Raw genomic sequence first — 72,089 nt, 5'->3', positions numbered from 1 at the left:
GTGCTATATGTTAGATACTGCTTCCTGATAATAACCTAGCACAATATACAAAATTACAATGATAACATTCCCAGCTTGCAAACAGCCATATCCCTCAGATAAACCTTTGCTGTTATCTCCAAAGGTAACCATGGGGCCAGCTTTCTCAATCCACATTTGATAGCAGGGCTCTATCTCCGGTCATATGTCTTGATGATCCATTGTCAAGAATCCACACTACCGGTTATACCTGTTTAATGCCCTCTATTCTTGACGATGAAGCTTTTCCATCAATAGCCATAAGAGCAAGATTTCCTTCATCTTCATCTTCACTGTCAGTATCATCCCAGCTTCTTCCCTTTGCCAGATAAGCCCTTTCAGAGTTCTTTCTTACTTGCTTTGGCTTCCTACATTCTGTGGCAAAGTGTCCCAACTCATTGCAGTTATAGCATCTAATGGTGCTTCGATCAACCATCCCTGTTTTGTACCCACCACTGCTGGTGTTAGAGGATGAAGATCCACCTTTCTGGAATTTGTTGTAGTTGGACTTGTACTTAAGCTTGGGATTCCTCCTGAATCTGACATGGGAGAATCTCTTGACAATTTGGGCCATTGATTCATCTTCCAATTGCTCCAGCTCTTCCAAGGAATAAAAATCATCACTTGATTGATTTGTAGTAGGAGGATCATATTCTGCTACTAACTCATTTTCCTCACCCTTGGAAAACTGTACCATTCTTTCTAACTGTTGAGATTGTTGTTGTTGTTGACCTTCAGCTACAAGTGCAGTAGATGTGCTGACCATTCTATCCTTCCCGTAGACTTCCTTCTGTTGAATCTGCTCCAACTCATAGTTTTTTAACACTCCATAGAGCCTGTCCAAAGAAATCTCACTCAGATCTCTAGCTTCTCTAATGGCAGTGATTCTATGTTCAAGATGAGCTGGCAGTGTTAAAAGGAACTTTTTGTTGACCTCCCTGATTGAATAATACTTTCCATTGATGTTCAGGTTGTTGATCAACGCATTGTACCTCTCAAACACTTCAGTAATTCCTTCTCCTGGATTTGATTTGAAATGTTCATATTCAGAGGTTAGGATTTCCAACTTGTTCTCCCTAACTTCCTCTGTATCTTCATTAATCACCTCAATAGTTTCCCACATGTGTTTGGAATTTTTACAGTTCATCACATGTCTGTTCATCAAGGGATCAAGGGAATCAATTAATATTAATTGAAGGCTGGCATCCAAGGAGGCTTCTTCCTTCTCAGCAGGAGTAAAATCTTCAGGCTCTTTTGGATAGGTTCTAGCTTCAGTAGTCACCACACCATCTATTATTACCTCCGGTTCAATAACCATCGGAGTTTTTATACCCTTCTTTAACAAGTTTGAATATTTGGGATTTGCAACTTGTAAAAATAATAGCATCTTCTTCTTCCACATGATATAATTCTCTTTATCAAATTGTGGAATTTTAACGGTTCCAACTTTATGTGAAGTCATTATGAATTTTTGAATAAATAAAAATTCAAGGAGTTGAAAAATCACAAAAGTCTAGGATCTTGATTTGTTCGTTAATCAGAAGGCTCTGATACCAATTGTTGGGTCCCAATGTGTTTGTAGAAGGGGGGTTGAATACAAACAGTACCAAATAATCGAATAAAATGCGGAATAAAAAATGTGAAACAAAATTCAAGTTAAATAAAAATATTATTAAACTTGAAAGGTGTTACAACAACTGTATCGATTACAAGGTATTAATCTCAAATCAATTATCACAAATCTAGAATAAATTCGACATGAACTTTTTCTATTTTTGCAATAATTAGAATCAAATGCTAAACGCGATTTAAGATTAAGTTCTAGGGATTTTAATCCGCTAGATTGATACACAAGAACAAGATAAAGATTTCTAGTTGATTGGATTTAACTTTACAATCTAGAAATTTAATCTTGGATTAAACAGATGAAAAATGTAATATTTCAAGGCGGCTGCTTTTCTTGTTCTTTGTTCTTCTGTTTGAATGATAGATAATTGAAAGAAGGTCTTCTGATTCTTTTTAATCAACAAACTAATAGAATTGAATTGGCATGACAATCCTATAGCTGGCAAGACTTTCGGTAGGACAATTGAATGAACTAGCAAGACAATCTGAATGAACTAGCATGACAATCAGAATGAACTAGCAAGACAATTATCCTCCTAGAGTAACTTTCGGTATGACAATGGAAATGACTTGGCATGACAATCGGTATGACAATCCAGATTGTCATGCTAGTTCATTTCCATTTGTCTTGCTGATTTAAGACTTGAATTTAATCCAATTAAACTTCTGAAAATTCCTAAAATTAATTCAGAATTAATTAATCAATTAATTCAATTAATAAATAAATTATTCTTCGAAGATATAATTTATTTTCTTAATTAAATTAGATGACTTAATTAATTAATAGAGAATTAATTCTAGTCTTGAGCAGCAACCATTCTTCTGCAAATCTTCTGAAAATCACTGAAAATTATGAATCAATTCCATCACTTCAACGTTGACACTCGATGTACTGTCTGGTTCATGAGTGACTAACTTCCGTGACGTTTCTTCATGTCTTGACTTTGACACTTTGATTTTCTTCAGATTAAATCCTTGTAATTTATTGATACCCTGACGAGATCTCTGTCACTTGATTAAATCCACGATCTTGACTTATATCACTGAGGCATGATCAATTTCTTGAACTTCTTCCAGTGAATTAATTCCTCAAGTCTGTAGATGAACCTTGTCTCTGAATCCTTTGACAGATATTACTTTGCGAGATCTCTCTGACGGTAGATCCACTATTTACTTATTACATTCTTATTTGAGTTGAGTTGAATCCTCGAATATACAAATAGGCTATGACATATGACTTACAAAGAGCCTGCTCTGATACCAATTGTTATTTCTAGAGAACTAACAATGAGATTTACAGAAGGGGGGTTGAATGTAAATCTCAAAACTTTTTCAAGTTTTGAGCAGTTTATAAAGACTGTGTTTTCAAGATGAACAAGTATGTGAATTGCTTTAAGCTGATACAGACAGATATATATTCAAACACAAATGTAAAGAACACAATAAACCTTTAAAAACTTTTCTGGTGGATTTGTTGTTCCACCAGAGATGGTATTTCAGAAATTCTGTGATCTAAGAATTTGATCACAGCTGCATCCTAGTACAAACTAGATAATTTTTCTCTCAAGATTTTTCTAAACAGCTCTGGAAAAATTCTTATCTAATTACTAGCTACTACTTGGTTTATATATTACCAAGTTTACAAGTGAAGACAATGATATAATAAAATAATAAAGTAAGATCTCCACTTGTTTCTTCTCTAGTTCACTCCAGTACTTTGTTGACTTAATGTCTCTTTATACTAGAGTAGAACGGCTGCTTTTTCTGATGTTCCTGAAATTAGGCTGCCACATTTCAGTTATCTCTGTTCACCCACGTGCCTCTGTTTGTAGGTACAACTACCACTTATCAACGGTTAATCAACAGAACATCCGTTGAAGCTTTCATCCGTTGATGCACTCATCCGTTGAAGGATGTTATCCGTTGAAGCTTTAGAGACATCCGTTGAAGCTTAGCTTCTCATCCGTTGAAGGTCTTTAAGTCATCCGTTGATACCACTTCATTTATACAAAATTACAAGGCATGAAATATTTACAATTGGCCTTCCTATCTGCATATCTTCTAGTAGTCAACATGACTCATAGTTTCTCTCAACTTCTAAGAATTACATCTTAAATACAGAGACTGAAATATGCTACAACACTAGACTTATTTCTAAGTAAAGCTACACCATCAACGGATAGCCAAAGTGGTCTTATCCGTTGAGGCTACAGACACTGAATTTCTACTTAAGTGTTTTGTTAAACATATCATCAAACTAATGCACATATATTCCTAACAAGAAACAACAACTCAAAGTTCTGATACTTTAGATGATGTAATTCCTGAATCTCCAGTTGCTTCATACACTGTTGAGCTCTCAGAACAGAATGAGTCTACCTCAAGTTCTGATGACAGTGTTTCTGCTGAGACTCCATTACCTATTCTGGGCAAGGAAGAATTGGTGAAGAAATTTGTTGAAAAGGAAACACCTATTCCTTGGGAGAATACTCACAGAGGTGTTGAGTGGACCAAGAAGTGGAATGAATCAGATTTTATTCCATGTTCTAAAATTCTGACAGAGCATATTGCAAAAGCTGATGAGTTGCTCACAAATGCTGATTTCAAGACACAACTCAAGATCACAGCTCTGTCTACAAAACATCTTCATGGTCTACATACTGCTACTCATGAAAAGGTTGATACACTCAGAGAACAAGCTGATAAGCTCGACCAGGTGCTCAAGCTTGACAAAAATAGGTATATCAGACCTATTCCTGAAAAAGTTGCAGCCATTGAGAAAACTCAAGAGAAGCAACAGACCCAAATTGTTGAGGTTCTTGTTAATCAAGCTTCTCAGAAAGCTCAATTGGATGAAATCCAATCTTCAGTTGAACTTCTTCTTTCTCTCTTACTTCCTGATGTTACCAAAAAGGGGGAGAAGGTAGTTAAGTCCAAATGCTCACCTACTCAAGAACTGAAGAAAAAGGATGATAAAGGTGATGACCAGGGAAACTCTGAAAAGAGAAGAGGTCAAAGAAAAGTTCAAGGAAAATCTTATGTTCAGAACAAGTCAAGTTCTGATGCTGTGAATGCTCAAAGACTGAAGTCAAGTGGTGATAACCAAAGTCTGATGTCAAGTTCTGATATTCTGATTCAGTTAGGATCTGAAGACTCTCAGAAGTTCTTGCAAACTTTGAAGTTAAAGGGGAAGCAGACTACTGTTTATTACAAATATCCTAAAATCCAGACACTTGATGAGGAGATAGCAAGAAGATTATTTCTGAAACATAATCCATGAATGGATTTAGAAACTCCCAAGGAGGAAGAAGCTAGATTTGCTGCTGAAAAGACAAATCCTAAGTCTAAAGCTTCTGATGCAAAGAAACCTCCAAGGCCTAAGGAAAAAGGCATTGTGATCAAGGAAAAGTCAAATTCTGAAACTTCAAAGTTCAGAACTAGATCACAGATTGAGAGTAATCCCAAAGACAAATGGAAAGGAAAAATTGATGAACCAACCAAGTCACTGGACTTGGAAACTTCTCAAGATCTGATGAAATCAGTGTGTAAAATGGTTCAAGTATCTGATGATAATCTTGTTGAAGATGAAACTGTTCAAATTCTGAAAAGAAGAAAGATAAGTGAAGATTCTAAAATAACCTCTAACACTGCTCAAGTTATTGTTCAGAATAAAGGACAGGAAGGTACAGAAGAAACAGCAAATTCTGATCAAGCTATCAAGACATCAACTGCTGACAATGCTCAAGTTGATTTGAATAAATTGACAATTACTGATAAGTAGAAGCTGTTATGGAAGAAAGGTACTCCAGTTGAACCAAAATCCAATATCATGATTAATCAACTTGCTACATTTGGGTTGAAGGCCAAGCAACCTAGAGATAAAGCTGGATTAGGTTCTGACGAAGAGAAGATTCAAACAGGAGTAGAGGTTACTCTAGGAGATCCTTTTATATTGACAGACAAACCATATGAACAAATCAAACAAAGGCACCTTGACAAGGTGTTGTCTGCTCAAGTTGTGATAGATGCTCATGATAAGGAGAATTTGAAAGAAAAAATAATCTTATTTCTCAATGATGGAAGGACTTATAAATTAGCTTATTCTGATGTATTAAACAGGTCTATCAGAGAACTTCAACATATTCATTATCTTCTGGAAGTAAAATCTGATGTTACAAGAAGATAGTCAAAATATATTTTGAAGGCTATAAGAGATCTATTCAGAATCTCTGGTACAAAGACTTCTCATTACAATCCAATGATTACTGAAGGTGATGGAAGAGAAATTCCTATGCTGAAGAATTCTGCTAAGGTGGAAGTTATTCTGAAAGGAAGATGCTTATATTATAATGAAAACTCTTCACATCCTAAGGTTATCAGACTTGGTGATGGACTTGAAAGAACATCCATTCTAGCTCTCGGAATAGCAATTTATCAAATTGGTGACAATAAAGAAGAAGAACTGATGCAGGTCAAAGCACAGTTAGCTGAAGTTCTGAAGAAAGCTGAAGATAATCTGATAAATGATTTTGTTAAGAATCATTATGGATTCAGATTGATTCAGTGATGTTGGTAAAGCTGGATGTTTTGTAAGTTGTAATTTATAGTCTTATTAAACTCTTATTGCATTTGAACTTAAGTGTTTTTGACATCATCAAATCTATTAACTTGTATATTCTTGCATAATTTACAAGTTGGGGAGATTGTTGGATATATTTGAGATGTCATGTCTAAAATGTTTCATGTTTAGTTTTCAGATCTTAACTAACAGGAAATATCAGTTCTTAAATTATCAGAAGATAATATCAGAAGATGGATATCAGAACTTAAGTACTGGAGGACTAACAGTTAAGGAAGGAAGCTGATTTAAAGGAAAGAAGATCGAAACTAATACGGAATAAGATATGCATGGAAAGAGTTCGAGGACTAGAAGAATTATATAAGATATCTGGTTGATATATTTTAGGAGACAGAATTATATTCCATATCAACTAGAAGTTATCTTGTAACTGTGTGTCTATACAAACACATACATAGGTTTACTCTATAAGAATTACGATCATCGAGAAGATCATATATTGTAACCTAGTAGCTCTCGTGATATTTATTCATCACTGAGAGAGAACAGTTCCATTGTAACAGAGTTTGTTATATCGAATACATATGTTTTCTGTTACTTATGCTTTAAATCGATTTGGTTATATTCTATACTGTATTCAACCCCCTTCTACAGTGTTATGTGACCTGACATATACATATATATATATATTAGTTATTTTATTAAATCTTTGGTCTAGTATACTTCTTTTCAAAGTTATACTAGTGGGTTAAGTTTTGAGTTTGGGAATTTGTGAAAAGTGTTTGAAAAGAAAGTGAAAAATTATTTATGGAATTTGAAATTCTTATTTCTAGAACTGTAACCTTAAAAGATCTTGGATTAGTTTGGGGTCATAGATGTTAAATATCTTTTTTTTGGCATCTGTTTATTGATTAAACAGGTTGATTTGGATTGAGATTTCATAATGACGACCAAATCCTTTGACCCCGGATTTGGGGGCGTTACATATAATTTTTAATATTCTCTTTTAAAATAATTTATTCTTTTATAATTATGTTACTAATTTGTTTTGCAAATGATCATTATATATTTGTACAAATGTTATCTTTATGGGTTAGGATGATTTTGTTACAGAAGTGTTATTATTTATTGTCATACATAGTATTCTCGTGTTAGATTTGAGTCTTCCTTATACTTTTAGTTGGGGCAGATCATACTCTTAGAGATATTATATTACTCTTAAACATCATTATCTTTTTTATGTAATTACAAACTGATTGAATATCAAGTTAAGGAGTTGAAAAGTAGATTTAATAATGAGGCATTTAAGCTCATTACTCTTACTTCAACATTAAATCCTCACAAATAATTTGGTATTAAAAAATGTCATCATCTTTTAGAGACATTTTAGCCTTGTGATTTTATAGAAAGTAATGATGACGAGTTAATAAGTGAACTAGCATAATAACCCGTGCGAGACACGGGTCATTTCCTAGATTTTTTTGTATACTATACAATTATATTAGTCAAATTCTTGATCGTTTTCTTATTGATAAATATTGTATAACGTCTTAAACATATCAAATACAAGTTGAGTATCTATCAATGTGTATGATTTTCATGTAAAATATTAATAACGTTCATAACGTTTTTAATATATCTCATTAATCATAATACATATTTTCTTATTTGTGTCATGTAATTTGTATTTACTAAATGAATACAAGCAGGGTAGTCACTGTACGTGTAAAAGGAAAATTTTGAAGTTAATTCATCACATATTGTCAATATGTTTATAAAAAAAACATAAAATAACATATATATATATATATTGCAGAGTCGAGTAAATTTTTTGAGTTTTGGTCAAATAAACCCGGAGTAATAAGATATTTTATTACTAAAATTATTATTAATTTACAATTACTTTGCTTAATTTAAAAGGATTAGTAATGCATAATTAAAGCGGTCAAGACATGCAATCGTAATATTCAATAAAGTAGAATTTACATTACAATTAATATAAGTTTATTTTTTTAAGAAAAATGTTATTTTTTTTAATTCAACATTTATGTTGATTTAATATCATTGCTAATGTCTTAATTCATTAACTAAAGTTGATCTCGACCGTGTACTTAGCTTTAAATAATCTCTATTATACAAAATTAATTTTATAAGATATCAGATAATTGTCAATTCATAAATTAAAATTGACATAATCTATTTAGTTTTTAACACATTGAAAAAAAACTTAAATTTAATTGATCATTCTTATTTTCAAAACATAAAATATTTTTGTTATTTTCTTCTAGTATATATATCAATAACTCTGAAATACACCTTTAAAATTGAATCTTTTAATATTGGTAAAGATAAAATCACATGTGTGTGTATGTATATAAATTATTATTTATTATATTTTCGAGTAAATTATGTTGGTCTCGTTTATTTATATGCTAGATATCTTGGTCATGTATATATATAATTGTTATTCAGTAAATTACTCAAATAACATGTATTTATTATTATTCAAATATTATAATTATATAATAAATAAATACAATTATTTATATATTGTAGTCGTAGTAGCACTAACAATCAAATAATATCTAGTTTACTCAACAGAGAATCAGTCATGGATGTGACATAAAAATAATTCATATATCGTAAAAACTAGCTACTGATATTCAGATTTTTTTTCTAAGAATCTGAAGATAAATTTGTACTAATATCATCATTCAAATAATTTTGAAGTTTCTTTCATTTATGATTCTAATATTTCTTTTTATAGTAACTTTATAACATTGTATATTATTTTTCTAAAATTAAATATTTTCAATTTGATGATTTTTTTATAAATATTAGTTGAACTTGTTAATCCTTTCAAAATATCGACTAATATTAATTTTTTATTTCGATAGTATAACATGGATTAAATCAAATAGTACAATACATTATAGTTTTAACCTTTTTTCAAATAATTCAAAATAGCTGTACAATATTTTCCAACACTAAATATTTTTTTTTGTAAAATTATTGTTGTTAATTTTAAATATATATTTTTTAAATATTGAATTTTATAATTTTTCAAATTATATATATATATATATTTGTGTGTGTGTGTGAGTTAAGATCTATTGAGTCCTTACTTTTAGTTGAGTACGGGAGTCCATATATGTTCAACAAGTAAAATAGTATAAAAAGTTTTGTAAAACGTATTATCATGTGAATCATGTTCTATAAATATCACTATTTTAATAAATATCTTGCAAATCTCATACATTTGAATGTTAGTGTTTGTACCCTAGAGACTACACTATGATGTTTTAGTTTAAGACATTAGGATTATTAATGTTTATATACTATCGATTATTCCCTTTATAATTTATTAATTCTTAATTTACTGTGATATAAATGTTAGATTAATAAATGTCATTGGAATATGATATGCAATTCTATATCTCTAAGTACGTGACTTAGAAATGAGATTATGAGAATAGTATCAATATTGCTAAAGGTCCCTAGTCGAGTAATATTATTAAGGGACAATAATAATGCATTAAGACTGGTGTGTTTGTTGACTGATGATCACGTCTCATTGATCATAGGTATAGTGATACTAAAGTAAAAAACATAGGCAAATGTATATGTACATGGTGTTGGACAGACCCAATGTGAGATTCTACATGTCTATTGTGTCATAAGTAATTCTCATAGTGATAATGATGTAATGGTCCTTAGACCTGAAGTCATTATATTTCTATACGAGAATTAATATATATTGATTCCATTAAAAGTTATCCTTGACCGGGTAATGATAAAAGTGGACATTGGGTATATTAAGAATCATATGAGAAAAATGAATGATCTAGATGAGATTTAACTCTCCTATTTTATGAGTGATATTATTGGCCTCTTGTGTGAGCTAGACTATGAAATGCGTAGTTACGCTCAAATGTTGATTTGATATGATAGTCTACTCATTGATTAAAGAAACTTGGATTAAACTATAATGGGGATGACACATTATATGTATCTAGTTTAATCTATAATATTTGGTTAAAGGGATTTATATTACATTGTACATTATTCATGAAAGGTTTAATCGATCACCGATTCAATTATTATTACTTGGGTAGCAATGATGTATTACTAGATGCCGCTCATTGTTTACGATTTTAAATTAGATTTAAAATTCGTTGTCAACGTAATAATAACCTATAGGGTCACACACTAAGAATGTTTGAAGGACTATTTAATTTAAATTGGATTTAAGTTATATTAAAGTAATTCGAAATATTTATAATATTAATTAAATATGACTTAACTAGGATTTAAATTATATTAAAGTAATTCAAAATATTTATAATATTAATTAAATATGACTTAATTAATTAGATAAATATTGATATTCGAATTTACTAATATTAATTATGAAATTCGGTTGTTAAATAATTAAGTGTGACTTAATTATTATACAAATAGGAATTTCGAATTAATAATAACTCCTAATTAGTTAAGAGTTATAATTCTTATTATACTCTCTATATAATATCTCTTGTGTGGCTGATTTTGTATTAAAAAAACTTTTACTAAAACCCTAGCCACCAAGGGGGAAGATGGAGATAGCAAGAAGAAACGAGTTTGTGTTGGTACACATTCAATCTTTGCCTTCAAGTATTCGTGTGGATACCGATAGAGTGTAGATCGCGAGAGCGGGATGCGTGGTGATTGAAAAGCTTTGGATCTCTATTAGTCAACCAATCTGTAAAGCTTCTTAAGGTAAACAATCTTATCTACGAATTAAATATCTATTTTTCGCATGGATCCTGCGGTGGGTTTCGAAAATTCTAATTTTTTACGTTTTTAATTACTATTTCCGTTGCGTTTATGTGCTCGAAACCCAACAATGGCATTAGAGCTACTTGCGAAAAGTGTTTAATTCGTTTATGTGTTTACTGATTTTATGATGATAACATGTATACAATATTCCGTGACTGTTATGTATGCGATTTTGTATTATGTTTATATATGCGTATATATATATATATGTTTTAAATATATGATATTCATGATAGTTGTATAATAATATGATGATTATATAATATGTATATACACTGATATGTACATATTTTGTGTTTGTTTATTATTATAAGAATTGTATTTGATACGATTCTGAATCGGATGCAGCGAATTTGCTGAAATATGTGTCTAGTGTTCGATTTTGGCGAACAAATATGTTATTTCATATGGAAACGAGCGTTTAGACGTAACCGATAGCTAAATCTATCATCGAATGATCTGTAAGGCGTTTGACGTTGTTTAGGCCCTCTAATCTGTGATTTAATATTATCATATTTAATTTCGAATTTTCTGATTTTTTCAATATTTGGTTTTTATGATTAGATCATGATGGGTATGATATGTTAAGATCAGATTGTGTGTTTTAACATGTTATTTTGTCTTAATTGAGCATGGTGGGTGGTTATGGCTTATGACCTTGGGTTAATGGTTTTGGTTTTTCAAATACGGGTTGCATGTCATTTAATCTTGTAATTATTAAATCTCGAATATAACTCGAGTTCTTCTTGTAAGTTCATTAGATTAGTTTTCATATTTCATTCTTGTAATGTACATGAATACATGAAGATTTGAAGATCAAGGATAATCCCACACGGAGGCCATCCAAGGAAGCAGTACAAGAAAGAAAACATGTAATAGTTAGCCTGTATTTATTTTCCACCTTAGATTGACCTAGATCTTTGTCAATAGCTTGATAAAGGTCACATAGAATGAAGCCATAACGAACCACGTTTATTTATTGCACTTTACATATATATGCGCATATGATGAATGTATGTGTAGAGTAATTTATAAATAGGCATGCTTAATTAGATTAAGGATGTATGTATTAGATACGACACCCATGCCATGCTTGCTAAACAAGATAAAATCTGTAACGATTCAAGATTTTAAAATGAACAAATGATTATGAGATTCTTGTGTTTATGAAATACGGAATAAAATACAAATTTCTTTGTTTCTGACATGGGGCAATTTTGTTAAAAGCGAGTTCATTGAACTTGTAAGGTTGTGGGTTTTAAGCGAGACCGTTGTGACTCCCTCACTACCTGGAAATCAAACCATTGACGAATATTGATTTGAAGTATTTTATTCAAGGAAAAATTGGGAATCTCTATATGATGGGATCATGATCATTTTAAAATTAACAAAACCCTAAAGTTAATATTAAGTTGATCAGATGTCTTCCAATGAGTCCAATGCATTAACCCCTCGATCGACCAGGAGTGGGTTCGCCAAAGCAAAGTACTCCCATATATCGTGGGAGATGTGTTGAAGTATATTGATACTTTTTGACTATTGGGTTTGACTTAACTAAGTTACCACAATAGGATTGTGAACTTAGAGGCATAGAGTTTGGCGAGATTTATTAGATAAATGTGAACAAATGTAGTTCCACCAAGCTATCCAAGAGTTATATAGTTGATATAATTGATAAATGTTGTATACCTAAATAATCATGTTTTAGGAGAAAAGCCAAAGATGACCTAATGCATGGTGAGATATGGATTTTGGCTCACTAGAAAGGATATAAAAGATATTCTTTCCGAATTAATAGTTAGAAATATTGATTTGATAAAAATAGTGGGAGATATATATTATGTGTATATATATATGAATAATTACTTGAACATAATTTAATGATCATCTGTAGACTAAGTCATTTTATGCACTTTAATATTATAAATATCAAATGACAAATAACACAAATAACTTCTCTATGTAATAGTCCCTGAGAAGGACAAGCTAACATGAAATAATTTCCTCAATTAACACGGGAACTTGAGGATCGTCCTCAGGTTCAAGGATGTCACTCAAACCCCTCCCTTATTTCTTCTAGCTGAGAATGAAACATGTGCTGAACAAAATGTTTACCAGAAGCAAATTGATTATACAACTGATGTTTCATGTCTCATGCTTGTAATTATGAGTGCTGAGCTTTAAAAGTAACAAGAGCATAATGATGTTTATCATATGATTGAGCACCTTCAAAGGATGTTTGAAGGATAGGCTCGTCAGAAAGATTTGACAATAATAATGCACCATACTTTGCATTAATGGGAGAATGATATCCGGTTGGACCACATGTTCTAAAGATGATAGGTATATGTACCTTGATATTTTGGGTTTCAATAATAGTCTAGAGGCTCAACTTGATTTGATCAAACAATCTTTGAACAACTTTTATTCTTAGTTTGTTAAGAACAAAAGGAATGAGATAGACAGAACACTCACTGAGTTGTTAAGCATGTTTAGAACTGCTAAAAATAACACGGTAAATGTATGAATTACGTCCATATTGATGATGTACACATGGAATGCAAATAGGAAAGAAAAGTGGACAGGCAAGGTGAAGATTTGATCTTATTCTGTGTCAAACCAAAGTCCAATCCCAAAGGGATTTTGAAGCCTGATAATGGTGTTGCTAAAGGAGATGATTGTCATTTTTGTGGAAATAACTGGATGATTGGAAGTTAAATTGTTGAGCTTGTTTGGAAGATCTAAAGAAGAAGACTAGCAATGGTCAAGTTTCAGGTATCGGGTTAGAATTGGAGCAAAAGTTGTTACTCTAGTTGAAGGAACTCGATACCTAATTTTGCCCATATAGGCGAGATTGAGAACTTGATAAATTGTTATTACGTGCCTGCCTTTAGAGGATAAATTAAATCAATTTCTTGTCAGGACAAGAAAGGTTTTCATTTTAATTAAATAAATAATAGTTGTTTATTCTATTTTAATGATAAGGCCTATAATGTTGCACAATTAGTTAACAATTTATATGTTCTAAGATGACTCAAATCAAACATTACCTCTACCATTGTCGTTAATCCATATTAATGAGAAATGCATTTCTAAGTTACATATAGATGGATACTTGGATAAGTTTATTTTGAATCATACGAAAGATACGAACTTTGTCTCATTGGCAAAATGACTAAAGCTTCTTTTACCTGATCAGGTGAAAGGGCCACCGAACGATTATGACTTATACATAATGATGTATGTGGTCAAATGCGTATGGTGGCAAATGATGGCTTATACTACTTCATAACATTTACTGATGATTTCATTAGATATGGATATGTGGTTCTTATGAAGAACAAATCCGATTCTTTTGAAATGTTCAAAGAATATAAGGACGAAGTAAAAAAACAAACAAGGGAAAAGTATAAAAGTTTTACGATCAGATCGTGGAGGAGTATACTTAAACCTCAATTTAAAGAGTTTCTTGAAGGAGTGTGATAGTGTATCATAACTTACTCCTTCTGGAACACCTCAATGGAATAGAAATTCTGAGAGGAGAAATCGTACCTTGTTGGACATAATACGATCGATGATGAGTCAAGGAGATCTTCCATTCAGTTTCTAGGGTTATGCTCTAGATCGGCTGCATATACACTTAACCAAGTTCCGACTAAAGCGGTTCAAAATACTCCGTATGAGATATAGAGTGATAAATGTCGAAGCATGTCATTTATGAAAATTTGGGGACGTAAAGCGTTTGTAAAACATTTATCCTATTACAAGCTTGGACCAAAATTAGATAGATGCTATTTTGTGGGATCCCAAGTGAGACTAGGGTATAGTTTTTATAATCCTTCCGTGAACAAAGTATTTGTTGCTCGGGCCGCTGTATTTCTTAAGGGAGAACTACTTTCTAAGAAAATCAGTGGGAGGATAATACATCTCGATGAAGATCAAGAACCATATGATAATATTGAACCAGATTTGGAATAAGATCAGGATGCACATCAAAATGTTGAAAGTAATCTTGTTCAAGAAACACAGGTTATTCGTAGATCTAGTAGGATTCACCATGAGCCCGGGAGAAATTATGAATTTCTTTTGACTCAAGATGGTGATGTGATGCTTACGGATAATGATAAGCTTCTCACCTACCAAGATGCTATGAACAGTTCAGAATCCAAGAGATGGCTAAAGGCCATGAAATCTGAGATGGAATCCATGTATCAAAATAAAGTACTGACTTTAGTTGATCCACTCGAAGGGGTAAAACCTATAGGGTGCAAGTGGGTTTTCAAGAAGAAAACTGACATGGATGGTAAAGTACAAACTTATAAGACGCGACTAGTGGCAAAAAGTTTCAAACAAATTCATGGTTTAGACTATGATGAGACTTTTTCATCGGTTACTATGGTCATGTCCATCAGGATTTTGTTAGCAATAGTTGCTTACTTTGACTAGGAGATTTGGCAAATGGATGTCAAAACTGTTTTCTGATATGGGAGCCTTGAAGATGATGCATATATGATACAACCTGAGGATTTTATCGATCCAAAGTTTGCTAAGATAGTTTGTAAGTTGCTTCTATCTATTTATAGATTGAAGCAAGCCTTAAAGAGAATGAATATTTATTTTGATAAAACGGTCAAAGAGTTTGGCTCTATTCAAAATGAAGATGAACCATGTATTTGCAAGAAGGTTAGTGGGAGCCATGTGACATTCCTAGTATTATATGTAGATGACATATAACAAATAAGGAATGTCATACATTCTCTACAGGCTGTTAAGACTTGGTTGAGAAATAGTTTCTCGGTGAAAGACTTAGGCGATGTTACCTATATATTAGGGATCAAGATCTATAGAGATAGATTGAAAAGATTAATCGACCTAGTCGTAGTACATACATTGATAAAGTATTACATCATTTTATGATGGAAGAGACAAAGAAAGGATATATTTCGATGTCTCATGGGATAGTGATCTTAAAAGATAATTTCCCCCTAAATCATTAGATGATAAGGGCCGTTTGAGAAAGTTCCAGATGCGACAACAATTGGATCTATAATGTGTACAATGATATGTATTTATCCTGATATTTCGTATGCATTGAGCATGACGATCAGATACCAGTCTAATCCAGGTGAGGGTCACTTGATAGTTTTCAAGAATATTCTTAAGTACTTAAAAAGGACTAAAGATTTATTTTTGGTGTATGGAGAAGATAGGGAACTGGTTGTAAGGGGTTACACTGATACTAGTTTCTGAACCTAATTTTTGGACAGACAAAGATGATTACGAGTTTATGTCTGTTTTGTGTTTTGTCTAAATATAATTGATGTTAGCTTGAATAGTTCACAGCAAAAATATTTATGATTCTATGGAAGCCAAATATATTGATATTTTTTGAAACAACCATGGAGACTATTTAGGCATGTCCTTAGGCAATATCGCCTTATTAATGAGATTAATGATTAAGGAGATATAAATGTAAAGTGCATAGTAATGATAGTGTTGCAGACCTATTGACTAAGGCTTTGTCGCAGCAGAAGTATGATGGTCATACTAGTTCCATGAGTATTAGATACATGAGTGATTGACTCTAGTGCAAGTGGGAGATTGTTAGTGTTTGTGCCCTAGAGACAACACTATGATGTTTTAGTTTAAGATATTAGGATTATTAATATTTATGTTTTATCGATTATTCTCTTTATAATTTATTAATTCTTAATTTACTGCGATATAAATGTTAGATTAATAAATATCCTTGGAATATGATATGCAATTCTATATCTCTAAGTACGTGACTTAGAAATGAGATTATGAGAATAGTATCAATATTCCTAAAGGTCCCTAATCGAGTAATATTATTAAGGGACAATAATAATGCATTAAGACTGGTGTGTTTGTTGATTGATGATCACGTCTCATTGATCATAGGTATAGTGATAATAAAGTCAAAAACACAGGCAGATGTATATGTACATGGTGTTGGACAGACCCAATGTGAGATTATACATGTATGTTGTGTCATAAGTAATTCTCACAGTGATAATGATGTAATGGTCCTTAGACCTGAAGTCATTATATTTCTATACGAGAATTAATATATATTGATTCCATTAAAAGTTATCCTTGACCGGGTAATGATAAAAGTGGACATTAGGATATTATGAATCATATGAGAAATATGAATGATCTAGATGAGATTTAACCCTTCTATTTTAGGAATGATATTATTGGCCTCTTGTGTGAGCTAGACTATGAAATGCGTGGTCACGCTCAAATGTTTATTTGATATGATAGTCTACTCATTGATCAAGGAAACTTGGATTAAACTATGATGGGGATGACACATTACATGCCTCTAGTTTAATCTATTATATTTGGTTAAAGGGATTATATTACATTGTACATTATTCACGAAAGATTTAATCGATCACCGATTAAATTATTATTACTTGGGTAGCAATGATGTATTACTAGATGTCGCTCATTGTTTACGATTTTAAATTAGATTTAAAATCTGTTGTCAACGTAATAATAACCTATAGGGTCACACACTAAGAATGCTTGAAGGATTATTTAATTTAAATTGGATTTAAATTATATTAAAGTAATTCGAATTATTTATAATATTAATTAAATATGACTTAATTAATTAGATAAATATTAATATTCGAATTTACTAATATTAATTATGAAATTCAGTTGTTAAATAATTAAGTGTGATTTAATTATTATATAAATAGAAATTTCGAATTAATAATAACTCCTAATTAGTTAAGAGTTAAAATTCTTATTATACTCTTTATATAATATCTCTTGTGTGACTGATTTTGTATTAAAATGACTTTTACTAAAACCCTAGCCACCAAGGTAGAAGATGGAGAGAGCAAGAAGAAACGAGTTTGTTCTAGTACCCATTCAATCTTTGCGTTCAAGCATTCGTGTGGATACCAATAGAGCGTAGATCGCGAGAGCGGGATGCGTGGTGATTGAAAAGCTTTGGATCTCTATTAGTCAACCAATTTGTAAAGCTTTTTAAGGTAAACAATCTGATCTACGAATTGAATATCTATTTTTCGCATGGATCCTGCGGTGGGTTTCGAAAATTCTGATTTTTACGTTTTTAATTACTGTTTCCGTTGCGTTTATGTGCTCGAAACCCAACATTGACAAGTTGAACATTGCAGAACATATGATTTTATAAAAATGATCAGTTTGAAGAACATACATATTCACGTTGTAAAACACGTAAATATTCAAATTGCTGAACATTAATGATACAACACCATAACACACGTTTATATAATGTAGTTTATTATTTTAGTTTTTAAATTATTAGAAACATAAAATCTGAACCATTAGATTGGATTGTAATATAAAGTTAGGATTTTGGACTCCAGAACTCCATAAAAAAGGGACTTTATGTATATGATTACTTATAATAACCATATCAAATTGAATAAAAAAAAATTGAATTTGTCTCACAAATATTTGAATATAAATATATCCTTAATTAAATAATGCAATAAATAAACTATTTTTTTATGAAGAAACATCAAATGTCTTATCATTTTTCAAATAACATGTTAATGAAAATTATTAATTTTACTTTATAATTGTAGTTTAATTTTTTCTAAATAGAATGAAAAAATAGGACTTAGGAGCACCTCTTTATAAATTCACCATTATTGAACAATATTTTAAACCTAATTTTTTTAAAGTGAAACATTAATATATAAATCGATTTAGTATATCTTCGTAATTTTAACAGAGCTTGTAACATCTCATATCAAATTTTGAATATATTTAACTATTTGGGTCAAGTTTCAGATGTAATAATGTAAAATTAGCCAGTTAGTAATTTTGATACTTAATATCAATTGATTTGATCGTATAAACACCTCAAAAATATTAATTTTTACTAATATAAGATATTATCAAATTTATCCTTATTGGTAGAATATTCTCGGCGAGCTCGTAATTTAAATTTATTAAACTTAGATAGTGATGATGTATTTTCGGCTGGGTCATGTAGTCAAATTCCGAATATTTTTTCAAAATGGGTAAAATTCTGATTTTGGAGCTAGTAATTTTGATACATGTTATCAATTGACTTGATTTTATAAAGACCTCAAAGATATTATTTTTACCAACATAAGATATCACAAAACGTGTCTTTGTTGGTAAGATTTTCTAGTCGAACTCGTAATTTAAATTAAACCTAAGTAGTGGCGTGGTATTTACGGGCAGGTCATTTAGTCAAATTTTGAGTATTTTTTGAAAAATGGGTCAAGTTCTAATTTTGAATTCGAAATAAATCGAAATACGTTAATTATAACTTATCTACATATGTAGTACACATGTATATTATTTATATAAGTGTATCTATTTTCAACATATAAAAAAATTAATTATAAGTACAATTTATTTTTTATGAAAAAATATATTTTAAAAATGTATGAGACATACTTTTCAAATTAAAAATTGTTTAATACATAAGGGAATGATCTGTTTATGTACTATACTTAACTTTATATCTCAAATCCAATTGTTCAAAATTAACTTTACAAATATTTTAGTAATCATATTTAAAGTTAAACAAATTGTCGCTATTCACGACACTCACATATTATGTGTATGATAAAAAATTTAAGTAATAATGGGGTGTAGTGGTAATGTGATGTGCTTGTTAATGTAAAGATTCGGGTTCAATTACTCCCAACAACCTCTTTTATATAAATTTAAAGTATAGGGGTAAATTAGTCATTTTAATGAGACTTTTTAATCTCATGAATATTATCACCATGTTCTCCTATTATATATATAGAAGATATTACAGCACTATGAGATTGATGTTGTTGGTGATGCTGAATTTCGAATATAACAACTATTTCGAAGATATGTTACATGTTGGTCTAGAGACAAAATCTATATTATAATTGATAGGGTGGATCCTTTTTATCTTAACGCATAACTCTTCATGTTTTCGCGACATCAATAAAAAGAGCATTTTTTAAAATAAAAATTCTCACGACTGCAATTAATAGCAAAATGGATGATGCTATTTCAAAAGATATTGTGATTATATACATATATAGGGGATAATATGCTAAAAATATTCATATATAATCGATGATTGGCGATCTCATGATACGGGTGATTGGCGCGTGATAGTTCGTTAAAAACTTGTTAAACTCACCTCATTCTAAATTCATGGTTATGAACTTGGTCAACAACATATTACGGAAAAACATTTACATCACATATTATAAAAATAAAATTATACTTTAGATATCATAAAAAATTAGTAAATTTCATTTTTATAATATTTTAATTATATATATATTTGAATATGATTAAAATATTGGAAACCATCATTATATAGGGTTAGGGCTATATATAGTATACAACAACAACAATAAACTAGACAAGAGAATCAGGGTTAGGGATGGGCATTCACCCGACCCCGCACTACCCCGTTCTCGTCCCTCACCCGTTCTGATTTGGGAATTCGGAAAATTTTTCGGGAATAGGGCGGAGAACGGGGGAAATCTTATAAAAAATTCTGAGATCGGCGCGTGGTTAGGGACTAGTTTATTCCGCTCGATTCTCCGACCCGATTGTACTTGTATGAAAATAATAACATATTTATATATTGCACTTGCATTAAATAAATTATTATAAAATTAGATAAGATTTATAATATTGTTAAAATTTTTAAATAATCTATAATTTTATTGATCAAGTTTTTTAATTTTATAATATATTATATTTTTATAATTTTAAATTTATCGTTTATTTATAATATAAATCAATTTTAGTTCGATCATGGTTGAGGTTGAATTGCAAAAACCGCATAAATTAATCCAATTTTAAACTGATCTGAATTGAAATCAAAACATGGTTCTTGGTTAATATTCAGCTAAGATAATAAATGGAGGTTCAAAGTTTGGTTCCAGTTTTATTTTAAACCAACGTGCTATTAAACCGAACCGCATATAAAATAATGTATGTAAGATTATTAGCTATATATTACTTAATACTTACAACACGCCGAAGTTATCCTTATATAAAGCTTTTAGTTAATAGACAATACACGTTTATGAGAGTTAATTATTTAATTCTCTGTAAATTATTGTTGGAAGACTCTCAATTAATTTTTGCGACTTTGCGATAGTTGTTATTCATGTCCCGTAATTTTGTGGTGATTATTATTGAGGAATAAGTGCATGGCATTATTTAATTAGTACATTATAATTTGCGGGCTAGTAATATTTATTTTCAAAAAATATCAGTAGTTTGAGACAATAATTATATCATTAATTATAAAATAGGGGAACCGGGAATAATAGTTTATCACCTATAGCGATATAGAAAAGTAAAGAATTAGAGCAGTTTCCGAGAAATAATAAACATGAATGGGGTATTTTATTTGACGGTGTACGCTGTCTCACCAATAATGTGTTGTTGACAAAGGTCTTCTCACCAGTCGGAATCACGATTGCCCAACTTTAATGTACTACTAATACATTTTTAAAATTTTCTTTTTTTCACAAAATATACTGTCTAGGGGGACCTAGGGAGTATTCTACGGCGTCCCTTTTCCATCTACGTCGTTTTCCGATGTCACCGACTCACGGGTTGCGACTTTGGGCTACGTCAGTATTTTCATTTACTGCTTTTCTTTTTATATCTCTGCATAGTTTTTACCATCATCTATGGGTCTATGGATTTGATGGTCTCGACTTTTTTGTAATCAGTGCGATGAATACGACAAAAATTACTGTTATTATTCACTGTTTTGTTACTACTAGTAGTATACTATAAGTCAGGCACACATCAGGAGAAGCCGAACCCCAGATGGCCCGTTTGATGTTTATAAATTCATGCTGGTTTTAAGACCATATTGGATGGTACCTATAATTGTTACCTATTATTATTTTATAAAATTTTAGTTAGCGGGTTTCATATACATTTTAATGGTATTATTTATATTATAATTATATAAAATTATAATTAAGGATATTCTTGGTTGGTCAAATATAATCAACTAAAAATAATTGTCACTGATTTTTGCTAAATGGATACATGGTTGAAGTGTAATTTTTTTTACATATTATCTAAACATGCCACACACTTAACACCTAGATGCTAGATTATTTACTTAAGGATTTTGTAGCATTGGAGATACTATAATCTGGTTAAATTTTAAGTGATTAATGTATTATTTATAATATGTTGTATTTAGATGAATGTTAAAATGAATATGTTTGATTTTTTTTAATAATTTAAATTAATTAATAATATTAATTAAACATTTGATTTGATAAAATGAAACTCTAAACACTAAAATTTATAAACTAAAGCCGCCTCCCTCCTCTATCCCTTCTCCTAGGGTTTTGTCAATTTTCAAGTAAATCGAGGGGCTTCTACTGGGTTTCTCCAGTGGAAAGCCCCAATCCCTTCATTTTTTACTCTCGTTTATTTCTTTTCAATAAAACCCAATTTTTTTTGGGTATTTGTGTGTCTCTCCTCTTGGAGTGTGTATCTGTCTCTCCTTTTGGAGTGTTTGTTATGTTTTTGTTTAGTCATGCTTGGGTTAATCTGGCTACTTTGAAAATGATTTATGTGATTTTGTGGGAGATCTGTTTTCCGTGCATTAAATTTGGGTTGGTGCCGATTATTACAAGAGCTTACTTTTCACAACTAAAATGTGTTCATCTTTTGAGATCCTTCACTCTCGGCTTGTCTATAGCTGGTTTTTGGCATGTAGATAGCTTGAGTGCTTCTGAACATTGGGCTACAGGTGGTGCGTATGTGAAAGTCATTTGTGATATTACTAGTTCCAGAATTGATGCATGTATGATCGATCAGGAAGCCATTTTAATCTTTTTTCATTCAAAGAATCGTGAGATTCATTATGTTAAACAGTCTGAAAACATAAGCGACTATTTGCTTAGCTCGTTTATTTGTTTAATCCTGACTGTGTTTTTTTCGATGGGAGTTTTGTTCCTATTGAAATTAAGTTGTAATTTTGGTTGATGCAATTTATAAAAAGCATTTTGTCAAAAATAATATTAATTAGAATTATGTGATGAAAAATCACACCCAGATATTGGGAATTTAAGTAATGAGATTAAAAGATAAAAAATCTCAACCAAATATTAATTATGGGATTGAAATGAAAAAAAGTCATACCTAATTCCAAAACTTCTAAATCAAACAACCCCTTAATAAAACCCATTTTCTGCAATAATGCTTTCTTGGTTTAGCCTAGTAATTTTGTGGGTCTAGAGAGACTATTTACTATATGTGTTAATGGTCAAAATTTCAAATAAAAAAGAAATAGGGGGAGCAGAAGTTAACAATATAACATGTTCAAATCCGATATTGTTATGTTCATATTCGAGTTAGATTATAAAAGCCATATCCGAAAGAATTGATTTTTAATTTTTAACTTAATATATGAAATTTAATCAAGCAAAATCAAACTTTTGAATAAATTAGATTTTCTATATTTTATCACCAAGAGAGAACACATATACCCCATCTACTGTTTCTGGAGCAAACTCCGGGTAATCCCATATTTTTAGGAAAAATGACAAATATGGTTTATAACCTTATAAATAAGTATCTGTTCTCATAAATATGGTTTAAAGTAGTTAATCATAATTTCTAAAAATTTGGTGTATTGGACTGTCAATTTAACTCGTAGGGATCTCACTCTGTTCTAGAATAAATAAGCATAGTTTGATTTTGAGATTTTTTGAAGAATAATGACCAAAATATATTATTTTTCAATTTTAACCGATCACAATATTCATTAACGATATTTTCTGTCCAAAATACCCAATAAATATATATTTTAGGCATATGTATTCATATTTTTTCAAAAAAAACAAGGAATACATATACTGTATATGTGTATTTTTAAAAAAAATAAAGAAAAGCACATTTTATGAATGCGTATTCACTAAAACACAAAAGTGAATACACGTTTTTTATATTTTTCTTAAAAAAGTGAATACGCGTGTATAAAATATGTATATATTTAGGCGAACACTCACGTCAATTAATATTTTGGGTACCCCTAAAGGGCAGTTTTTTTTTGTTTTTTCACCTTTACGTTTTTTTACTTTTTTATTAAAATATGATTTTTTTTCCTTTAAAATTTTTGTTTGGAAAAATACGATTATTCAATTTTTTTACAAAAATACGACTTTGCAACTAGATGTAATTCGATGTAATCTTAAAAGAAATAAACAAACCTGGTCATCTTTCAGAAAACGTAAAAAAAAATATATATATGTGTTTATATTTTGTTGCAAACCGTATTTTTGTAATTATATTGAAAACTTGGTAAAATCTCAAACAAAACTGGAAAAGTAATATATTTTTGGTAATTTGTCTTTATTTTTATGTATAATTTAAAAGCTGTAAAAAGTATTTCTACATATTTACTATATTTTAATTTTTTTATAAAATAAATTTTAGTATATTTTAGTTTGAATATTAACATACGAAATACATATTTTTTTAACCGTTCTTATTTAATAAAGTGAAACGAGTAAACCATAATCGAAATAAAACAACACAAACGATCAAAGCAAGACAGGTCCAGGCTCCAGCTGTGGTAAACTAAACCAGCTACTGATTTCAGATTTATGTAAAAAAAGAAGATTCATCATAATTTTTAAATAATTTTAACCAGTACTAATAATTTATCATCGGAGGGGCTCACAAAAATACCAATAGGCTTAAAATATTTAAGTAAAATTAAAGGTTTTTAATAAAGGACGGTCACAAACAGACGGTTCCGACATTATTGGAAGGCGGGGCCCGGTGGATGGTTTCAACGGACCAACTTAAACTTGGGGGATTGAGCCCAAGAGAGTGGAGTGTGTTGTATTCGCAGAAAACAAGGTGCTGCTGCTCCTGCTAACCCTACAAATTCATAAACTACATACAGTACTCCCTCCTGCTTCACTTTTATCCACACTCGCTTTTTTAATCCTTACTTCGATACCCACAAAATTTACTAGTCTTATGCTAACCACTAAAATTTATAAAATTTGAATTATTTTAATTGATGTATTTGTTATAAATGCAGGGATCCATCATCATAAAAGTTAAATTTATAGAAGTTTGTGTTTAGTATATTCTAATGGGCAGAAAAACCGATTTTATAATAATGTGTGCACATGGCTAATAAAATGTTATTGATGAGTTGTAAAAATTTTATTGATGGAGATTTTGATGCATACCGCGGGGTCTATAATTATAAATGAGTTCTCCACTAATATTTTGTGAACAACTCATCAAAGAGTTAGACTAACTCTTAGAATAATCATAAAATAAATCTGGTACAATACGTATAAACGAAATTGCTGAAATAACGGACGAATAGATAATAAATTAGCCATGAAATTGTGCCTTCAAGCAGTCTCGACGCAGGTTTCAAATGCCAAAACCGAATGATAATAAAAATGATAATTTTTGTATAGAGTTCACAATTTATGATATGAAGACCCGAGCGGAGCTAGTAATGTATAAACCAGATCAGTTGTTTTATGTATTGCTGTCTATGAAGAAAATTTGACCATCATTTAATAAATTCTGTTAAAATAGTTTGAGGGATATAAAAGAGTTATTTGTGGCATAGAAAATAGAGAGACAATCGGTGGTGAACATGATTCAGTGCAAATGATGGATTCTATATTCTATAATTAATTTTGTTTAGTTAATATTAAATAATATATAATTGATGGCATTTGAGCCATTAATCTTATTAATATGTTTGTAAATAATAATATTAATATTTTTTGTTAGCGGGATTCAAATCTAAAACTTGGATATAATATAAATAATAATATAAATATTTGTTGTTAGTAGAGTTCAAACCCAAGAGCTTGTTATTGGCATGATTCGTATCTAAAAACTTTAGTAGTGTATAATATTTTAGTATTAGGACCTAACGTTCCTGATTATTTGACTAAAAAATCTAACGGTCATAAATGATGATAACCAAACCAACTAAAAAAGCATACTAAAATATACCCATTTTAGTTATTATAATATAGTATAGATGCATTTTAAAAAAATATCTAAACAATTTGAGATTTTGAGGAAGTACTCTCGAGCTAAATCCCTATAAAATCTCACTCACATTTGTAGAATAATTGATCGTTTAGATTACAAGTAATCACATACCTCGCAGAAGTTTTACAAAATTTCACTAATAGATATAAGTAGAAAAACAATGTTTCCGTAGTACTTGGTTATTGAATGGATAAAGACTGATTTATACTTGTAAAAAGACTTCAAAATCACGTTTTGATGTAAAGTGTATTTGGAATTAAAGTACGAGATCCAAACGAAAAAAATACTCAAATATAAAAGATGCAAAATAACGGAAAAAAGCTTATTTACTTCAAATATTTTTAACATTAACAATCATACTAACAGAAGGACGTAAAAAGGGTGTAAATATAACGGTTATTAAATTATCAGGTGCAAAATGTCACAAGTTAAAAAATAAGATCAAACTGAAAAAACACCTAAAACTCAAGGACCCAAGGTGCGAATAGCTCGAAAAGAAATACCATTAAATAGAAGTGAATACGAGATTGTTGGTTTGGGCTTGTGAGGACGATTAGCAGGAAAGTCTTGGGGCCTGTTGATTGTCCCTTGTTTAGCTCCATTTTCATGGTTTAATTAAACAACTAGCATAATAATCTGTGCAAGACACGAGCCATTTTCTAGCTTTATGTCGAAATACAGTATATAAAGTTTTTAAAATTTTATTTTGTGCGATTAAAAAGTAAAATAATAGTCCCTAATTAAAGTGTACAAAAAATACCACCACATGTAGTTCATACACAATGATAATTTATAATCCTAAGTGATGCTTTTTTGTGTTACAATTATTCTTCTTCTTCTTCTTTTCAGGTTTGATGATTCTGATGACAACAAATTTATCATTCTACGTGATCTCTAAGTCAATTACGTTGTTATTTATTATAATGTGCGTGGTTCAATATAAATGAGTATATGGTGATAAAAACTTGTTATGTAGAAGATGTATCAGCCCAATCACAAATTTTTTGTGTCGAATTGCCGGTATAATGTTGTTAAATTTGTTGTGACAGTGTTTAATTAACAAATATATGCATATTTATTATTCATACATGAGATGGGATATGTACTTTAAAATAAGTCATTGTGTTTTTCTGATAATTTCTTCGGTTTTTAATGTGATTGATATTTGCATTATCATTTTTACTCTCGGTGAGTTCTGCTGGATTTTTTTTTGATATTTGAAATGTATGTGTGCATGTATATGCTATTATCATATTTTATGTTCCCTGCACAGAGTACTGCTTTATATTGTTTGGTATATGTCGATCCGTTGGATAGCTATTCATATTTTCTGCTTCTTTGTATTTACTTTGTAATGTTCTAGGTTGTGTGAAGTGCTTCCCGGAATCTCCCTATGCATATCACTCATTGTTAACTGCAGCAGAGCGAATAGTAATGCTTAAAACTTGTTTACTACTTCCCATCCTTCCAATGGCTCAATGCAAGTTCACATTGCAGTTTGATTAATTCAATATTATAATTTAATGCTTTGAATTGTGATATAAGGATATCCGAATTTTCTTGAGTGATGCTCACTTGCATGTAATCAACTCAAGTGTTGATGTTAAAGCACAACAACTTGTTTAGTAACCCAAGTCTTTGTTTGTGTATTTCAAGTTCATCTTGTTTTAAGTAATTGCCATTCAGCGGTTCAGGGAAGTGTTGTTCTGTGCAAGGCTTTGTTGTCATTTACCTTAGTGTTAGATACTAGTGCGAGTAAGTTAAACTGATGCTATTTACCAAACAACTTGGATCAAAGACTTGAAGATCTGGATTCAATACTCTTTGGAGGCGTCTTCATTGGCCATGAAGAGTTTAGAACCCTCAAGAGACCTTCCAAACTTACACAAGAGAGAGAACTGTAATGTTGAATGGGCTAATAATGCTTATAGAGTAAATTGCAATGTGCATCCCCTTGCATATCGTGGTGGTTTTGTGTACTGTTGTTATGCAACCTTGATTGTTATAACTTTGCATTCTGCATTTTCAGTCCGATTGTCAATAACACCATTAAACTTAGGGTTGATATAGACATTAACTACATCTGCCTGGTATAAGTCAGAATGTTTATATTTATAGATCAGTGCCAAATATAATTTACTTAAGTCTTGATAAGCTCATAATTTAAGACAAAAACAAAGTGTCAAGAGGATGCAAGCTACAAGAAACCTTAAAGTCTAGAGACAAGATGCATATGCAGCAAACTTTTGTTAAAACGAAGAATATATTAGCTACGACAGCGAGTAATGGCACTGCATCCGCGGTCATAGGGGTTAGCTTCAGCACCTTGTTCACAATTGTAGTAGGAGGCACCCCTCTGAGAGCAAGGAACATTGTTCCTCTCTAGTGCATCATAACTTATATAATTTGTAGTTGCTAGTATGCGTCTGTTGCTCTCCGAATCCATATCAAATTCCTCGCCTCTCATGCAGTCCGCTACAGACCCTGTGCAGGATGACTTGACAGGCATCCAGGTGTTGCCACCAGCAGCTACCATGACAGAGGATGAGATTAGGATTAATGCAAGAGATAAAGCGGAGACGCAGCTCAAATGGAAGGCAGAGGAAGGTGCCATTGTTGTGTTTTACCAAGTGGTTTGTTTCTTCTTCAGTTCTCTAAGCCTCTCTTTTACATTATGTTATTTTTTGTTTGTGATGATGTTATAGTTTAAGAAATGGAAGGGGCTTGCAGGCCTGTTGAAATAATCCAGGTAGTTCTACTTTTATATGGTTGTCATTGTCTGTAGTGGTAAACAGTATACTTGTCATGGGACTTCTTTTATTGGAGAGTAATTACATATTCATGTTCTTTTTTCTTTTTATAAAAAAAATCAGATTAAATAACATTATCGGTGTTTGACCGGTCTCTGCTTTCTGTTCTCGACTAGTTTCCGTTTGTTAGCACATACTTGTAAGAGTAAGGTAAAATTTGTGAATATCTTATAAACTCCGTCAATAATCTATACTTATGTGGGAGCATGTATTTAGAAAAATAGGGTAAAATCATGTTGAAAGTTGGAATCTTGTCAAATATAAGGTGGATGAGCGTGTATAACTAGAAAAAAATGTCAAATATAAGGTTGATGAGCGTGTATAACTAGAAAAAGAAAAAAAAGAAACTCGGGCAATAATATGGACTTACTCCAGAAATATGGCAGGATACTTGTTTAGGACATTGGGCAGAAATATATATATGTGTGCGTCTTTTTTATTCAAATATATGGCCATAAGAAAGTATAGCCGGCTTCCGGGATGATTTGGCAACACAGACAAGACCTTGTCTCTATATAAAAGTACAGTATATACACATTTGCATCTTATGTTCCTACGGGACTCCTAGTCAAAAAAATATTAGTATAGTATACTTGAATAGGAATATTCAAGTATTAATGTGTCTTATTATCCCACTAACTCGTCTACCTGTAGTTAATCAGGCCTTGAAATCCCAACCACAATTGAGGTTTATATATATTTAAACCTTCTGTCATCTGTCCCATTATGATTTTATTACTAGTATCTTATGTATTGGTGAAAGCAACGGGGCTTCAAATTTCTAAGCTAGATCACTAATTTCTTGGGAGTATTCAACTCTTATTCCGTTTTGAGGTACAGGATCAAATTAGCTGGCTAAGGATTCTCTGAGCAAATCTAATCAACACCGAAATACAATGAACTACGTCACTTACCATCAACCAACAAGTGCACATATTTCTTTAGCTGAGTTACCACTTGAATAGTTTAACAGATCTATAGCGCCAGTTGATCACTCGTTTAACGTGGGTGTGCATCTGTTACCCAGCATTCTACAACACACACACGGAGAATTTCAGTAAGGTTGCCAACAGCAATGACATATTTAGAAGATCTTAACTAAATTTGCAGATATAATTAAGCTCCAGACCCAAAAACAAACCAACCACAGCCCTGACATTGTCCTTTCTGCAAACTGTTAGCTGCCTGCATTTCCTTAATTAGGGAACAGAATCTTTAAATTGGACATTATTTACGAGATATGAACTTACACTACAGAACATCATTTCTAAGCGTAAAAAACAATTAGAAAGCTGATGAAGAAGAGTGCAGCTGATAGAAATCGTTCAATACAAAATGTTTTATTTTTGAAAAATTACACAAAGTACAACAGCTCACTTTATTAACCATCAAAACAGAATATACTTACCGAACCTTATTGAATGAGATCAGGAGGCTTTTTCATCACTTGCACTAGTTACAAGATTATAAAAAGGCTGTCTAAGAGAGAACCTCCAATTTGCACACTCTCAACTCAAGAAAAATAATACATATCTGCAGCTTGTTAGATGCAGTACAGACGAGAGCATATCGTTTTCACTCTCCAAGGTTGTCCTCTAAAACTGTTCAGACTTTGACGCCTCTAGCAAGTAGCAACATCCATTTACTGCCCGATCACTCGCTTGGCACCTTCCAAAGTATTTTGGAGTAACATTGCAACAGTCAGTGGTCCTACTCCTCCGGGAACAGGAGTAATCCAACCAGCTACCTTACACGCTTCTTGAAAATCAACGTCCCCCACAAGCCTATACCCTGATTTTCGACTTGGATCATTTACGGCATTTGTCCCAACATCAATAACAGCAGCCCCAGGTTTTATCCAGCTTCCTTTTATCTGAAATCACAATGGATAGACAACTATTCAGATTGATGAACTGAACTAAAAGAATTATATTAAATATGCAATTAATTCCAACTTGCAAGCAAATTATTATAATGCCATTACAAGTACTACAGAAGATTATTATAATCCCATTACAATTAAAAAAGGTAAAATTCTTGTATTAAGGTACAAAGGGATACTATACCAAGTTATCATTGTGAGTGAACTACTTGATGTAGCACGGGATCAAGAAAAGGTAATGCAAAACCAATAGGTATAAACAGATATGAGTCCGCAGATTTATACCCACTCTACTCGAACAATTAATAATGTAACCGCACACCCTATAATGAAGATTACAATTATTTATGTAGATGTCCAAACCTTTAGTGAACCAGTAAAATCTATTGAAGAGCAAAACTAATTCCAGAACAATATCTACTCCCCTAATTAACTTCCCTTACAAAGTAAAGAACCCTTGACTGCTTCGCCAACATGGTTAAACTACTTAAAAACTACAATTGAACTAATCTTTACAATAATAATAATAATAATAATAATAATAATAATAATAATAATAATAATAATAATAATAATAATAATAATAATAATAATAATAATAATAGTTTATCATCTCGTGCATCTATCACATGTGATGCACGTTTTTTTTAAATATTTGTATTTGATATTTCGTTTGATATTTAGCACATTAATTTAGGTCTTCAAAATAGGTACACCCAAGAGATATGTTTAAATTAAATAGTTTTAAGAGCTTCAATCAGAATATGTTTTTCTATATACTTGGGCCCATTAAAATATGATTTTGTCGTCACAATATAACTACAAAATAAGTAGGCCCTATAAATGTGTTAAACCTAAAAAAGTCAAGTGTGTTTTGATTAGAATAGTTTTTAAAAGTAATTAAGAAACTCATGACCCCCTTTTTTTTGCTTGTACCGTTATTGTATTTACGGGCTTTCCAATCCCGGTTGGAGTTAACTGGTCTGACACTATTTCAATAGTATCTATTATGCCAAATGGAATTCAGAAGCACATCGGTAGCCTTTGTCTTGCGGTAGCAGTCTACTCTTTTTGGCAAGATCGAAACAACAGAAATACTCAGGAGACAAGCATCTAAGTATCTGCCACCTCACACTCAAAGCAAGATTTTGGAAATTGTTCGAAGTAAAATATTTAGCAGCAAGATTTTCCGGGAAAAGCTTGAGAAAAATCCTATCCTGGTTTTATCTTAATATTAATATTCTTGGCTTCTGTTTGTTTTAATGGATGTTTTAGAATATAAAAACTGATTCTTGCAGGAACGGATTTGCTTCCAGGTTTAAGATTGTTTGGGCTTGTGCACATTCTCTTAGCAAAAGCAAGCAGCAACTGCGGCAACTGGAATAGGGGAGGGGTGGTACTTGGAATCGAATTTGAAAGCAATGTCTTTAACTCTTTCATTGTGATGTATTTTTCTTGTTAGATTAATACAATTATTATTTGTCAAAAAAGAAGAAGCTATGTTGTACATTCTGGATACTAGTAACAAATTTCAAGGCATAGGAAATGATAGTGGAAGTGAAGCTTTGTTGCCAATAATTAAGGATATTTAATACATCCAAACACACACACACACAAACAAACAAGAAGAAGATAATTCTTACCATCATTGCCTGTCCCGCTGCAGCAATAACTATATCTGCCTCACGGATGAAACTCTCTGGATCTTGAGTACGTGAGTGGACTACAGTAACCGTGGCATCCGCCTTGAGAAGTAGAAGTGAAACTGGTAACCCGACAATGTTACTTCGACCAACCACTACTGCCTTCTTTCCCTTTATGCTAATACCACTTCGTGACAGAAGTTCTAGACATCCCTGTTGAGGCAAAGCTAGTTCGTTACAAAGTATATAACAGTACTGAAACTTCCACTGAAAGTTTAGTGGTATATATTTGTGTTTAAAACTAGACTCTTTTATAATGGCCCACTCACTTTGTTCCAAACAATTGTTATTAAAATGTATACTTTTACGGAGATTATCAACTTACCTAATATAACCAAAACATTAGCTGATATGTAATGGTTAGTCATATTAATATCATTACACGATAAGAAGTCAGTAATGGTTGATAAGAATTATATCCTACAATATTGAAAGTGTCTCTAAGTTGGAATCAAAGTACAAAGTTGATATATTGCCTTAGGAGTGCAAGGAAGAAACAGGGGATCTCTTCCTTTCATGGCAAGCTTTCCAATGTTCAGAGGATGAAAACCATCAACATCCTTCTCGAGGCTGATTTGAGATAATATTTTCTCTTCATTTATATGTTTTGGCAATGGAAGCTGGACCAGTATACCTGCGAACCAAAAATACCTTCAATTTTGTGCTTAAATACCATCATTTATGAGATCATTGCAAACTTACTTCCATATATTGGTAAAGCATCACAACATGCATAACATTCAAAATTATAAGGTCAGAGGAAATGAGAAGTCACTGGAACTCAAAGGAACGGTAACACTAGATAATTTAATTCATAATGAAAAAATATAGCCAATATTACATAAATAAATGTTTTAGATACAATTCAATTCATTATAAAAAAATATATAGTGAATATTACATAATTAAATATTTTAGATATGATGAACATGTATATGTTATTTATGCTTGAAATGTTACTCACTTGCCCATATTCAGAATTAATCCTCTTTTAAGATTTAGAGTTTTACCCTGGCTTAGGACCTAACATTTGAAGATACTTAGATAGTTGGATCAATTTAATCAAAACAGACTGCTACTATTCACAATAACAGAACGTATAAAAATTGCAGTTAAAGATCTAGAATAAGCTGGTCAATCCATATTCCATCATAACATAATTGTTGGTAGATATGTATTATGTGTATCAAATCCAATGCAAAGCATGTCTATAATACTTTGGCAACAAAATGTTTCACATTTGTACTAAAACATGTAGGATGGATTGGCATGTTAGGTAAATTTAGAGGAAGAAAAAACATTAACATTATAGAAACAATTTATAGAATTAGCACAAAATATTCATAGCACTAGAAAATATTCGAGAGACACTCAAGTACTTGTGATATGCATAAGAATCACATATAAATCATATATAACAAAAACCCATACCGTGTACTTCAGGATTTGCATTTAACTCATCTACCTTGGCGATCAATTCAACCTCGGGTACATCCTCTGGTAGATCTATGTCAAAGGATTTAATCCCGACTTCAGCACATGCCTTCCTTTTCATGCTCACATAGCTCTGAGAATCCTTCCTACATCCTACAATGACAACAGCCAATCCCGGGACCTGAAATCCGAAAAACAGATTATAATGATTAATCTCTGCTCATTCCCCATAACCATCACCAAAAAAGCTTAGCATGAACTTGTTTTAATAACCATCCAAACTTAACTACAAATGAATACTTCTACACTTGTCCTAAAAATCCGCATCAGTTACCCTTACAACTTCTTTTTGAGGATTCTATTTCAATGACAGAGTGAGGTATCCTTGTAATGTGCACATTACAATGAATCGCTGACATAATTTTTTTTAAAAAAATAACAAAATTAATTAAGTTCCCTAAATTAAGTCCCTATAATTGTTTTCTCTTAATTTAAGTTGTGAATGCAAGTTTCATTTATCAGCCAAGGTTTACTTCCTTTTATTACTGTAGATAATAATTTTACAATTAACATTATTGTGTTAAACATACTAACATAGATTCGATATATACTGATCCATACATGCAATTTTAAGTGCATATTACCACTGAAGGGTGAATGAGATGCAATGGCACATTGTGCTTAACTCGAGTCTCAGTAGAATCATAGGTGTGTGCGTATTTTAATTTATATAGTTGACTATTACAAGAAAACCTAACTTTTTAACATATTTGTCTACGTAGTATCCTTTTATACTTTACAATTAATTAGAAATACTTTTTTGTTCTATTATCAGAGAGCATAATTGTTTAATATATCGCTTATAATAGACTATAACTAAATTTTATCTGATGAATGATAGTTTTTGATAGGTATCTTAGGGTGGAAAGTTCTAGAGGAAGGAAACTCTAATAGATACGGGGAACCTATATATACAGAGAATTGCAAAATTTTAACCAAAGGGGGTAAGCTGTGTTGGAGATGGCCTAACATCCTCGAAAATGATCATTACCTAAATTTACAATTCAATCCGAATTAAAAAAGCACAGCATCCTATCTTTCAAAATTCAAGCTTTAGTTCCTGTACCAACCATCAGTCCACACTATACTGTCAAAATAGGCGTAGCTATTGTTATAATTTAGCACAACAATAAAGATTGCTTAAATTCATAATCACAACTTCAATTCAAACCTACTAAACACTAAAAGTCTACAATTCAAACAACATACACATAAGCTCAACTAGAGTAAAAAAAAAGGAAATGTAATTAAAAGGAAACAAAAGACGTGAGAATACATACCTTGGAGTATTTTTGAGAGAGAATGGTGACTTCCGACGCGATTTCAGATCGGATAGTTTGAGCTATTGCTTTGCCGTCGATGACGGTGGCGTGGTGATCCGACGGCGACGCCATTTTTGACTAACAAGTAGATTGAACAAGTGAGGATGAATGAGTGTGTGCCCGTCTATCTCTGTATGTATAGCGGCATAGGTAACGAAAAAAAATAAACCGATAATTTTGTTGTTGATGTTTAAAAATACCAAATTTTTGGGTGTAAATATTGTTTTGGTTACGTATTTTGGCTAAGTAGATTTGAGTATCTAACAAAATTATTAAAGATACGTATTTATAATTTGGTTATTAATATTGGGATACGTACTTAAAAAAATAAAAAATATAAATTGAAAATACGTATTTAGTACAAAACAGGATAGCCAAATGGTAAATACGTATTCAAAACGGTATTTTTAGCCATTCACTTCCAGAATAGGTATTTTCAAATATTTGCACCAAAAAATTGTTATTTTTAACATTATTTCTAATTTTGTAGCCTATTATTATATTGAAAATTAACAAAACTAATCATTTTTTATAAAATTGATCAACATTAGTAGATGATATGAAATATCCAATTTTATAAATGAAATACTTAACTACTAGTTGTCTTATACAAGTGAAATACCCGATTATTCAATCAGCTTAAATTGATTATTATTTTCAAAATGACCGTCAAATAAAAAATAAAATAGATTAAACAATAAAAAGGTAAATGTTGTACAATTTTTTTTTAATAAACCGTACATCAAATAGATTTACTAAAGATTTTTAAGAAAAATTATTAAATTTTCTGATATTTTTTTATTTTACTATTTTTTAAAAGTAATGTAAAAAAACTAAGTTTAACAAATATGTAACTAATTGCATCAATATTTTTTTAATTGTATTTTATGTTGCATAAAATTGTAAAAACTCTTCAAAATTGTTTGAAGTTGTATAATACAATATGTTTGCAAAAAAATTGGAAATTAATATTTTTATAAATAAAATGGTATTTTTACAAAAATATTTTTGAACTTGATATTTTCTAAAAAGCCACAAATTTTATCATAGAAATTTAAATATAGAAATACCGAAATTCGAGCACATAATCAATTTGATTAAAAATAATTATTAGGTAAATACTTGGATGTATAATTAGTACTGCATAAGTTGCAAAAGAATAAAACAAGCTCCCGTAAATGTTGTGATCCTCGTAATTGTAAAACCCCTTCTTAAAATTAAAAGGAGATATTACTATAATCCATAAACCTACGTATATAGCACTAAAACAATCTCTAAAGGAATACTTAATTCTAAATAATGATAGAAGTTTAAAATTTTAATAAATGAAATAAAGGGTAACTCTCCATAACACAGTCCCAGATCCCCCTAAACACCTGCCAGAAAAAGAATACGGCATGAGTCAAACGTCCAGTACGGATTTGGAATACAGTTTATAAAAAAAAATCAGAAATAAATAATTTGCAGTTTACGATTTAATAATAATTAAAAACAAGTAAGGCTGAAACAACGATGGTTTAGAATATTTAATACCGAGATCAGAACAGATACAAATACACACATCATAAGGTACTTAATGTGTGCAACAAAACGAATAACGTGTACGGCATATACAACGTTACCGTAAATCAGATCACAAATCAAACTCTTGGTGCACCCACGTATCCTGAACAAATATCAAATGGCCAAAAGCTCCTCCCAAGAGCTAACAGAAGGATACGCCGTGACCAATCGCACTGTCACGGAAGTGTCATATCACTGGTGCCGCAATGACATGACTGTAGTACCCTTACAGCTAGTTAACTCGGTATACCCAATATCTCTAAGAGTTCAAATAAAAATATTCTTGCAAAATTTTAAAATCACCTGTCACAAGTAATTCATATTTCCAAAACAGAGTGTGTCATAAATAATTTTTGAAAACCGCATAAACCGATATTTAAAACTTTTCAAATCAATTTTTAAAACAATTTTCGGAAGTCAAAACGATCAAACTATAACGAAACGAATGAAATATGGAATTGAACAAATCAGAGATATTTAAATTATAAGAGAAGTAACGCTAAATAAAAAGGAGAAATAATACATACCTTGAAAATATTAACACCAAACACTAGTAAAACTCACAAACGACCATCTACATTGTCGGCCCCAACCTATTTATAAAATTATAATTTATGATTAAAAAATAACTTCATTAATATATATATTTATAACCTAAAGCTACTAACTTACATAATCTTTTATATAAAATTAAATTATTACTCTTACGCCTAAAAAAAATTCAGACCCACAAATATATACTATTTAATATTTAATTAAAAACTCTCGATATCATAAACTAAAATAATGAGTCATGTACCATAGCTCATAATTGATAAAATTAGATAGAATCTATTTTTTACAATATTATAATGTAACAACATCCATCTTTCTTTTACCTTTGTTGCAAAGACACTAATCATGTAGGCCCTGTTATATATTTACATTATAAAGTACTTCAAATTAGCAATTAATCATTTTTACTAGTATCAAAATTAGCCGTAATATGCCTCTGACACCATAACTATATTATAAACTCTTAGACTTAAGATTCATGTGATTATAAACATTACACTAAATTATATTAATTAGTCATGCATGTATACGAATAAATGTTAATATAAACTTGATTTCATATTTCATCGAATTACAATTTATTAATATACTCTCCTGAGTCATTGATTTACATTCAAAATATATAACTATGATTATAAATTTATAGTAAAAGAGAATACCTTTATTGTATATATGATTGTTAAAAAAACGCTTCACCTAGGGCTGAGCAGAAAACCGCATAAACCGCAAAAACCGCCCGCACCGCACCAAACCACACCGCAAAATGCGGTTTTTAATTTTCGCGGTGCGGTTGCGGTTTGAATTTTTAATAAACCGCGCGGTGTGGTGCGGGTTGTGGTTTTAAATTTCTGAAATGCGGTTCAAACCGCACCGCAATATTTAATATATTATAAATAAATAAATATAAATATATATATACACACTTATATTCCTATCGGGTAACATAAAGAACCATTTTATATTCTTAGTTAAACTGAATTTCACCAGATGGCCATAGCATCCTTATTGAGTTAGAATTATATGTCAAGTTCATTAAGGAATTCAAATGGATCACACGATCTTCTGACAAATAAAAAAAAAGACTAAAAATCTCTTGTTTGTATTTCTTCACTATGAAAACCAAAATCCAAGTATTTATACTAGTGAACTAAGATGTTGCATTCTGATTGACTAAAACTATTTTCGGAAATTTGATTAAATTTAACTTTTATATTAATTTATTTTTTTTGAACTTGTAAAGTATAAACCGCAGTGAACCGCACCACACCGCACCGCATTTTTGTGGTGCGGTTTATGCGGTTTTCGAGGGTACGCGGTGCGGTTGCGGTTTGGAAATTCTCAACATTGTTATTCTATTTACGAAATTGTTGGGCAATCCTCATACCTTCAACAACGAGATTTTAACAAAATATCTTAGGTTTCTCATATCCTTAAAATAAATAAGTAAATAAAAGTCATTTCTTGAAAAATCATATCTAATCTTATACCATCACTTTCAAACTAACTGCAACATATGATACTCATTAACTCTCGAAATATATGTGGCAAACATATTATTCAAATAATATTATCTTGATGACAATGACACCTACTAATTAGCATAATAATGTCAAATTACTAACGTATCTTAACCCCAACAGTGTTCAAATTTTAAAGAAGGAAAAAAATCATTTTATATATAATAAATCTCACATAAAAGAAAAATAGAAAAGTTCGAAAAACTTGTCTGTAAGGCAAGGAAAGATATGATAAAGAAGACATGACACGAAATGTTTTTTTTTAAAATAATATTAATGTAATAATAAGGATATTTTGTTAGCCTCACAGACCAAAATAATATTTAATACCCTCAAAAGTATATGATAGAATGCATCACTATTGGTTTCAAAGTTAACAGTATTTCTATATTAATCTACATAATCATGTCGACCGATTCAAAAATTACAAATTTCTCCATGTAAAATGTAAATAAAGTCTTCAAATTTTGAATTAACTCTAGTTAAGTCGTGGATGTGATAGGTATACGTCGAAAACAATATAGTCACAATTTCTTATTAAATAAAATGACAATAATTTTAACTAATATTTTATGTGAAAATAGAGATACGACGAAAGAATAAAGAAATTCATGACATGATTATTAGGTGAACTTCAAAATATTTATAATCAGGCTTGCGGGCTAACGGTGCTTAGAAAAATCTAAAAGCCTACTTTATAATTATGCGCTAGTATTAAATGCACACGTGTATACATCAATAACTAAAAACAAACTTAAATATCATGTCATGAAAAAAAACATATTAATTATAAAATTTATGGAATATGTAATAATAATTGTAAGACGATCGTAACAAATACATCAAATAATGCGGAAAAAAACTATTTACAAAATAATATGACCAAAATAGCTTGGACCTACTAAATTAGCATACCCAACCAGTAGAATAACTTTGATTTGGTGAAATAAAAAATATCACCTTTTTTTTTCAACATGTAATTAATTGAAAAAAAACACCACTATTAAAAAGATTATACATAGCAAACCGATGAGCTTGTATATCAAAACTCAAACTAAGTTGACTTGACTGACATGTACCTAGTGCATGCTCATAGATTAACACACGGGCGTAACATATATAAATAAATTATATTAAAGTATGTAATGATTTCGAACTTTGGGTTTTTGCCCATGAAATAAAGAAGGTACCATACGTATATATTATTGACATATAGAAAATTCTGAAATAATTTTTCTTCTGACAAATTTAAGTATGAAGGGGATTTTATAAAAAAAATGTGTACTCATGTCAAATCTCTACTATTATATAATTATTATAGAAAATCAAATGAATGCTGATACCATTAGTCACATTTAAATATTGTTTATGCGTGACCACGTCACTAGGAAAAAAAAATAATACACCGACATATTTTTAGTCTACCAAATTTGTATGCACCAATAAATAATATTACAGTCACAAAGGTATAAAATTCATGTACTCTATTAATAACTAATAATATTATAATCTATGTTAAATTTTACTAAAACCTCTAATTTTGATAATGATATAGGAAATTAGTTCGCATATTAACACTTGAAGCTATTAATATAATATAAGTATAAATTTACATGCCCTTTCTTCCTAACAGCTCAAAATAAATATACATATATGTTATATTATGACTTAAATTGTAGAACAAGTTGCATGCTAAATAGCACAGCCATCAATATCTTTTTTTTTAAGTTAGGACAAATAAATACTAAATATAAACAAACACATTATAAAGCCAACCATGTATAAGTTAACATATTAAGTTTAAGAAAATGATAAAACTCATATAAGTAGATCATAAAAGTATAACTTGGAATACAAAATAAGTATTTGATTATTTTTCTTTTAGAAATACACTTCCAAAAGTTTAAGAATTGTATAAATTATTGTATTGCACCAACACTAGTAATATTAAAACACATGAAGAAAAACAGTCATTAAATTATTCATAAAGTATCCTTACATTACGCATACAATTACCAAACCAAAATATTATAACAATTTTATATTACAAAATTTAAAAAGAACTATAATGTTCTTAAAATTAGTTACCAATCATCTTACAATTAATTAACTTAATTAACTTGATTAATGAAACCTATACAGTCCTTCAAAGAAATCAACAAAGCAACTGAACATCTTCAAATGTCATAGGCAGTATTATTATTATTATCAGTATACTAGAATTGCATAAAATTTATAAGACAACCTTTTTATTATCAAAATAAATTTGAACAATCTCTTACGGATGATATAATGTAACACGTTCTTCTATAATTATTCTAACAATAATTATTCTTACATGTTGACCTATACAGAATTTCTATAAATCTAATTTCACTTGTAATAGAAAACCTAATAATAATTTAGAAAACTAATATACCTCATAGATAACTAAATAATTGTTACTACATAATTCCTCGTATTACTAAGCAAAATTTTATTATTCAACACAATTCAAAATCACAAATATTCATGCTTGTAAAATCAAGTAATTTGTAACAGCCCTCTTAGTTAATAATCAAAGATAACCACTTTGTTTTTCCTTGTTCAAAAATTAGTCATTTTTCTTGTCATTTAACTCTTTCATAATATAAATATAAACCTTTGTCAAACATTAAACTAACCAATCTATACATGTGCTAAACTTAAGGTTATACATCACTATCAAAATAAAATTACCTTATGTTCACTATACCGTATTTTATTTGGACACTCTTAATATTGTAAAAATAAATACAATAATATTTTTGTTAAGGGAAACACAAAGCATGCAAATTTTTAATCACGAAAAAAAAATTAGTAAGAACTCTAAGATTTGGATTAGAAAAACAAATAATTAAAAGTGTCAAAATACGCTCAACTAACACCAAAGTTCACATATAAAATGGATCCACAATATCAAAATACAAATACAATTGGAGTTGAGAACAAAGAGATAAGTTGAAGTAGTTTACAAGTATCACTATAAAATAATATATATCAAATAAAATTGACCGAATAAAATCATAAAATAGAATACCCATCCTAAGTTCTACCCAAACTCACAGGTTAACCTAAATAGGTTTTCTACAAGAAAGAACCTGACCCTGATACCATCTATGTAACACCCCATTCTTAAAATTAAAGGAGATATTACTATAATCCATAAACCTACATACATAGTACTAAAATAATCTCTAAAGAAATACTTAATTTTAAATAATGATAGAAGTTTAAAATTTTATTAAAATGAAATAAACGATAGCTCTCCATCACACAGTCCAAGATCCCTCTAAACACCTGCCAGAAAAAGAATACGGCATGAGCCAAACGGCCAGTACGAATTTGGAATACAGTTTATAAAAAAAATTAGAAATAAATAATTTGCAGTTTACGATAAAATATTAATTAAAAACAAGTAAGGCTGAAACAACGAGGGTTTAGAATATTTAATACCGAGATCATAACATATACAAATGTGAAAACAATCTGCGATTAATACAAATAATCAAACAAGTGTGTGCGTGAGTAAACGAAATCAAACGGAGGAAGAAAAGATATAAACAGAAGAGAGATCCTCGAGTCCAGTTGAAACTGTCTCCTTAAAGCTATTTCGCCTCTCACCGTATGTGCGAGTCGATAGCCTCCCAGGATAAAACGAGGTAGCGGCGGCGTTACGGATAACGAGCACCTTCAGCGAGCTTGAACGGGCACGAAACTATCACCGAGAGAGAGAGAGAGATTTGTGTTTAGAGGCGAATATGTTTTTGGTGTGTCTAACCCTAACGCCTTAGAGGTGTTTATATAGGTGTAGATAGACTTGTGCGCTACTCTTTTCCATAATTAAATATCATTAATTATGGAATCGGTGTAATATTTGCAAGCTACTCTATTCCATAAATAATCTGAAACAGAATCAGATTAAATATATCAAGACATACACCATATCAATTAATCTGAAACAAAATCAAATTAATTTATGCCATAATATTTGAGCCAAATTCTAATGGAAAATAATAATTTCCATTATTAAGAGAATATCATCATATCTCACACATCTTTTAGTCATAATGCTCAAAAATATGACTTACCAATATGGGACTTATACCCATATTTTCCAACAATCCCCCACATGGGTGAGATTGGTGATCTTAGTAGCACACACCAGGCAGACAGACAGACAGACACGGAGTTTGACTTGGTGATAGTTTCTTCGATCAGATATAGCATACGATAGGTAGAGAATGCTCCTTGAACCTTCGCTCGAGTAAGCATACCGACTTTACTGGTAGACAGTAGACGTGCTTGTCCTTGAACTGTTCGACCGTTTATGTAAACGATGATATACTTATCACTATATCGTTTCTGACTCGTTCAGCTCTCATGAGTATGTCCATTTTGGCCATGGAACATCGTCCTGGTTCTGCAGAAGTTTCTAAAGAATTGTGCCTCGCAATTCTCCTTTGAAGCGGCCCCACTTCTCTCCCACATAGGTGATCTTTATCTTATAGAGTAACCCGTGTTTACTCAACTGAATTCCATGCGTTCACTCCTGAGCTCCATGTATTCATCAAAGATCATTAAAGGCTCAAAGCTTAACCTCGTACCTTACGGGTCTCACTGTTTCCTCATCATAGGAACAGGCCAGGGGTTACCCCCACAGTGATTTGGTCATCATGATTTAGTTGTCCCATTGAACCAAGTTCTTGGGATCTCCAGTCAGCAATGGTTGGGTGTCCACCATGATGCCGTTAAGCAATAGGCTTAAGGCCCATCCCTATCGATAATTTCTCAACCACTTCTCTTGATAACCCTTTGGTTAGTGGATCCGCGATATTATCCTTTGACGGTATATAGTCAATAGTGATAATTCCGGTTGAGATCAATTGTCTAATGGAACTGTGTCGTCGTCGTATATGACGAGACTTTCCATTATACATCGTGCTCTGTGCTCTGCCAATAGCGGATTGACTATCACAGTGAATCCCTATTGCAGTTACAGGCTTTGGCCATCTTGGAATATCCTCCAGAAACTGACGTAGATATTCAGCCTCTTCGGCGCATTTATCTAGTGCCACAAACTCAGCTTCCATCGTGGAATGAGTTATCACCGTTTGTTTTGAGGATTTCCATGATATTGCCGCTCCAACTAATGTAAACACATAGCCACTCGTAGACTTAAGTACTTTCTTGCTAGATATCCAATTTGCGTCAGTATATCCTTCTAATACTGCTGGGTATCTGCCATAGTGCAGTCCATAGTCTCGAGTTCCCCTCAAGTACCTTAGTACCCTTATAATCGCTTTCCAGTGATCAGCTCCCGGATTACTCGTAAACCTACTCAACTTGCTAATTGAGTATGCAATGTCTGGTCTTGTACAACTCATGAGGTACATCAGACTACCAATTATCCTCGAGTATTCCAATTGGGAAACAGCTACACCTTTGTTCTTGGATAGGTGCAAAGTCATATCCACAGGTGTCCTAGCTTTCTCAAAGTCATCCTTAAGAAACTTCTCAAGGATCTTGTCAACATAATGTGGTTGACTTAATGCGAGACCCTCTGATGTTCTAGAAATTTGAATTCCCAGAATTACATTTGCTAGTCCCATATCTTTCATGTCGAACCTTGATTTCAACATGTCCTTTGTAGATTTGATAACTTTATCATTGCTTCCAGCAATAAGTAGATCATCTACATATAGTGTCATCATGACATAGCCATTGTCATTCTCCTTGACATAGCTGTTCTCGTTATCCTTGTAATAGACACAGCTATCACATTCATTGATTTTGAAACCATTGGCCAGCACGACCTCATCAATTTTTTCATGCCATTTCATAGGCGCTTGTTTCAAACCATACAATGATTTCACCAATCTACACACTTTCCTTTCTTGTCCTGGGACAACAAACCCTTCAGGTTGTTCCATATAGATTTCTTCATCTATGTCTCCATTTAGGAAAGCTGTTTTCACATCCATTTGATGTACAGTTAGATTACGCATTGCAGCAATAGCAAACATCATCCTTATGGACGTTATTCTCGTTACAGGAGAATATGTATCAAAGTAATCAAGGCCTTTTTGTTGCTTGTATCCTTTAATTACAAGTCTGGCCTTATACTTATCAATAGTGCCATCAGTTTTCAACTTCTTCTTGAAAACCCACTTGCTACCTAATGGTTTGCAACCAGTTGGCAAGTCCACTAATTCCCAAGTATGATTTTGCATAATTGAATCAACTTCATTCTTGATGGCCTCTTTCCACATAGGCCCATCAGGTGAGGTAACCGCCTCCTTATAAGTTTTTGGGTCACCTTCTTCGAGCAAATAGGTCATAAAATCAGACCCATAGGATTTCTCCGTTCGTTGTCTTTTGCTCCTTCTCACTACCCCCACATTTTCGTCTTCACTTTCGTCACTCTCATTATCGTCATCTACAGACTCATGAGATCGTTTAGACGTCGTAGGTTGTTGGTTTCCTGGATTACAGGGAAACATCGTCTCAAAAAATAAGGCATTCCTTGATTCCATAATGGTATTCTTTTGAATATCAGGAATCTTGGATTCATGAACAAGAAACCGATATGCAGTGCTGTGTGGAGGATATCCGATGAAGACACAATCCACAGTCTTAGGACCTATCTTCACCTTCTTCGGTGTAGGGATCAGTACCTTTGCAAGGCACCCCCACACTTTCAGGTGTTGATAACTTGGTTTCTTTTTCTTCCACATTTCATAAGGACTTACATCCTTATTCTTGCGCATCGTAATATTTAAAATATTATTTGCACTTAAGATGGCTTCTCCCCACATCGATTGTGGGAGCCCAGAGCTTAACAACATCGCATTCATCATCTCTTTCAGAGTGCGATTCTTCCTTTCAGCCACACCATTTGACTGAGGGGAGTATGGTGCAGTGACCTCATGGATTATACCATATTGTGAACAGAATTCCCCAAACGGTTCAACATATTCACCTCCACGATCACTTCGTATCGTTTTGATTTTCTCAGTTTGTTGTGTCTCAACTTCTTCCTTATAGATTTTAAATTTATCTATAGCTTCGTCTTTGCTTTTCAACAAATATACATAGCAGTATTTTGTACAATCATCAATGAATGTAATAAAATACTTGTTTCCTCCTCTTGTTGGAGCGAATTTTAAATCACATATGTCGCTATATATTAGGTCTAGCACTTTGGTTTTCCTTTCCACACGTTTAAATGATGATCTCGTTAATTTTGCCTCAACACAAGTCTCACACTTATGTTTTGGATCGATAGTAAGTTTAGGTATGTATTCTTTTGCACTTAAACGTCGTAAAGTGTCATAATTTACATGTCCTAATCTAGCATGCCATAAATTAGGAGACTCAAGCAAGTAAGAAGAAGAATTCTTCATTTCATTATCGTCCTTAACGGACATTACATTGAGCTTAAAAAGCCCATCAGTTAAATAACCCTTGCCTACAAACATACCACTCTTAGAGAAAATAACTTTATCTGACTCTATTACAATGCGAAAGCCATGCTTATTCAACAGATAACCAGACACAAGGTTCTTGCGAATATCAGGCACATAAAGTACATTCTTCAAAGTCAGATTCTTCCCAGAGGTCATCTTCAGGATCACCGTGCCTTCACCCTCAATGGTAGAAGTTGCTGAATTCCCCATGTAGAGTTTCTCACCAGCATCGGAAGCTTTGAGGCTAGAGAAAACCGCCTTGTCTGAGCAAACATGCCTAGTAGCACCAGTATCAATCCACCATTCACGTGGATTAGAACCGACCAAGTTCACTTCAGAGACCGTAGCACAGAGGTCTATGTCACCCATCTCCTTGGAGATATTCTCTACCATGTTTGCTTCTTTCTTCTTGTTGGGCTTCTTGGGCTTCTTGCAGTCAGAAGACCTATGACCAACTTTATCACAGTTGTAGCACTTCCCTTGAAATTTCGACTTCGAAATCCCTCCCTTGGGTGCCAGCTTTGCCCCTTTACCAGAATTAGCCTTCTTGGGCTTGGAGCTTTGAGCATGCTCCACCATGTTTGCCTTCTCAGTGACAATGTTAACTTTCTTCTCGGACCCCCTGTTGTCTTCTTCAATACGAAGTCTAACAATAAGATCCTCCATAGACATCTCCTTTCGCTTGTGCTTAAGGTAGTTCTTGAAATCTTTCCATCCAGGTGGAAGCTTTTCAATAACAACAGCAACTTGGAAAGACCCACTTATGACCATTCCCTCAGCATGAATGTCATGAATGATCACCTGTAGTTCCTGCACCTGACTGACCACAGTCTTAGAGTCTGCCATCTTATAATCAAGAAAGCGGCCAACAATCCACTTCTTTGCCCCAGCGTCCTCGGTTTTATACTTATGGTCAAGTGACTCCCATAAGACCTTAGCTGTTGGCTTCGCGCTATATACGTTATACAACGAGTCAGACAAACAATTTAACACATAGTTCCGACAGATGTAGTCGGAGTGCTTCCAAGCATCAGCAGCATACACAGTCTGCATGTTACTCTCAGCAGTGAGCAACGGTGGTTCTTCCTTAAGGAAGCGATCCATATGCAACGTGGTCAGATAAAAGTGCATCTTTTGTTGCCAACGTTTAAAGTTCGTTCCGTTGAACTTCTCAGGTTTTTCAGCATGTGCAGCAGGCACAGTTGGCATAACAGGTGCAGCAGGCACCACGGGTGGAACAGATGGTACGTGCGTCTGTACTACAGGTGTATGCACACCAGTAGGCACCGCAGGTATGATCGGAGGAGTGAATCCTGCCGATATCTGTCCAAGAGGAACACTAAACTGTCCAATGACAGTGTGTCCCGAAGGCACATGTCCCGAAGGCACATGTCCAACAGGCGTTTGACCCCCATCAGATCGTACGATCCGTGCGTTAGGGTTAATCGGCTGCTGGTGAACCCCATCAGATCCAGTGATCTGTGCGTTGGGATCAGCCGTCATGTTCATCGAATTGTTCACAGTTTGGTTCTCCATCGATCTGTTACTCAACAAAACAAGCAGATACAGATGTATCAGTCACAGATGTATATAAAATAAATAGCTTTAAGATTGTGAAAACAATCTGCGATTAATACAAATAATCAAACAAGTGTGTGCGTGAGTAAACGAAATCAAACGGAGGAAGAAAAGATATAAACAGAAGAGAGATCCTCGAGTCCAGTTGAAACTGTCTCCTTAAAGCTATTTCGCCTCTCACCGTATGTGCGAGTCGATAGCCTCCCAGGATAAAACGAGGTAGCGGCGGCGTTACGGATAACGAGCACCTTCAGCGAGCTTGAACGGGCACGAAACTATCACCGAGAGAGAGAGATTTGTGTTTAGAGACGAATACGTTTTTGGTGTGTCTAACCCTAACGCCTTAGAGGTGTTTATATAAGTGTAGATAGACTTGTGCGCTACTCTTTTCCATAATTAAATATCATTAATTATGGAATCAGTGTAATACTTGCAAGCTACTCTATTCCATAAATAATCTGAAACAGAATCAGATTAAATATATCAAGACATACACCATATCAATTAATCTGAAATAAAATCAAATTAATTTATGCCATAATATTTGAGCCAAATTCTAATGGAAAATAATAATTTCCATTATTAAGAGAATATCATCATATCTCACACATCTTTTAGTCATAATGCTCAAAAATATGACTTACCAATATGGGACTTATACCCATATTTTCCAACAACAAATACACACATCATAGGGTACCTAATGTGTGCAATAAAACGAATAACGTGTACGTCATATACAACGTTACCGTAAATCAGATCACAAATCAAACTCTGGGTGCACCCACGTATCCTGAACAAATATCAAATGGCCAAAAGCTCCTCCCAAGAGCTAAAAGAAGGATACGCCGTGACCAATCACACTGTCACGGAAGTGTCATATCACTGGTGCCGCAATGACATGACTGTAGTACCCCTACAGCTGATTAACTCGGTATACCCTATATCTCTAATAGTTCAAATAAAAATATTCTTGCAAAATTTTAAAATCACCTGTCACAAGTAATTCATATTTCTAAAACAGAGGGTGTCATAAATAATTTTTGAAAACCGCATAAACCGATATTTAAAACTTTCTAAATCAATTTTTAAAACAATTTTCGGAAGTCAAAACGATCAAACTATAACGGAACGAATGAAATATGGGATTGAACAAATCAGAGATATATAATTTATAAGAGAAGTAACGCTAAATAAAAAGGGGAAAGAATCCGTACTATGAAAATATTAACACTAAACACTAATAAAACTCGCAAACGACCATCTACATTGTCGGCTCCAACCTATTTATAAAATTATAATTTATGATTAAAAAATAATTTCATTAATATATATATTTACAACCTAAAGCTACTAACTTACATAATCTTTTATATAAAATTAAATTATTACTCTTACGCCTAAAGAAGATTCAGACCCACAAATATATACTATTTTAATATTTAATTAAAAACTCTCGATATCATAAACTAAAGCAATGAGTAATGTACCTTAGCTCATAATTGATAAAATTAGCTAGAAATCTATTTTTTACAATATTATAATGTAACAACATTCATCATTCTTTTACCTTTGTTGCAAAGGCACTAGTCATGTAGGCCCTATTATATATTTACATTATTAAGTACTTCAAATTAGCAATTAACCATTTTTACTAGTATCAAAATTAGCCGTAATATGCCTCTGACACCATAACTATATTATAAACTCTTAGACTTAAGATTAATGTGATTATAAACATTACACTAAATTATATTAATTAGTCATGCATGTATACAAATAAATGTTAATATAAACTTGATTTCATGTTTCATCGAATTATAATTTATTAATATATTCTCCCGAGTCATTGATTTCCATTCAAAATATATAACCATGATTATAAATTTATAGTAAAAGAGAATACCTTAATTATATATATGGTTGTTAAAAAAACGCTTCACCCTTCACCGAATCTAGGATTATACTTGCGATCGTAGATGCTTGTAGTCTTCCTCTGGCTATTAGGGTTAGCCTATTATGAAACTTGTGTTTAGAAAATTTATACATAGAGTTTTAGCATCCTACTATTATTAGAATTATAATGATTGAATTAGGAGTTTATTATTATTCTTTTTTTCTTTTCTAGTTAGTAAATACATCAAATCATTATAGTTTTAATTGAATTATTATTATTATTATTATTATTATTATTATTATTATTTTTAAAATTTACGAATATTACAGTAATAATGAACCACATAATTTCTATATTTAAATTCTTCTATAGTTTACTTTTGAAATTATTTTTTTACAAATATATGTATCAATCTACCAGATTATGATAAGTGTAAGATGTTGAGAAATAGGAGAAAATTGAAATATATTAGTTACAGATTTTGAAAATATTATTATGGATTGATATATATTTTATCCGGCATATTGTTGAAATGGTTTTTAAAATTGTTTTTAATTCTTAAAATTTATTAGTTTGTGAACAAGAACAAAGATGCAGTTATCATTTAAATTAATTTGATGAATTGGGTTTACACGGTCTCTTTTTCAAAATAGAATATTGAATATAATTTAAATTAATTTGATGAATTGGGTTTACACGGTCTCTTTTTCAAAATAGAATATTACACTATATTCGGTAAGTAATAATATTTAAATAATAACAATAATCAATAATAGATATAAATTATACTCCTCTTTAAACATACAAAAGTAATATCCTTTAATCTTCCAAGTCAATAACAATAAAATAATTAATCTACATCAAATTTTGTAATTATGTCGAGACATACTAATACAGACAAAGATATCTTAATTCTTTTTCATTCAAATTCATATTCAATTGTCAACTAATAAATGATCCAATTTGCCAAAAACAAATTTAGAATGTACTCCCTCCATGGTTCTTTACATGAGGAGATGGACATATATTTTAAATCTTCCGTAAATTATGTTTTCTAAATATTTTTAAATATTTTTTCTTTTGAATTAAAATATAATATTTAAATTTTTATACATAAAAAAATTATAAAACTATATTTTTATAATAGATTTAAAATGTTTATCAAACACGAGGAAAAAGAAGATAAAGAAATCAGCTGGCTGGCCGGAGTAATATACATGACTTTGCCTATCAAAAATAAGTTACATGACTTGGCATGAAGGAAAAATAAAGTTATTTAGCAGTCTATCAAACACTAAATTTCTATAAAATCTAAGTTCCTGAAATCAACGAAGGCCATCTGTGGCTCATAACCTCATACAGTGAATAGAAATTGAATATATCCAATACTGTAAAACTCAGTAAAAGTGTGATCAGCATTATAAATTTACAATATAACTGGTCTGAAGTCTGTTTTTTTCTTCCAATTCCATCCTTGGTCCTCTTTTGCCATGGTCATTAAAAACAAAAACTTTAAAAAGGCTCAACGCCTCAACTTGCTACAACAGGACAGCTTGCATTACTATGATTTATACTACCTTGTATCTTCTTTAAAATTCATTGATCAAGTTAAATTTGTGAAAAATATGTTGAAAGGATGACAATCTCATTTTTCTCCACCACACTGACATTTTTCCTGTAGTACAGATTGATAAACAGAAAGTTAATCACTGAACATTTAACACAATTACCTACTATAGATTTGTAGCATACTGCGGCTACCGCCTGTAATTTTGACCGAACATTGATTACCACATGCACGATTAGTTTGAATGTTTAAATAAAGGAGACTTTTGAAGACTTCTGGTCAGCTCAGAAACCGTATAAAATGTGTATGGGACATACCAAGGGGGGTAGATACGTATCAAATTCCCTACTTCAAGCTCAACGTCGCCACAGGATCTTGAGCTAAACATTATTGTATATGCCCTTCCAGTTTTCAGTTCTATTTGGCAGTTATCAACTAATTGAGAATCCTGCAGTATAATCACCGAATATCACATCTTTATTCAGTAGGAACTAGGAGGTGCAAATGATGTTGGTCTAAGTAGATAACCACAGGTCAAAATCTATAATTGAACGGTGCTTCCTTAGCAGGATTAGTATATCATAGCTAGAAATTTGGTGTCATAAAAAATGTCACACTAGCAAGATTTAGCCAAACACCTATAGATGAGATGGATGCTTATCTAAAACATGACTTATTTTATTGCTGCATCATGCCAGCAACATCATATAATTAATAATTGAAAGTGGAAATTGAGAATCCCGAAAGACTATTACCATGTGCTGTATAAAGGTGCATTCATTCTGATGAATATGCAATGAATTAATTACTGAAATCACATAAAAATCATCCCTAATGCTATTGATTATAGTGCATACACATATAAAATACTTAATTTGTCAAACACTTTACATAGACTAGCTCAAGTGTCAGGGACTAGCAAAAAATTAGTACAAAGGATACCATAAATAGCTTACTCCTTAAACCGGAATTATGTAGAATTATATACTTTATTCCAGTTTTTTCAACTGATACATATATATTTATATTAAAACCACCCATTTCTAAGATATTCGTGGGCGTACCTCATGATATGTACAAAAGTAACTCTTTAATTTTATACAACACAGTCATACCTCTTTGTGTCGGATGAAAGTGCAAGAGCAAACAGTCAGCTTTCCCTCTAGCCATCTTGACGAGATTTTAACGTCAAAGTAGCTTCCTTCATGATATGTAACGAATACAATTAGAACTAAAGGTAACTGATAGGCGCAAACTTGCAGTTGCAGCCTTAAAAAAATGACTTAACTACAAATGATAAAACAACAAACAATGCCATGGGTTAACCTTCTAAGCAAGCTTGAGACTGCAACTGCTTCATAAACTTTATATCTCTTTCCTTCTCGTTTTGTATTACATGCTGCAACTTCCCGAACAATCCAGTGCTGTATATTCCAACATGTATAGAAGCCTCAGTATATAATTATCTCTTATAAGTAGCAGTTAATCTTGTCCTGTCCATACTCCGTACATGGCTGGACTTTCCCAATATTCCACTCACCCCAAATGTGTAGGCAACACAAAGGAATTTTCCTCATCTCTAGCGGAAGCCACACCTATAGCCTCTTGAAATTGATCAGCCATGGATTTTTTCCTCTTAGATTCAGGTATAATATGCTCTGGATTTTGGTTAAAGACCTATGTAAGAAAAAATGACAGGGCATAAATGTCATTAAACTCTGGTTAATAATTGTAGAGTACAAGCATTCTTGATTAACCAGTTTAAAAAATTGAGACCTTATTATCACTTGATGTTGATGAATCAGTGTCCAATATATCAGGGGATTCGTCACCATCTAAGGTCCTATCACCTAATGAGCGTATGTTTCTTTTGACCGCAAGCCGCAGCCTTTCTTTTGTGCTACTAATCTGGGCAATACATAAATGAAGGTTCAATACGAAAGGATGTTAAAACAGGCCAATTTACTAAACTGATGTCTGACCACTTTAGTATCCCCTTGATGCAGAGCATTGTTTTCCCGGAAGGAATCAAGAAGCACAGCCATTGAATCTTTGGTATAATTCTCTCCAACTGACACATCATCTTGCACGGAATGAATATTTGACTGCTCTATTTTCCCTCCCTTGAAAAACTTTTTTAGCAAGTCAGACATGGATTGTTCTGCAGTTACGGGTTTAATTGACTTGTATGCTTCAAGCAATGGCATAGAAGTATCACCACTGACATTCTTATGTGACTGCAAATGGAAAGAGAACTTAGGCTTAGCTTTATCCCGAACACCTGCAGCAGATTGGACACTTCACATTAGAGAATGAATTCATAAAGCTGTTGTAGCAACTACTAATTTGATATATGGAATTGGGATGCAGCATATATTGTAATTTAGTGGCAGACCTGTCCCTCCCTCCCCCCCCCCTCTCACTCTCAAACACACACACACACACACACTCCATATATAGAACAGTTCATCTGGAATAGGTTAGTCACTTCATGCATTTGCTTTATATGATAAGATTTTGAGTGTACCATATAGTTCAAGTAACCATAAACAGACAAACTACCTTTTCCGGATTTGCTCAGTTTTGAAAAGATGGCCGCAGTTGAGGAGCATCTAGCATTCTCGGTTACATGAACCAGTTCCTCAACTTCTCTATTCACTGCAGACCATTCATCATCATTCCTAGCAATTCTAGAAACTGGAAAATTAACTTTCTGGAAATTTCCACATCCTGAGGAGATGTATCGAACCAGGAACCTATTGTTTTCTTTTAGTACCTAGTATAAGCAGTAAAAATATAGATAGTTATATTGAGCATGCAAATTCCAGTAAAAGGATGATATCACAGTAAAAAAACATGACTGCAATACCTCCTCATCAGATATGTTTTCTTCATCTGAGGTGCAAGTTGATACCCTATCTGCGAGGCAGGTCAATTGGCGCTTATCATCAACCCCATCTTGTATACATAATAGTTTGTCCCTCTGTGAAGCCATTTATTGTCAAATAACAACAGTTACTGGAAATTCGTGTAGCTTCTAAAACATTTCGGTACTTCAAAAACTAACAAACCTTCTGAGGTGTATTACTTGGCCCGATTAAATGTTCAAGTCCACGAGCATCTGTAAGATTAAACACTTGTATTTACTCTTCATATACACTAAAATAGTGGACATAGGCAGAGCAGCATTTTATTGGTTCTCACCTGCAAGGGTCAGTTACAAATTGCACCAACAATATAATGCATGTATGCTTATATGGGTTAGAAGTATATAAGAAATGAAACCAACAAATGGTCTTGTGAACAACCTCTTAGTATCTCAAGCTGTGAAAGAACTTGTCCTCGCCCCTGTAATAGTTCACAATTAACTTTAAGAACACAAGTTACTACCTATATATTTTGTCACTAAACAAATATGCTGACCTAAAAACTAATAATAAAGAAATGTATGGCAGCTAAACAATGTGAAATTCAAATTCTCAGCAATGAGAATAGTAAAACAAAAACATCAGTTGTGCACATTAATTCTAACTAGGAATACTTTCTTATCAAAACATTAAAAACGAGAATTCATTTGAGGATGAAATAAAATCACCCACTTAATTTCTTTGCTGACCTTATTTATTAGTTTACGTGAGTCTTATCTTGGCTGACATACCATTTGAGTTTTACAAACCATAAGTTGCAATACTAAAGTTCACATTTGGTCTGTATTAGCAATTCCATGATGACTGTTTTGTCAAATTCACACATCAACAACTATATTTGTACTATTATCTTTGGACTTTGGCCCGACTAACTAATATAGACGTTCAAATAAGAATTGGACTATAGAACCAACACGAACTAAGCTGAAAGAATCGGGATATGAGAAAATATAGAACAAAAAGTAAACTCCATTAGTGCAAATGTTAAGTTCTAAATTTAGAAATGCAAGTGGTATTCGGCCAAACTGCAGGTACACAAAACGTATGTTACTCGTATAAGAATCACTGTCTTACTGGTTTTCGAATTTCATTTTACACATTCCCGAGAACTCCATATATGAAGATGATTTAATCATTTCACAATTTAGTCAGATGGTTTGGACAACAAACCTTCTTTTCCGTAGTTTCACCCAAAGTAATGCTCCAACCTCCTTGCACATGGTCCTCACAATCTTCTTCTTCTTCTAGTATAACAAAACTTTACCATCAGCAAATAAAATAAAAAACTCCCGAATATAATGTAAAAATAAAGAATACTTATATAAACATCATTCTGCATTTACTCCCGTAAAATTAAAGGAGGTGGGAACATAAACCCCTTGGTCAATTATCTACACATTTATGATTTATGCATACTCTTTATTCCATCCCTCACTGCCCTTCCACAAACTTTACTTATTTCGGGCACATATCAAAACGGTTAATTACGGATGTTTAAATACTCACAAACGCCTGACACTCAATCTCTTATCACCGAAATATCAGCTAGGCTAAAGCAAACGAAAATACATATAACATTAGCTAGGAATTGGGATTAAGCTCTTCTCATGTCATTCAACATTTTATTTTATCTAACGAGTCTAGTTTTCATCAAACAATTCATTCAATTGAAACTAATCGAAACGAAACGACACGAAACGAAAGCCTTACCGGAAACACTCTCATCAGATTCATAATTCTCCTGCACAATACAAAATTGTAGAATCAATTAAAAAATCATTAATAAGTAAGCTTAAATTTGAGAGAAGGAAATAAAGAAATGGATACTGAATGACACATAAATATACACAAATATTACCGCAATTGATTTGTGATGATCCATCCATCTCCGCATCTTCCTTCTACCAGCAAAATCAAAATTAGCAGCTTGCCCACTTCAAGTAAAAACCCGCATTTTGTACTTTCAATTTCAACCAGTACGATAGCCCGGGATCTATTTAAATCCTATAATTAGGTCATTTTAATTTTAATTTTTGAAATAGATGATTCATAATTTTTGAAATATTATACATTATTAGTTTGATATTTGGTAAAAGAATTCTTTTATAAAAAGGGATACTAACTTAAATTTTTTATCTGAATTTTATATGTAATCATAACGATATACTCTAGTGTAAGAATTTTTAAGGAATCTTATATATCATTTAAAAAATATAACTTATAAAGAAAAAATAACACAATTTTCTAAAAACTTATGACATATCCTTAATTAGTAGATTGACTTGTGTTGGTGTGTCTAAATGCTCAAAGTAGAATTAAGAACTAATTATATACTCTTATTATTTATAAAGATATTTAATCATAATAACATATTCAAATCTTATATATGTTTCACCTTCATCCTCGTGCATCCTCCAAATTTTATACCATTTTCGGCAACACTAACATTATCATCACATATCATCAACTTGTGCATCCTCATTGTCATTATCGTTCCCGCTACATGTTAGGAAATGAATAACACACAGAGGGGGTGAATGTGTTGTACTGTTTTTGTGCTTTTCTTGAATGTTTATGGTTAAACAAAGTAAACTAAATTTTGTAATGAAATGTGTTCATGCAGAATTTAAGTTTGCAGAAAATAAAGAACACAGATCTTCAAAACTCATTTAATTTTATATTAAAATTAAGAATGTTTTGCTACAAAATTTTTAGGCTCTTTATTGATAAAGAGCTTAGCTTCTCCTTGAGAGTGTTACAAGAAATTTGATCTATATTGTTACAACTGATGAAGGACCAGTTTTAACTTTATAACTCAGTTAACTGCTGGTTTACACAGTGTGTAATAAGACATGCTATTAGCTTTTCTAAACTGTCACTTGTCATTTCTATTTATAGAAAAGTAGATCTTCCAATTCTGACTTAGCATATCTTTAGCATCCCGTGTTCACTTTGATCTTCCTTAGTCAGTTAATCTTTACAATTGATCTTGCACATTCTTCAAGCTGCTTTTTGTAGACTTGTCAATCCAGCTGTTGGATTATTTGTTGATTGTTTATCTTGGATATTGAACAGATCTGCAACTTTGTACTTTGAGATTGTACCTCGAGATCTCTAGTTTAGGTCTATAGAACACTTGACATCTCGATAAGTATATTGGCTTATCGAGATCTCTAGTTCTCTATATTAAGTTTGGCTTGTAGAGGTCTTCAGTTCTCTACAAGAGATTTTAGGCTTGTCGAGATCTCTAGTCTTCACATCTTCACTTTGACTTCTCGATAACTCTTAGTTTTCTAGTGGCTTCTTAACTTGTCGATATCTCAGAGTTCTGTAGTCAAATTAACTTGTCGAAATCTCACAGTCCTCTAGTGAATTTTAACTTGTCGATATCTCTGAGTTCTCTAGTGAATTTTGACTTATCGATGTCTCTGAGTTCTCTAGTGGAACTTGACTTATCGATAACTCAGAGTTATCTAATGAATGTAGACTTGTCGATAACTCTGAGTTCTCTAGTGAAGAAATGACTTGTCGATATCTCCAATATTCATGTCTTCAATTTGGCTTGTCGATATCTTTCTGAGTTCTCTAGTAGCTTCCTTGACTTCTCGATAAGCCATTCTGGAGTTCTCGAATGACATCTCTATAACATTAAACCTGTGACTTATAGTGATCTTGCCTTGGAGTATTTTTCTCCAAACAGATTTATTCAATTCCAAACTTCTTCAAAATTCTTCTGAGGCATGATCTTCTTGATCTTCTTCCAGATAGAATCCTTAGGCTTGATACTGTTTCAAGAAAAAGACTCCAGTCTGCCCCTTTGCATTTTTACAGACTTTAAGTGTTACAAGTACAAAGTACAGTCTATGATAAAAATCCAACTTACTTAGGGTTGGCCCCAAGCTTAGCTGATTACCAAAGGTAACAGTTCATTAATCTCCTTAGATCAGATGTCCATTTGGCTTTACTTCATACTTTGATCAGGGACACTAATGATATTGTTATCTCCAGTAATCTTTGACATCATCACTTATATATTACAATCTCCCCCAACTTCTTCATTATAGAATTATGCACAAGTTCTGATTGATGATGTCAAAACTCTAACTAAATACAGAAGTCAATCTCCCCATCTTGTCTTCTTTTGTGAGTTACATTTAGATTTACTCTTCTCTCCCCTATCAAGAATAGATTTACTCTACTCTCCCCCTATCAAGAAAAGAATATTATTATCTGGCAACATCCATCAACTGTTTTGACATTTAGATATATTCTTCCCCTTTTTGACATTATCTCCAGGTAGAAAGATCCATCTAATGCACATTGTTTAAGCTTTTGTCATTGTCCATTTAGAACACTATCTGCAGCTTCAAGCTTCAGTGAGATCTGCAGTGATGAGTTCATCAAGTAGAATAGGAGTTTCACTCAGATCTGCAGAAGAAGTCTGTTAATAACAAAAGTCCTAAGCTCTCTGTTCTTTTGAATAAGTAGTCTCACTACTTCTGACTGCACTAGTCTCATGACTTTTAAGAGTCAGAGTTTCCTCACAAGGATTACTAAATCCAGACACTCATCTACCTCTCCTTTTGTCAGGAAGGATCCTGCCTCTCTTATTTTCTATTTTTCTCTCATTTTTTTCTCTCATTCTCACATGAAAGGCTCAATTGTTGTTTAACTTACCGAAATAAGAGGTGGCTGAGAAGAGATATCCGTGATCATATGATTAGGGGTAATCCATATAGGTCTAATCATACTTATTTCATCGGAAGAGTGAATACCAGTTTGAGGTTATGAGGTGAATGGTTCATCAGAAATACCTGTGACTAGGGTCACAGTTTGACTCACAGATTGCTCTGTGGTTTTGACAGTGTGTTGTCCACCACTTATAGTGGGAATCTCCAATTGAATTGGAGGGGATTTGACTGGGTTGTTGTCGTGTACATCAGCCTCAAACCCTTGTGTGTCTTGCAACACACTGGCACTTAAATGTGCTATACTTGCCTCTCTCATGATGGTATCATAGACAATTGTACTTCTAGCTTCAACTGCTAAGGCAACTTCTGCTAGAGTTATGAGGGGAGTTGTTCCTTCTTGTGGAACCTCCAATTGAATTGGAGAGGATTTAGATAGCTCCCCCTCAGGAGTACTACCTTCAAACCTTTCAGTCTGTAAAGACTATTTTGCACATGAAGGTGCGTTAGTGATATTCATGGAATCTTCAGTGAAAACTGATGAATTTTCATGTTTGTGGTGGTCTCTTTTCTCAAACAACAAAACAACTGAAGAACATTTTGAAGTTTCTGTCCTTTTGTAAAACAGGTTTCTTTTGAGAGTCACTTGAGTGGGATTATGTTTGAGTTTGTGTTTGTGTTGCTGTGCCTGGGTGAACTGCAGTTTGGTTTTGAAATATTTTAGCTGCAGTTTAGCTGTAATATCCCGTAATTTTTAGAATTAGATTAATAATAAAATAATAGATTAAAAAGGATTAAAATTAGATAAGGACTAGGATTTAAATTGAATTAGATTTTTGGACCTAAAATTTGTATCAGATTTTAATATGAATAACTTGCAGGTTAAGACTTAGGGTTTTGTAGCATTATAAATACACCATATTCATATTCCTCATTTTTAATATCAAAATTCGTAGGGCTCTTCTCAGCATATATCAGCAGTCTTGTAAAGTTTGTAGAAAATTCATCATAAGTCAGAATTCAGTGATTCTGGACTTTTCGGAGAGGTATTTTTATTATCTTCAACTTTCGTGTTTCGTGTTTTCCATGAAAACGTCGTTTAGAAGGTCAAAATGGTAAATTCAGATCTGGTCAGGCTTTGAGGTAAATAATTTGACTTACTTTTATTTTCGAAAAAGTTTTGATACTCTGATTTTTGAATTTCGTATAAGATATAAGAATTCTCTTTCGAACTATACAAGAAATAAGATACGAGAATATTTTGAAACCCAGTCTCTACGTTTTCGAACCCGTTCGTAATTTACGCTATAGTTCCGGAACTAGACTTAGATACCCTTAGTAGGCGCACAAGTGTGCAATTTTAGATACCTATTAAGGGCGCGTAATTATTGAACTTTAGATGCTGACCACTGGCAAAGTGTGGTATAAAGAATAAGAATAAGAATTAGATGTCGGCTACTGGCAAAGTGTGGCCGTAGATCAAGACTGTGGTGTTTATAAGAATTATCGTTTTGTTCTGTTTTATTCTGTTCTGATTAGTTATAAAATATGCTCTGTTCTGTTTTATATTCTGAATTTTAAAATATAAAACTTTGGGTTGGATTTATTTTATAAAATATTTTACAAAATCATTATTATTTTGAGAAAAATCGCTTTATTAAAACACCCACTGTTTTCTGGTAAAATAGTTAGTCAATTTGTGCTTGTTGAGCTTTGTAGCTCACCCCTTTTATATTTCAGGTTTCGTATAAGATTCAAGTTGGAAATCATTGGAGTTCGAGGACTTAGCATTGGAGTAGAATGACTTTTGAACTTCCGCTTTTAGCTGCGCTTTCGTAATAGTACCTTTGTAATGTAATTTTGGATTAGTAAATTGTATTTTATATTAGTTTTGATTTAGATTTAATAGTCCGGAAGTACGGGCTGTCACATAAGCACAAATACCAGTTGATTGATTATCTGAATTTCCTATTGTTGTCTGAATAGATTGTGTTGTACTTGTAATGCATTGAACATATGTAACTTTTTGGAGTTTAATTAGACATATGCATTGTAAGATACTTAGTTGCAAGCATTATTGCAGAAAAGATAATAATTAATTCAGATATAAACACATAGCAATCATTACACAAACAAAAAAAGTGATAGAGAAGAAGTAGAATTTTCATTAATAATGAAAACAGAGTACATTAAGATATAGATTTCAACAAGTAAATCCTAATCCTAACTACTCTAGTTTCTGCTTCTTCTTCTCGACCTCTATCCTCCTTGCCCAGTGCTGGTAAGCTCTGGACATGGAGTGTGCAAGAGAAATGATTCTCTCCTGCAATTCCAGAGCAGCAAGACGTTGCTGCTCAGCCACCATGGCACGTCTCTCTTGCTCTAGAGAGACTTCTCCCTCAAATAATAGGAAGTTTATCCGATCGTCCCACGAGAGTTAGTCAAAGACGTCGGGGGAACATCAAAGGGGCAGCAAACAATCCCCCTGATGCGGACACGCAGTCCGAAAGGGTCATAGTAGATTTGGTTGTCAGCCAAATGATGAGCAGGTTGATAAACTCCATTTACAAGCTTGTAGAAGACTGGGGCAGCCATTTGAGAGAGAGATGAACAAGAGGTGAGTTTTGAAATTAGGGTGATTGTTGAGAAAGAAAGTGGTGATGAATAATGAAGAGTGAAGGGTTTGAATTTATAGAAGGAGAAAAGAAAGAAACCAATAGACTCTTGAATTGCCCGGTTAATAAGTGTAATAATCAGACAAACATACTTTACGAGTATCTAGACAGTTAGAAGTGACTAGTTATTGTTCCCCATGCAAGTACTCAAGAATCTTAGTTCACTTTCTAGGTTAACTATTCCCCATGCAAATAAACAAGTACTCCCTACACAAAAAGTAACCCTTCCTATCAACAAAATATTTAACTAGCTAACTCATCAAAACAAATACTGATAAGAAATTATTTTGAATAAATTCAAAACACATAATTAGCATATAGTCAAATAAATTTAACTATTATCAACATTCTCAAAACATCACATATAATGTAATTAGTCTACTTACATTAGACTGACATATTCCATATTTAAAAAAAAATTGCACATAAGCACGTAAATGTGTCAAAAAGTCTGAGTAATTATAGACAAAGTATGTCAAAAATATTTTGCTGAACATAATTTATGAATTAAATTATTTCAGTTTTTCATACTTTTTGCTTCTTTTGATCTATTATTTATTAACTTCATATATTTAGGATATGAATTAATAAATATTCAGTTTGCTTAGAATTTTGAGAAATTCCAAGTTAACATATGTATCGAGAAGTCTGGGTATTTATAGAAAAAGTAAATGACTTGTCGAGAATTCAAAAATAGACATTTGGAGTTTGTCTATCGAGAAGTCATTTTAAGAAATAAAGTACATATCGAGAAGTCATTTTAAATTACTCTTTCGAGATGTCAAATAAATACTCAGTTTGTCCAAAAAGTGGACTGAACTAATTCTAACTTTTATTTGAATAAATTCAAATAAAATTAGAATAAATTTTCCAAAAGTATTTTACAAAAATAATTTATTAATTTAAATTATCTCAGTTCTGAGTTATTGATAAGAAAAAAATTGTACTTGTAGAGAACTCTGTGAATAAACACTACTAGAAAACTCTACAAGGACTTATCAATAAGTCATTTTAAAGCCTATCGAGAAGTCACTCGAGAAGTCAGTAAATTAACTTATCGAGGACTCACTCGAGAAGTCCTAAAATGACTTGTCGAGAAGTCAATTTTTACTTATCGAGAACTCAGTTTTCTATATACTTTTGGTTTTGTAATTATGACTTGTGTTAATTTTACATATTGAGAATGTAAATTAACAACTGAGCAGTTTACTTAGAATTTGACAAATTCCAAGTTAAATTTGAATTTGAAAAACAAATATGCAGAGATTTCTGAAATATTCATAATTCATATTTCAGTTAATTCCCAATTTAATCAAATTAATTTTGATTTTGTGGTGATTAATCTGCTGCAAAACATTAGCTGAATTCTTGCCTTAGGATGAAGAGTTAAGCATTCCAATTTCACCTACAAGTCTAGTGAAAGTTACTTCATCCAAAGGTTTAGTAAAAAATGTCAGCTAATTGTTTTTCCGTTGGTACAAAAATGAGCTCAATGGTACCATTTGTAGCATGTTCTCTGATGAAATGATACCTTACATCAATGTGCTTTGTCCTAGAATGATTAACTGGATTAGCTACTATAGATATAGCACTAGTATTGTCACACATAATAGGAATTTTGTGTAACACTAGGCCATAATCCATTAGTTGATTTCTAATCCAAAGCACTTGAGCACAACAACTTCCTGCAGCTATGTATTCAACTTCAGCTGTAGAAGTTGATACATATTGTTGTTTCTTGCTATACCAAGATACAAGTCTTTGTCCAAAAAATTGACAGCTTCCACTGATACTCATTCTGTCAACCCTTCATCCAGCAAAATCTGCATCTGTGTAACCAACTGCTTCAAAACCAGTTCCCTTAGGATACCATAATCCCAAGTTTGGAGTTCCCTTCAAATATCTGAAAATCCTCTTTACAACCATCAAATGTGATTCCTTTGGATTGGCTTGAAATCTTGCACATAGACATGTTGCAAATATGATGTCTGGTCTACTTGCTGTTAAATAAAGCAATGATCCAATCATCCCTCTATAGCTTGAGATATCTACGCTCTTGCCCTTTTTGTCTTCATCCAACTTTATTGCCGTAGACATATGTGTAGATGCAGGTGAACAATCAACCATTCCAAACTTTTTCAATAGATCCTTGACATATTTAGTTTGGCTGATGAAGATACCATCACTTCTTTGACTAACTTGAAGTCCAAGGAAGTAATTCAGTTCCCCCATCATACTCATTTCATATTCACTTTGCATAAGCTTGAAAAATCTTTGGCAAAGTTTCTCATTATTAGAACCAAAGATGATATCATCCACATAAATCTGAACTAGGATCATATCTTCACCATGTTTCTTGTAGAAGAGAGTCTTTCTATGGTTCCTCTAGTAAAACCATGCTTCAGTAGGAAATCTGATAGTGTTTCATACCAAGCTCTAGGTGCCTTTTTTAGTCCATATAGAGCCTTGAGTAACTTGTACACAAAATTTGGAAATTTTGGATCCTCAAAGCCAGGAGCTTGTTGCACATAAACTTCTTCTTCCAGCTCACCATTCAGAAAGACACTTTTAACATCCATTTGATACACTTTAAAGTTTGAATGTGCAGCAAATTCTAGGAAATTTTTTATAGCTTCAAGTCTTGCAACTGGAGCAAAAGTTTCATCATAATCAATTCCTTCTTCTTGTGAGTAGCCTTTTACAACCAACCTTGCTTTGTTTCTGGTAACTATACCATTTTCATCCATTTTATTCCTGAACACCCATTTTGTTCCAATAATTCTTCTATTCTTTGGTGCAGGAACTAACTTCCAGACTTTGCTTCTTTCAAATTGATTCAGCTCTTCCGGCATGGCAGATATCCAGTCAGGATCCAGTAGAGCTTCATCAATTTTCTTAGGTTCTACTTGAGACAGAAAACATGCATGTAGGCACTCATTAGCAGTTACACTTCTAGTCCTCACACCAGCAGTAGAATCACTAATAATTGCTTCTCTAGAGTGACTTCTATCCCACTTCCTTGTGTGAGTTTGTTGACTTGTGCCTTCATCATTTTCTTCATAATTGGTATGCCTGGTAGATCCTTCTTCTCTTTCCCCCCCTAAGTTTGTGCTATCAAATTCAGGTGTTTGAGATGAGCTTCCATTCCCATGATTTTCCTGTTCAGTAGTCTCTTCATTCATCATCTGTTGTGCATTAACTTCATCTTCTCCATCAGAATCACTATCAATATTGAGGTTTTCAAATGCAAGGGCTTCAGCTTCATTATCATTAAGGCATTCCAAGCCTGGACACTTGTCATCATCAAAGGTCACATATGTGCTCTCCATAATCTTCTTTTGATCAATCACATAAACTTTGTAGGCTGTTCTTTCCAGTGAATATCCCAGAAAAATTGCTTCAAAAACCTTTAAGTCAAATTTTCCCACATATTCAGAGTTGTCTTTCAAAATATAACACTTGCTTTCAAACACATGAAGATGCTTTACAATAGGCTTTCTCTTAGATATGATTGAGTAGGGTGACTTGCCATGTGCCTTGTTAATGAGATATCTGTTCTGAGTATAACATGCAGTGTTAACAGCATCTTCCCAGAAACTTATTAGCAACTTGGCATCTTGCAGCATTGTCCTGACAGCTTCAACCAATTTTTTGTTCTTTCTCTCAACTACTCCATTTTGTTGAGGTGTTCTGGCAGCTGAAAATTCTTGAACAATGCCTTTGCCTTTGCAGAATTCACTTAATGTAGCATTTCTGAATTCTGTTCCATTGTCACTTCTCAATCTTTTCACACACCTATAATCTTCAGCCTGATTTCTATCTTCTTGATGGGCTCAATTATGATGCGTGGAGTTTCATCTTTAGAGTACATGAACTCTACCCAAGTGTATCTTGAGAAATCATCTACCATCACAAGTGCATATTTGTTCCTTGAAATTGATAAGACATTCACTGACCCAAATAAGTCCATGTGAATAAGTTGCAAGGGCGCACTTATAGAATTCACAGTTTTTGACTTGTGACTAGATCTTTTCATCTCTCCTTTCTGACAAGCTTCACAAACTTCAACTTGAGCAAATTCCAGTTTGGGCATGTCTCTTACTAACTCCTTTTTAACTAAGTTGTTAATTGCCTTAAAATTCAAGTGAGACAGCTTCTTATGCCATAACTTACTTTGTTCTCCAGATGCCTTGGTGTAGATGCAGCAAATACCATCCTTATTTGTTGAGTCCAAGTCTGCAACAAACAAGCTTCCTTTCCTTGCTCCTTTCAGAGCAACTTCACCAGTTTTCTTGCTGATAAAAGTGCATTCTTCTTTGTTGAATAAAACTTCAAAGCCTTTGTCTGCAAATTGGCTAACACTGAGAAGATTCACTTCAAGACCAACTACTAGTGCTACATCATCAATGACAACATTTTCATAAATAATCTTGCCATATCCCATTGTGAATCCTTTGCTGTTGTCTCCAAAGGTCACCAATGGGCCAGCTTTTTCCTCAAACTGTGATAGTAGGGCCTTATCACCTGTCATATGTCTTGAACATCCACTGTCAATGATCCATATGACTTTCTTCACTTTGCCCTGCACACAATGAGATTCAGGTGTGTTTAGTGACCCATGCAGTGTTGGGTACTTTCTTCTTCTTAACTGATTTAATATAAGTAGAGTGAGTTATTTCAGATAAAATAGAGTCCAATGATCGTTGTGCATTTTCCCTTTCTGATGTAGACTTAAGTTTTGTTTTTTTAAGGTCTACTCTCAGTTTGTGGCAACTCTTCATCACTTTCAAGTTGTAAGGGATGCAGTCAAACTTATCACAGAATGAGTAGGGATCATTTAAACTTGCTTCATTGTATTTGCAAGCTTCTTCAGTTGGCTTACTAACAACCTTTTTACAAAGGTGAGTTAGATGATTTCTAGAGCTACATTTTTCACACTTCTTTCCAGGAGTATCTGCAACATAAGTCAGATTATTGCTTTTGCTTATCCCTATTCTCCCATTTCTATTTTTCTTCTTCTTTCTTGCATCTTCAATCTTTGTTTCTTTGACAGGAGTCTTGGTGCTTTGATTGTCTATGAGATTTTTTTCAGCCTTGGAAGATTGATTTGAATTTGCATTTTTCTTTTCATTATCCTCATCTGCAATTTCTTGCTTGATGATCAATTCTTCTTCACTGAAGTTCACTTCACAAGTCTTGAACACAGGTGACCCAACATTTCTCAGCATTGCTGGAACATTTTCACTCTCTGTTGCTTTTCCTCTGTCACTTATGTTTTTCTTTTTGTTGTTCAAGGCATCATAATCAAGACCAATAGCAATGTTTGCACATGGTTTGTTTTTCTCATGGTACTGACCAACCAATTCAGATATATTCCTGAAGGACTTCAACTTTACTTCATTTTTCTCCATTTTTTCCCTTAGCACAACCTCAATCTCATTTACACACTTGAGCTTGTTCTTCTGATAACCATTTTCTTGTTTTAAGGATTCAAGCTCCACTATCAACAATTCAGTTTCTTGTTTTTCACTTTCAAGCTTCTCATTCAACTTTGTTAATCTGCTAACTTCTTCATTAGCAGCAACCATGCTTGTATGAATGCGAAATATTTCTGTGCTCATCTTTTCAACAGTTTCCTTATATTGATTCACATTTAAATTAGTGGAGGTAAGAGTTGGTACCTGTGATTTAGATGAGGATGATTCTCCCTGCTCCAAGGCCATGAGTGCATAGTTTCCAAGTTCTTCATCTTCATCATTTTCAGAGTCATCCCAATTTTTACCATCTGCAATATAAGCTTTGCTTTGCTGTTTCTTCAGAAGAGCTTCATACTTTGCTTCAAGTTCAAGATAAGCTTTATCTTTCTTTGCCTTCTTGGGTTTCCTGCATTTTGTAGCAAAGTGGCCTACTTCATCACAACTGAAGCACCTTATCTTAGATCTGTCAACCGATCCAGTTTTGTAGCCATTCTTGCTATCAGAATTGTACTTCCCTTTTTCCTTCCAGCTGTTATCATTGTTGAAAGACTGTCCTTTACTTTTGAAGTATCTTGGCTTCTTTACTCTAATGTTAGAGAATTTCTAGCCAAATAGGCCATTGACTGATCTAGCTCATCCAGTTCTTCAAGAGTATAGAACTCATCTTTTTCCAGTTCCAGAATGACTTGTTCCTGTGAGTCATTTGTTCTTTGCTCACTTGTTGAGACAATCTTTGCTCACTTGTTGAGACAACTGGAATTTGAGATCTTGGTTCATCATTAGATGTTTGGCTTTCATTTACAATTAAAGCACTTGAGCCATCCACAACATGTTCTTGACCAGTTCTCAATGATTGCCTTTGAATCATCTCTAGTTCATATGTTTTGAGAATTCCATATAGAACTTCCAGAGTTATTCTGCTCAAGTCTCTCCCTTCCCTGATTGCTGAGATTTTCTGTTCCAAATGATCAGGGAGAGTAAGAAAGAACTTTAGATTCACTTCTTCAGCTTCATAGTATTTGTCATGAAGCTGCAAGTCATTTATCAGCTTTTTGAATCTTTCAAACATATTAGCAATGCTTTTCTTTGGCTTAGCCATGAAACCCTCATACTATGAAATCAATATCCTTCTTTGATTTGATCTAACTTCCTCAGTTCCCTCACATAATATCTCAATATTTTCTCATATTTGCTTGGCAGTGTCACAGTTGACAATGTTGTTGTACATCACATTGTCAAGTGACTCAATCAATATCAATTACAAGCTACTATCTAGGGAAACTTTTTCCTTCTCAGGCTCAGTATACTCAGAAGGATATTTTGGAGCATAATGAGCTGGGGATAACCATGTATCCATCTGTAGATTCCTCAACTCTTTCCATAAAAGTGAAGGGTCCATTCTTGAGGATCTGAATGTAGAGTGGATTGGCCATCCTAATAAACAACATCATTTTCTTTTTCCAAAGAGTGTAGTTAGTTTTGTCAAAAGTAGGAATTTTGATGCTACTGATTTTCCGTGTATTCATTCTTCCAAGATCTTGAATCTGTTTACTTTCAGATTTTGCTATGATACCACTTGTTAGGAAATGAATAACACACAGGGGGGGGTGAATGTGTTTTACTGTTTTTGTGCTTTTCTTGAATGTTTATGGTTGAACAAAGTAAACTAAATCTTGTAATGAAATGTATTAATGCAGAATTTAAGCTTGCAGAAAATAAAGAACACAGATCTTCAAAACTCACTTAATTTTATATTAAAATTAAGAATGTTTTGCTATAAAATTTCTAGGCTCTTTGTTGATAAAGAGCTTAGTTACTCCTTGAGAGTGTTACAAGAAATTTGATCTAAATTGTTACAACTGACTAAGGACCAGTGTTAACTTTATAACTCAGTTAACTGCTGGTTTACACAGTGAGTAATAAGACATGCTATTAGCTTTTCTAAACTGCCACTTGTCATTTCTATTTATAGAAAAATAGATCTTCCATTTCTGTCTTAGCATATCTTTAGCATCCCGTGTTCACTTTGATATTCCTCTGTCAGTTAATCTTTGCCATTGATCTTGCACATTCTTCAAGATGCTTTTTGTAGACTTGTCAATCTAGCTGTTGGATTGTTTATTGATTGTTTATCTTGGATATTGAACTGATCTACAACTTTGTACTTTGAGATTGTACCTCGAGATCTCCAGTTTAGGTCTATAGAACACTTGACATCTCGATAAATATATTGGCTTATCGAGATATCTAGTACTCTATATTTAGTTTGGCTTGTAGAGGTCTTCAGTTCTCTATAAGAGATTTTAGGCTTGTCGAGATCTCTAGTATTCACATCTTCACTTTGACTTTTCGATAACTCTTAGTTTTCTAGTGGCTTCTTGACTTGTCGATATCTCAGAGTTATCTAGTCAAATTAACTTGTCGAAATCTTAGAGTCCTCTAGTGAATTTTAACTTGTCGATATCTCTGAGTTCTCTAGTGAATTTTGACTTATCGATATCTCTGAGTTCTCTAGTGGAACTTGACTTATCGATAACTCAGAGTTCTCTAATGAATTTAGACTTGTCGATAACTCTGAGTTCTCTAGTGAATAAATGACTTGTCGATATCTCTAATCTTCATGTCTTTAATTTGGCTTGTCGATATCTTTCTGAGTTCTCTAGTAGCTTCCCTGACTTCTCGATAAGCCATTTTGAAGTTCTCGAATGACTTCTCTATAACATTAAATCTGTGACTTGTAGAGATCTTGACTTAGAGTATTTTTCTCCAAACAGATTTATTCAATTCCAAACTTCTTCAAAATTCTTCCGAGGCATGATTTTCTTGATCTTCTTCCAAATAGAATACTTAGGCTTGATACTGTTTCAGGAAAAAGACTCCAGTCTGCTCCTTTGCATTTTTATAGACTTTAAGTGTTACAAGTACAAAGTTCAAACTAAGACAATAATCCAACTTACTTAGGGTTGGCCCCAAGCTTAGCTAATTACAAAAGGTAACAGTTCATAAATCTCCTTAGTTCAAATGTCCATTTCGCTTTGCTTCATACTTTGATCAGGGATACTAATGATATTGTTATCTCCAGTAATCTTTGACATCATCACTTATATATTACACTACATACAAACCTATGTATATTATGTGTGTACACAATCTTCCCTTAACCATTCCTTCATATCAAGGAATCGACCACCATTCCAGACACTACTTACGGACAAATTTGTCACCGAATTTCAGCTTCATTCCAGATCACACCTCCGTAAGCTCATTTATATCATTTTTCATACGCCAATAATATTTATGAGTTAAAAACCCAACGATTGTTATTTTTCTCCTCCTCTACCATCGGTATCATTATAACCGGCACCTTTAAATATAAAAAATTGTGGTAATTTGTTTTTCAAATTTAAGGTACTTGAGTTCATATTTTAGTGCTTTTACTTTCATTTTGATGGTGTTGATGTGGTTTTAATAAAGATATTTAGTGATTTCAGTTTAATTTTGACAATTTTGGCAGTGCTACTTGGTAGTGATCGTGTGATAGTCATGATGAAAGGGGTGGTGATATCGCTATATTCGTAAAAAATGATTTACAAATAATTTTCAACTTTTTATAATTTTTTTATTATGTAATAATAAATAATACTATATTATATATAATTTTACATATAATTCTTTTTTCCTAAAATTCTATAATTATATAAATATATGTGTGTGTGTCAATATATATTTCATATAGCCTTACAAAAAAATTCACTTAGATTAACCTAAAATCTTGAAAATTAATAAATAAAATTAATTGGTTATTTCATAATTTATCTTTCTAAATATAATTAATTTACTTATATGTAAATTCAAATTATCGATTATCATTATTTGTGTATTGTATATAATCTATTATCGTTTTATCTTAATTGAACATTAAAGTTGCTATAACATGAAAGTTATTTGCAAAAATAGTTAGAGTACTTCAGTCGTTTTGTGATTGGTCAAAAACTCAAGTTTTAAATTAATAGAAAATATATAATAGTATTTTTAAAACTGATAAAAAACATGTTGGCCTATACTACATATAATATGTAGGCAACATAATTCATTTAAATAATATATTATTTATTAGTGGGGAAATTATTATGATAATTTTATATTTATTAAATTGAATGTAGTTAGTGAGTTTTTGAACATTAAAGTTGCTATAACATGAAAGTTATTTGCAAAAATAGTTAGAGTACTTTAGTCATTTTGTGATTGGTCAAAAACTTGAGTTTTAAATTAATAGAAGGTATATAATAGTATTTTCAAAACTTATAAAAAACATGTTGGCATGTACTACATATAATATATAGGCAACATAATTCATTTAAATAATATATTATTTATTAGTGGGGAAATTGTTATGATAATTTTATATTTATTAAATTGAATGTAGTTAGTGAGTTTTTTGTGCATGTAGTTAATGATTTTTAAAAAAGCATCATAAATATCTTTGGTGTAGTGGTTGTAGATATCAATATAATTATTTTATAATGGGATGGTCATGGGTTCAATTCTCATGACAAACATATTTTTACAACATTAATATGAAAGAGGGGTAAATGAGTAATTTACTAAATAGTTTGAAAGGTCATGTTGGCCTATAATAAGTATAATAGATTTGTTGATTTTAGTTTACGTAATTTTTCTTGACTTATTTTAATTTTTTATTAATTTTAGTTTTAAAATATATGTTTTGAAATATTTTTCTAATTTAATATTAACGAATTAAGATAATTGTATTTACAATTTATTTATTTATGTTCAATTAAATAAAAAAATTAAC

At 32.1% G+C, this 72,089-nt stretch overlaps 3 protein-coding genes across 4 annotated transcripts; all 3 read right to left on the bottom strand.

Annotated features, from left to right (window-relative positions):
- Positions 1–28,397: 28,397 nt before the first annotated feature.
- Positions 28,398–28,745, bottom strand: LOC141695879 (protein RALF-like 33). Its single transcript, XM_074500088.1, has one exon. The coding sequence runs from the start codon at positions 28,743–28,745 to the stop codon at positions 28,398–28,400; it is 348 nt and encodes a 115-aa protein (XP_074356189.1).
- Positions 28,746–30,237: 1,492 nt separating this feature from the next.
- LOC141697671 (bifunctional protein FolD 2) lies at positions 30,238–35,492 on the bottom strand. The gene is made up of 5 exons (XM_074502162.1): positions 35,301–35,492; positions 33,958–34,141; positions 33,003–33,160; positions 32,467–32,679; positions 30,238–30,814 (listed from the first exon to the last, which is right to left on the bottom strand). Exons 1-5 carry the CDS (start codon positions 35,412–35,414, stop codon positions 30,584–30,586), a joined length of 900 nt encoding a protein of 299 aa, XP_074358263.1. The 5' UTR covers positions 35,415–35,492; the 3' UTR covers positions 30,238–30,583.
- Positions 35,493–51,195: 15,703 nt separating this feature from the next.
- Positions 51,196–56,426, bottom strand: LOC141695033 (uncharacterized). Of its 2 annotated transcripts, none has more exons than XM_074499262.1 (14): positions 56,292–56,426; positions 56,144–56,174; positions 55,604–55,677; positions 54,815–54,854; positions 54,578–54,627; positions 54,376–54,489; positions 54,069–54,282; positions 53,489–53,787; positions 53,283–53,414; positions 53,047–53,183; positions 52,833–52,930; positions 52,622–52,707; positions 51,824–51,954; positions 51,196–51,614 (listed from the first exon to the last, which is right to left on the bottom strand). In XM_074499262.1, the coding sequence occupies exons 1-14, from the start codon at positions 56,325–56,327 to the stop codon at positions 51,548–51,550; spliced, it is 1,509 nt and encodes a 502-aa protein (XP_074355363.1). In that variant the 5' UTR covers positions 56,328–56,426; the 3' UTR covers positions 51,196–51,547. The 2 variants fall into 2 exon arrangements, with proteins under 2 accessions (XP_074355363.1, XP_074355364.1); XM_074499263.1 differs by having other exon boundaries at positions 55,604–55,674.
- Positions 56,427–72,089: the final 15,663 nt, after the last annotated feature.

The sequence above is a fragment of the Apium graveolens genome, chromosome 11 (assembly GCF_009905375.1).
Source record: "Apium graveolens cultivar Ventura chromosome 11, ASM990537v1, whole genome shotgun sequence".
NCBI classification, from domain to species: Eukaryota; Viridiplantae; Streptophyta; class Magnoliopsida; order Apiales; family Apiaceae; genus Apium; species Apium graveolens.
This window is presented reverse-complemented; position numbering and strand designations above follow the sequence as displayed.

What these genes read in the sequence shown, in the direction of transcription:
- LOC141695879 (XM_074500088.1), bottom strand. Translation starts at nt 28,745, where the DNA reads ATGGCACCTTCCTCTGCCTTCCATTTGAGCTGCGTCTCCGCTTTATCT.
- LOC141697671 (XM_074502162.1), bottom strand. Translation starts at nt 35,414, where the DNA reads ATGGCGTCGCCGTCGGATCACCACGCCACCGTCATCGACGGCAAAGCA. An exon ending in TGCAAATCCTGAAGTACACG is followed by an intron (nt 33,161 to 33,957) that starts GTATGGGTTTTT and finishes TTTGGTTCGCAG; the next exon opens with GTATACTGGTCCAGCTTCCA. An exon ending in TTCTTCCTTGCACTCCTAAG is followed by an intron (nt 32,680 to 33,002) that starts GCAATATATCAA and finishes TTGCCTCAACAG; the next exon opens with GGATGTCTAGAACTTCTGTC.
- LOC141695033 (XM_074499262.1), bottom strand. Translation starts at nt 56,327, where the DNA reads ATGCGGAGATGGATGGATCATCACAAATCAATTGCG. An exon ending in GTGTTGCCTACACATTTGGG is followed by an intron (nt 52,931 to 53,046) that starts GTGAGTGGAATA and finishes TGGAATATACAG; the next exon opens with CACTGGATTGTTCGGGAAGT. An exon ending in CTTTCATCCGACACAAAGAG is followed by an intron (nt 51,955 to 52,621) that starts GTATGACTGTGT and finishes ATTATACTGCAG; the next exon opens with GATTCTCAATTAGTTGATAA.